Below are 70,610 nucleotides of genomic sequence, written 5' to 3'. Positions count from 1 at the left end.
CTTTCATGCCATTTTGAAGGTGTGTCACCTAATTATGACTCTTTCATCCCTCTATTCCCTAGTTAGAACATGCCAATCCCTTTTACGGCAATTGATTATGACTTGGAGGTTTCCACATTCCAGCCAGTTCAGAGAGCTGGGATATTTGTGAATACCTGAATAAACTCCTTTAATCCAAAAACAAACTCCACCTGAAAGCAGAGGTATGAAAAGGCCATTCATATGGTGTTTTCAAACTCACTGGTTCATGGTTTCTTTGGATTTGACCCGACTTCCTGTACTAATGGTCTCTGAATGCATTCCCAATTGTGGCTTACTGGTCTATAAGGTACCCAGCATTTGTGGACAAGAGGAAAAGTTGTTACACAGCAACTGCTTACACAGTTTTTTGCCTGAAAGAGCAAAAAATGGACCCGAAATTAAAAGGAAACATAAAGTGTACAAATAGCCATCCCCTTCTGCTAAATTATTTTTAAACAAATATTCCCATGATGTTGCTACTTTAAAAAGATCTTGGCTTCTTGCAAATGAAAAATACCTTTAAAATTACCACTACAATTGTCATTCCCAAGTGTGAGCATTGACACTTTGCTGATTAAGGTAGGGCCATGTTTAAGTAATCTAGTAACCTAAGTGCAAATGTGTCAATGATCTCACAGAGCAAGGAGAGACCGCAGAGGGAGATCTCCGCTCCCGATAGCTACGGGACGGAGCAAGATCGCCAAAATCACGGGGAGCAAAGTGGCTACTGCCAAGATCAGACTGACAGAGGAGATTAAAGTTCACAAACACACATAATCACCTAATACAAGTAATATTTTTGGAGGCTGTGAAAGGATTTAGAGGTAGCATTACACATTTGCGCTGTTCTTATACATTTCCTTACATATCCTCTCCAGACTGCTGCCAGAAACAGACTCTGGTCTAGATGCTTTGTTCAGATCTGGCATGAGCATTTAATTTGGGATCAAATGCTTCATCAATTGGTGAAGGTGAGTCCACCTAAACAAACTGTCTCAGACTTGTGAGTTCCTGCAAAAGTCAATTAAACCTACTCAAAGGTGTTTATATTTTGGAGATAAGGCAAATTCCAGTTAGAAAGCTGCAGATGGGTTTTGGTGGCTAAACATCATGTCTTACCTTTAAAATTTGGCCCCTGAATTATGAAAACTTGTCAAAGAGCTCCAGACCCTATGGGTTAGATGGGAGATGCCTTCTTTTTGCAACAGTCCTGGTGTCCCCATCCAAAACTCTTCCCAATATCAAGACTGTAGCACTGGCCAAACTGCACTGATGAGGATGGACATGCACCCAAGAGCCGTTTTAAAAAGTTTAAAAAGTGCTTTTTTAGAACTTTTTCTTAATTATTGCGGTTACCTCCTCATAAAGTTTTACCAGAGAATGCAAAAACATAAGACCCACAGATAGGTGCTTGTGTCTGAATTTCCATTATTTGGTGGTCTGAAGGGATTTATCTGCCTGTGAACACATGGGTCCTTGATTTCAGTATCCTGTGAAAGGCAGGATCTAATGAGGCAAAGGAAAGAAGTGACAGATTTTGGCTTCCTGCAGCCCATCCTCAGAGATGGAAACTCCCGGTGTTGACTGACCGGCTTGGCTGAGTGATAAGCCAAAATGGGTTTGGGCACCAGGCCAAGAAGGGGAAGGTTCCTCCTTCAGGATAAGATTAATGAGTTTCAGGAGGGGGCAGAGATTCAGGACTCATCTTACATTTGATTTTCCCCCATGCAGTGGTGACATTTGTCTCCCTGGCGCAGGGTCATTGTATAGCTCGCTTGCCATCTGATTGCTCAAGATGTGCCAAAAAAGCCCGTTCCCTGGAAAACAGACATTCCAGCCTGGAGAATTTGGCAGTTCTCCTTCGCATACAATATCCTTGGTAAAGGAAATTTTTTTGGAACCTATAGCTAACACTGCTTGCTGGTAGTGGCTGTTTGCCTACAAAATAAACAGGACCAGAATATGCCTCATTACAGTCACACAGTGGGTTTTATTTTTCTCTGACATTTCAGGAGGTGGTGCAGAAAATGAGACTCTCTCCAGAGTGATTCACGCGGTAGCCAAAGAGGTCTCTGTGGCTGACAGTAAACCGTGTGACCTACCCATTTCCCAGTAAGGATCCAGTGCCCAACGCCAGCACGGGACAACAGGGAAAGAAGGAACACGGAGGGAAGGCTCTTGGAGAGAGATTTGGTTTGGAAACATCCTGGAGTGAATGTTGAATGAGGAAAAAAAAAAAAAAAAGAAGAAGGTAAAAGAAAAGGGAATGAAGGCAAAGTTTAAAAAACACCAAAATAACTAAACCTCCTCAAACTGAAGCCAATCTTTGATTCCTTCTCTGAAATGACATCATCACATACTCAGTGCAGCCACAAAGCATGACAGCCATCATGGGCCTGCCTTGGGAAGGATATATCACTTCCCTTTGAGAAATATGGAAGGTATTGTCTGTAATCGCAGCCTGCCCCAGGCCGGGCAGGGGAGCTGGTTTTTGCAATGAGATCCTTCTGCAGCATTTTTTTTGTTCTTCCCTTGGTCTTTCACACAAATTAGGTGGCTCCCGGGGGCTGGAACACTTTCCGGAGTGGCTGTGCGCATCCACAGGCATTAAGCAAGGAGGTCAGAAAGGGATGGAGTTGGACGAAGAAAACTGATTCATGCGGATGTGGCTGCTTGCAGCCCTGATGCTATGGCTGCAATGTCCCCTGGTGCCATCTGTTGCTGGTGGCTTTCACTGCTCAATGCCTTCATGCTTAACCCCGTGTCTGCCAAGCTGTAACTACCTTCTGTTCTCCTTCCCTTCTTCAGTGACGAAGCAGGAGAAAAATGAAGAGTCTTGTTCAGCAGAAGGTGTGCATATGGGACAAGGCAGCAGTGCTTCATTAGATGGAAGTAGATACAGAAGAATTGTGTTTCCAGGACTCGTCTTGATGTCAAAGCAGGTCACCACAGAGAATGGAGAAACTAAAGCCCCAGCAGCAAAAGATTACTTTGGTCTGGTTTTTGATGCCATCATGGGCAGCAGGAATTTTTCTGTCTGTGACTGAAAGGAGAGAAAAGGAGATTGAGGTTCCCCAGAGGCTCGATTTTGGATGGCCAAATGGCCTTCAAAAGCATGCATGCATCTGCCTTTCAATCGCCAAAACTGGGGCAGGAGGAGTTCATTCCCAACGGAGACAGATCAGGGCCCTTCTTCACTCCACAAGCAGCAATCTGGCACAAAGATGGACAAATGCCATAGGAATCTGAAAAATACATTATTAGGATATGTGTAGCTCATATTACACTCTTCCAAATGTCTAGTTACATTAATGAAACCCATGTTTCATTGTTTCAAAGAATTTTAAGGCCAAAGGGACCATTAGATCATCTGATTTGACCTGGGTAACATGGGCCAGAAAATTTCATCCACAGAGACAATGTGTGTTTGATTAAGTTCAGTTAACACAGTGTTTCACCAAAACAATAGAAATGGATGCACTTTCATAATCCATATTTTTAGGAAAGATCTTACAATTTACGTTCTCCCTTTGGGAATAGGAGCTCAGCCTTTATTGTTCTTTTAAATGGCAATGCTGCCCACACTGGCCACACACCACCGAGGGGGAGGATGGGGAGTGGAAGCCACAGCCACATCACAGGGGACTACGTACCATGGTATGCCATGCTAGTGGGGCTGGAGACCTGGGAGCCCTCATCCCTGTGTCAAGTCCATGAGGCTGGTGAGGTCTGCCAGCAATGCACCTTAATCTGCAGAATAAATCTGACTTGGTGAGATCCTCTCTCCCTCTCCCAAAACCAGCTCAAATGAGCAGTGCTTAGACTGAACACAAGCTGCTTCAGTTTGCCTTTTTTTATTATTATTAGCAGAAATGCAGTGGAAGATACTCAGACATTCTGGCCTTGAGCAGAGAAAGAGGCTTTGAAATAAAATATCATTATTATGGCTGCATATTTCAGCTGGCACCAGATGAAGACTGTTGCAATGAGCACTGCACAAGGAATTGCTGGAAGACACGATGAACAAATGGCAGGAGAACACTGACTAGGGGTGAGAAAACCAAAATACACCTAGAAGCTCTGGAAATTATTAGATTTTTGACAACATTCTTCATGGCGTCATTCTACCTTTTCATCAGCTGTGGAAGTGATCAGCATTGTATCTTATTCAAATTTTGGCAACAAGCTGTCTTTTGCATCCCACAAAAGAATATCCCATGTTCTTATTTCTTTTTCCTGAATTGTTATATGATAAACAGAAGCACAAGGAGACTTTCACAAGGTCACACGCAGGGAAGCCTAAGGAAGGGGACAGGATATCAAAACCTGGTAATCTGGGTCTGAGCCCATCATTACCATTAATAGAGAAAATTATGATAAATAGTTTTGTTTGCTATAGTATACATAATAGTCATTCTTTAGCCTAAATAATGTATATTTCAGGCAGAGGATAATTATGACGTTAGGAGGAGCTGCAGCTAGCTATGAAAGTTTCCCAACTACTGCCAATGCTTTTTGAATACTTTAAACAGTTTAAAGAGGGGAAGGGTTTGTCACAGGCTGCAATCACTGCCACTTCACATTTCTCTGATGAAACCCATGCAAATGCTTATGATCCTGAAAGAGAGGTGTCTGTGCCCATCAGTTTTCACCAGTCTTTCCATTTCCAAACTGGTACAGCTTATTTGAACAGAGCCTTTTGGTAACAGATTTGTTCAAGGTGTTCATAACACATAGTGGAGAACACTGACTCTACTGTCTTTCTTCTTTCTTTTTTAAGACTCCCTTTTTTTTATTATCTTGTGGTCCACATTACTCATGGACTGCAAATGATTCCCAAGAAAGCCACAATCAGTGGATTCTCCCTCTGTCTGTAAAAACAAGACTGGATCTGACCTGCCATGAGGTCATTGTTAGCAGCCCGTTCTTGGCTGGAACCAAGCCGTGAAGCCAATTCACACGCGCATGGCCACCCCTGGTGAGGTCTGTGTTGCAGAGAACTAGCAATGCTCCCACGGTCACTGCCCACAGCTCAGTGGTCAGTGAGGCAGGACTTCTCCAACCACCCTGCTATCTGCCATGTTGGTGGGGCTAGAAGGGGGTTATGCTTTTAAAAGAACATGGGGTATAAAATAAGGAGTGTACAGGAGAAGACTAATTAGTGGCAGGCAGTGGGGTGCCACAGCGGCATCGCAGGGGCTCGGTACTTCTTGTGGTGCTGAGCTGCTCAGATGTGGCAGAGACAGGGCGACGGAAAAGGCTCCTCAGACAACCATGGGCAAAGTGCCATTGCAGCCCAGGATTATCTGGTTTCCAGTCTGAAACATTGTGACCTCAGCTCCATTCCCTGCAGACTTAACCCAGCAATACTAATTTAGCACCAGCATCCTGGTTGGCAAAGTCAGCAGGGAGGCCATGAACTAAAGCTCTCCTCCACCCTGTCAGTCCTCCTCAATGGAGATCTGAGTCACACGGAGTGCTGGGAGACGGGTGGAGGAGGCAGGGAAAGGTGTCACTGGAAACAATCATCGTTTGTACTACCTGCCCTGGGTACAAGTGGGACTTTGTTCTTCCACATGCTTGCACCAAGACGGGAGTCCCTCCTCCACGAAGCATATACATTCCCTTTGCCAAACAGTAGACTGAAGAAATTAGCCTTTACCACCTGAAGCGCCTTGAAAGGTGGCAGGTTTTAGCTGTTCATAATCATATTAGAAAGAGGAATTAATTTTGAGTTATCACAAAAGGTGACAGAGTTGTCTTGCTTATGAACTGCGGCTGATTCTATGTGTACTGATCTGTCGAGAAGAAAAGAGCCAGAAGCCTTTATTGGCTTCGCTGCGAGTAGCGAAAGTGTCTGCCCTCTTCCAGAAGATAAGTTCAGCCTTGTTTATTTTCATTTTAGCTATTCAGAAAGCTCCGTTATGTGCCGTACCAGACAATATCCCTGTGCCTTTAAAAAGGAAAGGAAGTGTCGTCCTGGCAAACATAACTGAAGCAATAAAATATAAATCTTTGTAATTGTTGTGGAGACAGAAAGCAAAACAAACTGTACTTAAGTACATTGTAAGAAAATGTCAGAGATTTGAGGGAATGGTCATTAGCATACGAAATCATTTATCTCCCATGAGTAAGTGAGTTGGCCAGAGACCAACCCATTTAATTTTCAGTATTTTTCCTTTTGGGATTTCTTGGAATGTCAAAACTACTATTTTTTCCTCCAGAAAAGAAGACTGACTTCAAGGCTGGTGTTCAGAGACCACAGAAACAAGTCAAACACAGTGTCAGCTCTCCCAGTCACCCCCTGCACACATGCATAACTGAGTGCCTGGCTATGGGTGCGAAAGCCCATGTGCCCAAAGGTCTCGCAGATGCCCTGTCTCCAGGGTTAGATCCCATACAATGTTCATGCGTGCTGCATGGGATTGACAGCCAGCTCCTGAGACGACTCATAAACTGCTTTCTCTATCATCACCCCCACCCATGAGGGTGTCCTCAGACTGTTAAATTTGCTCAAATGAATATCGCAGTTTCCTCTAGGCCTGCAATCCTCACGACCACTACGTAAAACCATCCCTAGAGCAGCAGGATCCTTTTAACATCACTTCAAACCACCCACTGTCTAACTGGTCCAGCTCGTCTTTTCCCTGCTGGGAAGCTTGCCTGAAAACCACTTTCACAGACAGCCACTCCTTTGCCATGGCTGGCTCTGCATCACCACATCACATCTCCTTTCTCTATTTATTTAAAAGCTAAATCATAGAGGAAGAAAGCTATTGGAAAAATGTGGCATGAAGTATCTTCACCCAGCTGGAACCAGGTGGTGTGTGAAGTGTCCCAGTACCCACACAGATGGTCCCTGTCCCAGGAGAACCAAGATTCTCCTGAGTTGAACCTGATGGGGAGCCCCATGCCGCCACACTTGGTTACACAGCTGCCGAACTGAACTGCATGAAGTTATTTGAGACAGTTATGGAAACATTTGGGTACCCTGAACTTCTGCCTGCTGGATTCTTGTCCCAGATGGGAAGAAAATGAAGTTCAGATCTTCTGGGATTAATATAATCAGAGAATCTGAGAGGAAAGCTCGTGAGTCCTTTTTCTCCTTTCTTTGATGAAGGGGGTGTCTGCAAGGTTAATGAACTGCATCCCTCACAGTAGGCAAAATGATATCACACATGTTTCAGAGCAGAGCAAGCTTGGAGGTACCATGAAAAGGTTTATTCTTTTAATTATAGAACAGGAAAATCATGTTTCAGCTCCCTAGTAAGACTGTTTCTAGCAAGAAAGTACTGAACAGTACCAAATGCAAATACCTTGCCTTCTCTTTTTTTTTTTTCTTTTTAATAAGGTGGTCAAAAGGTCTAAGGGGAAGCAGGGATTTTGGAAGTATGCACAAAATCAACAGTGCAGTTAGCAATGGGATAGTAAGATTTCACAGCTCCGCTTTGATCAGTATTTCAGAAAAGTGAAGCCATAGTACAGAACGTCCTCTGAACTGAAACCAAGGCAGGCTTTGTCTTTTATCTCAAATATCAGCTAAGAAAATTAGAATGATATGAAAATGCTGAACTCATTACATTTTATTCGCGGTTTTACAAAACTGCTCCAATAAGGCATATGGTTTCTTGATGAACGTAAAAATTTCTGGGACATTCTAAATGCTTTGTAGGGTCTATGTGTGAGCCAAAGAAGTTATCATCTCCCCAGAATGCTTTACAATTTGAAGGTGCAGTCACTTCTTAACTGTCCTTGATTTTTGGACCATAGTGGTGGTTCCACTTTCTTTTCAGAAGACACTGATAGAGTTCCAGCCACTAGAAAGTCATGCAGGAATGGAATAATTGATTTTGCTTTTCAGCTTATTCAGTTATTTTCTTGTTCCTCTCCCTTTTTTTGTCCTTCACTATTTTTCTTCACTGAAAAAGCCCTTATGGTGTTTGTTTGAACTAACATGGAAGCAAAAGAAAAATGCCCATCCATAATTTGAAGCAGACTCAGCTTCAATACGCAAAGCTTGGGTTGTACCTGGAGGTTGTGTTACAGACCTCTCTTCAGAAAATAATTACAGACTTGATGACATCTGTGGCTTTGGTGACTTCAGGGGATTTGGATCAGTCCTATAGTTGTATGATATACATCCATTTTCTTCCTGCACACCTAAATGATATCCATCACCTGCATTTTCACAGCTAAGTGGAGAAAATCCTAGGTGAAAGAGAACCTAAGCAGGCAGACCAAGCATGACGTTAAGCTCTTTTGCTAATACTTTTTCACTTATTATCTCTTTTTCTAAAGCATTTTCTTCCTCTATCAAGAGTCATTATTAATAATGAATTAATTAGAGCTCAGAAACATTCCATTAGATCTCAGACATGCTCTTTGTTTTCCCTTATTCTTGTCAGTGAGTAATTTCAGGCAACAAAACTCCTACCAAGCATCTTCTTAGCGAAACACCTGCAGAACTACAAGTGGCATATAGTCAAGTGACAAACCCCATCCTCCTCTTGCGTGAGAGGACCTGAGCTTGTGCCACGGCACTGTTCCAGATCCAAACCTTGTGGATGTAATGGGAGAAAGGACAGAGCTAGAGGTCAGGGCCTATTTGTGTAATTATCCTGTCTGTTGTTCTTAGCAAAACCACAAGACCTCGTTAACACAGCCTCACTCAGGGTGCTTCTAGCCTAGAGGAGTAACACAACAGAGTCAAGAGTTGCATGAAAATTTGTTTTCTTTAAAGCCAGCAGAGTCTTATAAATGTTTTCTGAATTTCAGGCTCAGCATCATCTGCCCAAAGTGATCTGCAAATAATGAGTGACAAAACCAAAACCATTCTGCAGGTACAAGTTCAGCCTGTCGATGGTGAGGGGGTGAGGGTGGTGGGGAAGATCAGAGCCACCTCCAGCAATAGTGCAGACAAAGTCCAGGAAAGCATTTGCTCCTTGGCACAATTTCATTTCTAATCTTTCAGTTGTACCAATACCTCTGCACATCAGTACCAGATTAAATAATTAGCAAGGGCACTGTGGAAAATAAGGAATGAAGTGGAGGCAAAACAAACTTTGCTTTCCCAAGGATGAGGAGCTCTTCTTCCCTGTCACAGTGAAGAAACCAGGGAAACAGTGATAGCAACAGGGTGGATGGCAATGCCAGAGACCTGGAGCAGGTCTGGAGCAGGAGGTGAGCTTCGTGCAGCTGAAACCCTCCCTTGACAGCAATGCCGCCATCACCTTTGGTTTCCAAGGGCTGCTCTGCTGTCACAAGCAACCACTTTGCTTTGGATTTCAGAAGAGCAAATGTCCATGGAACGATGATTTCTACATTACATCAGCAATGAGGGTGCTCAGCATTTTGCAAATTATTTTGCTCAAATGCACTTTGAGAGCATAGTAATTGGCCTGGCAATATTCCTGAACAGAAAAAGAGGTTAAAATTGTCCTCTAAAAAGAGCTGTTGGCAATAGTTCTCTCGTGTCTTGCTAAGATGCATTCCCATGGAGAGGAGCAGAAGGAGGAAGGCTGCTACAGGACAGGGCAGCAGCAACTTAAGAGCTGGTTTCTCTGTGCTTGCCAGCACTGTTCTCAGATACAACCTCAGGTCCAGATCTTTTCTCCCATAAAACCTTCTCCAGTTCTCCCAATTGAAGCAAGCTGTGGTTGCTCTCACAATTTGCCCATGTCTTTCCCAGTATGGATTTTTCCAACAGCTTCTAATGACTCAAGGTCTTACTTCTAACTCCAACCTAAATCCTGGGGGGCTCCAGGGAGGCTGTTACAGCCTGTCCCTGCACATGGGGTACGACAAAGAACAAAAAACACGTACATGTTTATTTTGGGATGCTCTGGTCGCTGGTGACTAACCTTGCTAAGCCTTTGGCCCCAGGATGCGGCTTGGCTTGGTTTTGCTTTTCTGCAAGCTGGCAGGTGATGCTGCGCCACTGCAATCCCCTTTCCCACTCCAGCAGCTTTTTGTGCTAAGACACACCACATCCCGAAGGGCTGGATGCTTGGTCAGCTGGGAAAGACAGTGGTTCCCAGCCCTCGGCAGTGCTGTGGCGGATCCACGTCCTGCCAGAATGCCAGCTCCACGCTATGTGTTTCCAAATGCACCTCCAGACACAAGGCTTCTTGTTTTTCTTTAGCCGATTCACTGGATACAGACCTATTTCTTCTACCTAGTCCTTTTCCCACAGCATCCTCCAGCTTCTGGTTGAAATGAGAGGTTCATGGGAATAGCAGCCCACACGCTATTCTCTCCCTATGAACCCACTAGAGTTTTCACCTCTGAAGACAAGGGCACCCAGTAGTTCCCACGCTGACCCTTGCAACTGCCCTTGACACAGAGGTGCTAGGGACTGAGGTAGCCTGAAGCTTTTACAAACATCTGTATGTGGGAAGAAACAGACAATAATGTTGGTTTAAAAGTTTGTTATTTGTGGGTGGTAGGAACCAAAGCAAGGCTGCTGGAAGCATCACCCATAAAGGTGTTTTCATTCTGAAACAACTGGAACCTTCCTCTGCATTGGAAGATTTTTACGATAATGATTGATTCTCTAATACAGTTGAACAATTTTCACTTTGTTCTTTCTAATCATGTGGGATTTATAAGAACTTCCCCACATTCAGACAATTCACATAAAAACTTGTTGCCCATACATTTTTCCATTGCAAATGTTCTGGGATGACAGAGCTTTCTCATCAAGGGCTTCTCCACAATGGAAAATTTATTAATATTAATTAACTGCACACCAAATTGTAAGCCACTGTTTGGATCCAGCTCAACCTAACCTTCATTTTCCCACTCCGTTGTACAGAAGTACTCAGTGCCTCTCAAGCGGCACAGAAGTGCTGACTTAGCAAAGCCTGCAAGCAGATGCAAAAGTTTAACAGTAAGCTGAAATCTTTTTCATTTCAATGAAACCACTCCCAGGCTTACAGTTAAGCATATGCTTAGAGTCTTTACTGCACCATTACCTACATATTGGAAATAAAGCCAATAATAGGCTTTTTTCCTTTGGCTTCTGTGCTCTTTGTGTCATTGCAACATGGTGATAGTCAATATTTTCCTCAGTAGCATCATGGTGGAATGTATTTGTTACAGAGAGTTTTATATCAGGAGGGATGTGCCTTACTGCAGACGCTGAAATGGTAATAATCAGATTATACCAAATGGAGCCCCTCTGTTATCCGTCCCCTTGGAGGCATGGAGTGGTTGTTGGCCAAGGGAAAAACAAGCTCGTGAAACTGTTCAGCATGAGAAATACCCTTCACAGTGATGCAGGAAATCAAATAGCAATGGGACTGCACAGATCTCACTTCTTTTTCTCACATTAGAGATATTTTTATTTTTAAAAATGGAAGGAAAAACATCCTTCCAATCATTGATAGGTATTAAGGTACGTTGATATAGATGTGTTTTTACCTGAGCACAGGAGAATGTTGTTTTGCCAGAAAGCTACTGTGCTTTTTAACTGGTAGGTACCCCTGACTGTGTTGGTAAGCTCTCAATGAGATCAGTGATCACAAAGGAACCATGTCATTTATCCAAATGTTAGTAACATTGTGCATTACTGTGCTTCTCCCTGGTGTAAACCCATGTGTTGGTTCCCCATTCACAAAAGTCTAGGTTTTTTCTTTAGTCCAAACTAACGTTTGAAACTTTACTTCACTGTAATCAGTTTCGGCACGGGTGAAAAAAAAATAAATAGGAAAAAGAAAAAGAAGAGAGGGAAATTCTCACACAAAAAAAAAAATCCATGACAGCAGAATCCAGATAAACAAATAATAAAAAATACCTCCTTTAATTTTAGTTGGGTGCTATGGCTTTTCTGGCTTGGTTAAAATAGCTGAGGGCAAGATTCCCCATGCAGTCCCATCCCCGTTCTGGCCCGTACAAACAGAGGAAGTGGTTTCCTGGGAAAAAAACCCACATGAAAGTTTTGCTGATGGTGATTTACTTCCTGTCATTTCCTCCTCTCGTCACATTTCACACATAAACCCACTGGCAGGACAGAGCACCTGGTGGCTGGATCAGATTTATTACCTCATCTGAAAGAAGAGGGGCACAACTCATCATCCATGCTGAGCAAACCTAATCCCACCATGGCTCAGTTCAATGCCTCCTAAAATGGCACATTGTCATCACAGATTTGCTTTAGATGGGGTCCATCCATTACTGGTGGGACAAGAAGAGATAAAAGGTCTTTCTCCTCTCCATTAGCTCTGATATGCATCTTTGTCGTGGTGCCATGGCCATGTGGTCCTCAGGTCATATAGATGCTGTGTCTGCCCCTATTTAAAGTGATGCTGTTGCTGTGGTTACTTTAATTTAAGAATTAAAAGGTGGCTATCTTAAGTTGAAAGTAAATGAATTTTAAAACACCTTTGAGTGGAGCAACTGAATACCTACAGTGATCGGGTCATTTCTGTGGTCTCACTTGGCTGCAAGCAAGGATCATACAGGTCCAATGGGTGTTGTCGTACTATCAGTTTCCTGACATAGCCAATTCTTGCTGTGTATTAAAGCATATTTAAGCAGGATTAAAGCCTAGTTGCTTCCGGAAGCACATTTCCCAAGTCATGGCAAAGATTAAAACTTCTAATAGGTTAAAGCACCCTTCTCTGGGGTTAAGACTGCACCCAGAATATTGTCTGGACTTTCCCTTGGATATAGCATGAACCACAAAGAGCAGAGATGTGCCTGTTTTTTAAGGAATAGTGCTTAAGTACGCGTCATTTAGGGAGCCTCAGGACATTTAATGGAGCAGTGAAGACAGTGTGATAAGATTGGACAAAGTAATGGGAGAGCTCATAGGCAAAAGAGTTCTGTTTGCAAATCAAAATAATAATGCCTTTCATTATACAAGTAAGATATTTTGTTGTTTTGATAACTACTTTATGTTAAAATAAAGTCTACACTTTGCAGACCATGAAGAACAACACAAGGAAAGGTATTCTTCTGAACACCTTAGATGTTAATAAACTGCAGGTCTTACAGTGGTTTATGTCTTGAAAATTAAGCCTTTACCATGTGTTTGAAGATTCAAACTTCAGCTGTTTCAGTTAATTAGAAAGCTCAAAAAATGCAGCTTGATTAATTCAGTGCTTGTTTATGTTAAACTGTCAAGGAGTTAAGCAATGTAAAAGTGTGATTTGGAGAACATCTGATTGCAGCCCGTGTGGAATTCCATATGTCAGAGGAGCTGGAAAGCATTTTATTGAACTATTGTCTAGAATGTGAATTAATTTCCTACTACTTCATAAAAGACTTCTTAGTAGGGTTGACAAAGAATTTATCATAATTATTGCTCTGGCCTGGATCATGATTATAAATGATACTTGTGTGTATTTTGTTTATAAAATTCCCAGTTTGCAATTAAAACAACCTGTAATTGCTCTTTCCCTGCTTTCTTGTCAGTGGCTGATCTGAAAATCGACCATTTGTTTTCAAAATTAATACCTGTCAAACATTTCTCTTGTTTTGTAGTGCCAGGAAAAGTGAAAAAGAAGAAATGTTTGAAAGATTTTAACAGAAGAGGATTGGTACCAAGCTGGTAGAGAATAATGATGCTTCGTATTTGTTACAAAAAAAGCTGCAATCACTTTTCTGTGAGTAGCTGTTTCATTGCTCGAGAGCCAAATCAAACACGCTTAATTATGTCAAGCACTAGCAGTTTGTTTGATTTTAATGAAATCACTTCTGAGGTTCCTGAACTTGGTTTTTCTCTAAATTATCACTGAAAGTGTTTGCATGATTTCTGTTGCAGGTGTGGATGTCACATGCACAAAAAGGATGTGTTAAATTAACAGGATCTCAGGCACTTCTCCAGGCAGAATTTGGTCATGTTTCCAGTCAAGGAACAGAAGCAGCATCACAGGATCTACCTGGCCAGTATGTCTTGGTTGATGAATATCAAGTAGTCATGCAGTATCAAGTAAAAATAGTATGGCCATATTAGGGAAAGATTAGGTGAGTGTAATCTGCCATCCTGGCATTGAGTAGTATAGGAACTGTTGAACAGCGTCAGACAAAAAGCAACTTGGGCATTCATAGAATCAGAGGATGCAATAAGAGGGGTAAGATGGGTTTCAAACATGCCTTCGGTCTTACTGAGATTATCTACCCTAGCAGAAATTTGGCATTTATACAGCTGGGCCTGGAAATGAAGAATCTCAACCCAGGGTAATGTACGTCCTCTGCGACTCTCATTTCAGATGTGTAGATGACACTTCAAGCAATAACACTATGAGCTCAAATAATAAACATATACTAAGGTAATTCAATCTGGGCATCTTGAGTCCTCTGTGTTTCCTCTTTATTTTCTCTGTTGCTTGGGAGATTTCTTTTACATCTCAAATGCTTGACCCAGTCCTTTAGGGTGCACAAGAGTCTAGGTGAGGAGCAGATTAACTTCAGATGGATCAGGTCAATGGTTTTGCTGATATTATTAAATAAGCTCATATAGTAATTGTGGAAAACACCGGTCAAAGAGGGTATTATGAGTCTATTGAAATACTTACTGATGGTAAAAGAAGGGACCTGAGTGGGGCTGAAAAGAAAGTTTTGTTAAAACTTACCCCAAAATAACATTTTGAACACCACAAAATCTATTTAAGGTCATCTCGTCATTTCCTTAACTGTGTAGATTAGCTTTAAGCCTTTCAAATCTATCTTTTCCTCTTTGATACCATCTCTAAGTTTGCAGCTAGAACCACAGCCATCCTGGACTCCTTGTTTGCTGCAAGAATAAATAATTCTGCAGACATCATCAAGCCTACAAGTCACTTGTGTCACTTGCGGTTTGTATAAACCCATGGTCCACTCTCTTGGAAATTTTGTCTTAAATGTTGTTGCAAACACCAGTGACACTGGGTGTACCCAAAGCCAATAGATGGCCCATTAAATATTGCAACTGCCTATGCAAAAGCTTTTTCCCCTCCCAGTAAATCAAGCTCCCATTTTCCATTCACAAAATTTGTGTGTCCGTGTGTTGTTTTTGAAATTGACCGGTTTGGATGGTGTTCAAACATCAATACATTTTTATCACAAGTTTTTTTTTGGGGGGGGATCATATGAAAGTTAAAAGCCTAATGGGATCGCTGCACAGAAACGGAATAGTTCCAGGGGAGGAAGTAATATATGATAAAAAGACGGGTATTTGATTTCAAAGACTTCTAACAGAAAGTTTCAGAAAACTATGAATAGAAAACACACTAATACTGCCAGCCTACATTATGTATATCAAAAAAAAAAATAAGTTTCTTATTTTAGCTCTTGGGGGAAATTAAAATAACATACTTGTACAGGAGAATATGCAATCTAAGTGAACGCTTTGTTTATATTTAATACAACACAGGGAAAGTAATTCTGAATTCACCAGAGCAAACCAAGCTGCATACATTTCAGCGCCCTGGACTGACCACTGCAATGAGCCCTGTGCTGGGTTGTATCCTGAGCTTGGCTTTGGTGCCACCATACTGATTTCATTGACTGGCATCACCAAGGCTTCAGACGAAACTCAGACATTAACTAAAACCCTTTTCATAATCCTAATGTGTTTCATTTCTTCTCACTCCTTCCTTTCCTTGTTTGATGTGAAGTTTTCCAGAGTGTTTTTCCTTGGTTGGGTTCCTAATTTTTTCCCTGGAGACAGGATTGCATCCATCTTCCTGCAAACATTTCTTGTCAGTTCCCTGTCCCAGTTCCATAAATATGTGTGAGTTCATAAACCTACTTTCAAAAGGCCAAGCTTTCTCTGAAAAAAAGACATTATTTTTACATATGATGAAAGTGATAAATAAAAGCAATTTGTATACGTCATGCAAGGTTTATGGAAGCTTTAGCCAGCTACTGGAACCCATGGAAATGTAAAATGGAGGTCTCGGTGTTGTTTTTGCTTGATGACCCAAATAGAAACACTTGGACCATCTGAACATGAAACAAAACTTTACTCTTAGTAGAAGCATCCCACAAGGGAAAACCACTTTGCATTCAGCCTCACAGAAGTTTAGCAAATCTTGGCTCAAATTGTGAGGCCAACTTGCAGAGAAATTTTAAATCTCATTTATTTTATTTCTTTGCATTTCTTTCTCTTTTTCCTTTCCGGAATAAAGACTGGCATAGCTAGTCATGTGTTTGCACCCAGGCAAACCCACCAGGTGGGGTGCAGCATCAGCCACTACAGACATCACAAGGTTGAAAGAAGGAAAGAAAAGATGTGGCAGTATTCCAGAAAGCAGGATTTGTCCCTCATTGCATGGAATGTGGCTGGACACTCATTTCAGTGCATCCCATATACACAGCCTATCAAAATTTATTCACAAACATGCTTGCTAACTCTAAGTGCAGCTGAATTCAAGTATGTGCAATGGCTTTTCTTCACCATTTCCTACTTACAATGTTTGGCTGGTAATTATTTGTTTGAGTGTTTGAAGAGAAGCTTTTATGCATGTGAATATAGGTATTCATCATGTAAATGAATGTATTTATTCTGTAAAGGCTCACCCTCTCTCTGCTACACTCATGCAGTTACTTGATAGGAATGTGACGACAGGAAATTGAATATAAAGTCTACTGGACAGCCAATAAATCAGGCTTATATCTTTCTCTCTACCTCAGACAGGAAGGAACCCAGCTATTTTTAAATCTATGGTCCATATAACTAGGCAGAGCTGTTTCTTCTGTCAAAAAGGTTGGGGGGATAAAGAGGGATAAAAACAAAATAAAAACTAACAAGATTTTAAATGTCCTACAATTCCACAGACTTGCCTCCCTGGCCATGTGCCTGTCCTCCCTGGGGGCATTGCCTCCCCTTCCCTGAGATGCACAACATGCTCACGACACAGCCAAAACCTGACCAAGGACCCAATGTCAAACCCAACATCAGAAGTATTCATCAGTCCTAAGCAAGAACTGGATGAATATTACAGCAAAAAAAGTAGTTCTCAGACCGTTGCCAACACCAAGAGCCCTGGTCACAGTCCTGGAGCCATCCTGTCCAGATATGACACATTGTGGCACAGGTCTTTTAAAGTCAGATTTCTCCAGCTCAGAGCATTTTTGGGTTGGTGGAGCCGGTTACACACACATGACCTCGCCAGGGCTGCCGGGTAGGAGTGATTCATTCCAAGCAATCCCCCAGTGTGAATCTTTGCTGATTAACATTTTCATTTGTCTTCCCTTAACAAGCAAGTTACTGCTGATGAGGAGATGAGGGATTCTTAGGTTTCCTAGAACTAAATTAACTATTCCTACCCAATTCGCTCTGGCTGATCCTATGTTATATTGCCCTCAAGGCTGCTAATTTGAAAAATGCTCTTGGATATATTTTTTTCTATTTTTTTTTTTTTTAGTATTCCTGATAGAGATCCAAGTGCTAATAAGGAGTTAAGTTACATTTCTTGGTAAGATTTCTTAATTGCCAATGCTGGCTGAAACTTGAGCAGCTCAGAGATTCTGTTGATTATGTCGGCCTGAATATTATTACATTGAAATCCCTTCAGGATAACTGCAGCTTTCGTTGTATCCATTGCATCATTTTCCTAATGTTGTTCAAACACAGTACTATAATAATTTTGTGGATTGAAAGGAAATTACCTGTGTCCATAACACTGTGCTGCTCAAGTAGGCACTATATTATAACAGTCTTATAAAAGTTTTTTTGGTCATGTTTGCTCCACCCGGGTGAAGCTTCACAATGTTTTCAAGGAAATATTCACCAATATGTAATTCTTCACTCACACAGATCAAATATTATAGAACAATATGGGAGAAGTGTCCATGAGCTCAGAAAAAAGGTCTCCAGAAGAGTGAAATCCACATTTGTTCCAGGGACACCCAGTTTGGAAAGGCTGCTCTGGTCTAGTAGAGATACTCATGCCAGTGCTGGGTGCTCTAGGAGGGAGATGAACACTTGAAGTCCACCCAAAAATAGGCACTGAAATACCTTTTCCCACATGCAAGGCAGAAGACCTGGGTCCTTTGAAGGCCAGTTGGTAATTTCAAATAGCAGGTCATTACGCTGAGGGACTCATGGTGTTACCCATTTCCCACCCCTCCCAGTGTCTCTGTCCCCATACAGCTTTCAAAACAAGCATTTGCACCGGGACATGTCCCCAGACATACAATGACGATTATCCCAAGGCCAGGCATGGAATTCAACTGGGACAGTGGGTCAACATGTCTGCAGGAGGTCTGCGGTGCCTCAGCAGCCTACCTGCTGCTCCCATTAAAGCTCATTTAAAAACGTGCCAGCTCTATGCATACACCTAGAAAAAAAAATGCCTTCAGACATACCATCCATTACCCCAAGTCACCAGCAGCTTCACAGGCCATTTTTTCAGTTTGAAAAATCACATCTCTGAAGGTACAATATTAGCTTTAAGCTGCAGCTATCACTGTCTCATATATCAGCTCATTAAGAACACAGCTCGTCTCGATGGGGCTGATGCAGATGATAAGAGACATCAAGTAGCAGCCCATGACAGGAGGAGCATGAGAGCCCTGGCCAGGCTGATTGGACTCAGCTGTCCTTTCCTCCCCATCCCAAGATCTGCAAGGAATTCACGACTATGTCTTATTTTCATGGTTGCATTTGGACTACTCTCGCTCTGGTCACATTGAGCCTTCTTGTTTGTTTTTATTCTCTTTTCAGGAAATGCATAATTTTCCTCCTTGACGCTTGTTAAAATTGTGTGCTAGCAATGTGTCCTCTGAAAATTAAAATCCTTGCTCCACCGAGGAAATGTGTTTCTCGTTTTCCTGGTGTCAGTTTCTCAGAAGTAATTTCTGTATAAACTTTCCACCCTTCTTCTCCCGCTGTTTTCTGTCTTGTGTTCAAAAGGCTTTAAAACATGTCAATTTTCTGTTTCCTTCTATGGTACAACAATCTTTTTAGCAAATATGATAAGCATCTCCGTTGAAGATGCAAAAATAATCCACTGCTGTTGGCTGTGTATTTCCCTCACATCGGGTAGTCACCAGGAAAATGGAAAAGATTCATTACAAAACAAAAGATTAATTACAAACCACAAAGCCTGATTACATCTCTGAATTAAATATAAATGCTAGAAAAATACAATGGGTGTTATTAGAAACTCTCATTTATTCTGTATTTACATGTACTTGGTTATTTGCAGTATTCCCTAAACCTAGGAGGAATGGCACAAATATTACTCTAAGTGGAAGCCTTACAGGCGACAAACACGGGCAGGATTAATAAGATATTTAAGGGTTTCAGGAATTTTGCTTCTGTAGTATTTGCTGTTCTTTCTCATGACTCTCTCCAAGAGGAAAAGTACTTGCTTGTTTTAAACCACAAGGAGAGGGATGAGGTTTTCTTCCCCTCAAATTAATGAAATCAAGTTTTCAGCCTTGGCTTCTGAACTCTGCTCTTCACTTTCCATATGACCTTGGTTGGGTCTTTCCATCTCCTTATCCTTTATTTTCCCCTATAACAATAAACTTAGAACTATGTCACTGATGCAACAGGAAGCTGCTTGAGACCACAGCTAGGAACAGATACAAAATGAGAAAATGCCAAATTTGGGGTTGTTCTATTAAATTTTGGTTAAAAAAATGAAAAAGAAAAAAAAGTTCCATGCAGAAAAACAAAAGGAGAGTTGTTTGCTCTCCTCATTATCCAGTGCATTCACTGTTTCTTCCTCCTGCACAGGGGCTTTGTGATGCTCAGCCACTGCAGCACAGTGCTCCCTGCACCCAGGTGATGCTGTCATGTGAATTCATGTTTGTGCAATGCGATTTTCTCTTGGAGTGTGAACAGGTTCTTGCAAGGTGAAAAGTTCAGATCAAAAAGTATTTTCATCCGCAGCCTAACCTTCCTGCCATCAAACCCAATTGCCAGATTCCTATTGATATAAGTGAAAGCAGAATCAGCGCTTGCATAATGGTGAGCTTTGTTTTTTTGTGGTTTATTATTACTGTCAGTGACTCCTGTGTTACTGAAGGTTTATTCATGCTGTCTCCTGGATATCTCTCTCTCTCTCTTTTCATATTAATTTTTCACTTCTTTGCACTGTTCCAGGTTGGGTGGATGAGATCATGGACCTGGCAGTGTTGTTTTTGGATAGAGTCTTACCTTATCAGATGGGATCAGAGTATCTCATCTATTTGACAAAGCTGGCGAATTCTGCACTTCGTAGGAGCTCAGTTACCAAGAACGGGGTATTTTTTTATTGACCTAAGCATCTGCTTGGTGAGAAAACTAAGCCCTATCTCCCCAGGGCTGGTCTGAACAGCAATGGGTTCGCCTACCCCACACACCCTGGGAAGCAACTCTGACACACTGGGTTGGGATCCCAGGAAGTGGGGAAGAAAAGCAGCCAACCCTGAGACCAAATGTTGTGTGGTAGCAACTGTGGTGTGATGTTTTTGTCATCTGCTTTGTCATTCCCAAATGCTGTGAAATAAAGCCAGAAAAACAAAGGGAAAGGGCAATGGAAAGGGCAATTTAACTTTTTTTTTCCCCTGTTTGGTCATAATTTGAAACGTTAAGAAATCTTTTGCTGACTCTCAGAGTAATGCTTGATCTGCTGCTGTTCCTATGTAAATAGGGGAAATTGGGAAAATAGCATATAACCGTGTGACTTCTTAAAAGAAAAGTCTTCTAAAGAATGAGGACCAAATCATTTCCCCCTCTCTTTGTGTTAAAAAAGATCACAACCCTCTGATTTGGACTGCATTTCAGCTTCCAGTGCAAAGGGCGAGAGAGTCTATAGTAAGTGATAATCTAATTTACTAGCACCAGGGCTGAGAAAACAGGGATAAGTATAGGGAAAGAGAGAAAGGGAAACGCAGGAGAAAACAGGAGAAGATGGAAACCACAAAAAATACGTTCTTGTTACTAAACTTCTCAAATCTTGCACTGATGAGTGCATTTTCAGCACACTTCTGGCAGGTCCCAACTCAATGGCTAAGCTTCCCCTGGGTTTGCAAGCCCACTTTTAAATGCCACAAGCCTGCTTGGGGTCCTGACCCTTAGTCTGGTATCCACAGCATATCCAGAAAGGCAAACAGCCTTTAAGGTACCAACAGACCCAAAATTTCCACATCTTAATGAGTAAAAATGGCAAGAGTTGATGTCAGTGACTCGATCCTCTGAATTTTATTGCAGTTATCAAGGGAATCTTTTATCAGATGAGTAGATTTTGTAGCATTTCTAAAGACAGACAAGCTTTGAGTTCACCCAGCAGTCACCAGAAGCAAAGCTGATTTACTAGGAACAATACGTCTAGAGGTGAGCAAGGCAGCGTGCTTAATCGCATGCCTTCACCCAGCACCTCCATCTGGCATCACACCAAAAGGATTCAACATTCAAAACATTCTCTTGTTTGTTTTGTTGGGCTTTTTTTCTTTCAATTTCTGAACTTTTAAGTCCCAACTAAACCAAGAAAAGCCCAGAGCATCGTCAGAAAAGACAGTTCATTTTTCACCAGGAACTGGGGGAGAACAAAATCAGAACATACTTTCTAACCAGATAAACCAGTTCCCAATATTTATCTTCTTTGATTCACCAGCCTCATTTTTGCTAAGTGAATCGCCCATTCCCTCTTCAAAATCCATTTGCCAAAAAGAAGATTGGTTAAATAGAGGAAAAGAGAACAGACCCAGAACCTGTATCTAGTTGACAGATGAACTATCATTAATGGAAGGAAAGTAGAGGTGGATTTCTGGAAGTCAGAGCCTTTCCACACTGGTAAATGGGGAAAAAACAAAGGGAAAGTTTAAGATGGAGTTGACTTGCTTAGGAAAAAGATCACATGAAGTGGTTGATTGTGCTTAGGAGAGAATTTGACTTGACGATCCAAATTTTTCCTCTTTATGAACCATGTGAAATCCCCCAGTGCAATTTTCAGCACAATCTGCACCTTTTGAAGAAAGTTTAAAACTTTCTCCAAAGGCAGATGATTTGTTTTTGATGTTAGAACTTTCAAAAATGTGAATCCTACAACACCTGGGTGCAGAATCAGTGATCCCATGATGTGAGTTGTGTTATGCACGAAAACCAAGGTGTATACAAATTAAGAGTTTAGGTCTGTACCAGCATGCTCTGCCACTAAGCCAGCCTCTCTCTTCAGAAGTGAGGTTCCAGCTACACTAGGAAGTAAATCTACTAAAGCAAACGCAATTGGTATGCCATGAGATAGTAGTCAGGGGAATTCATTGCCTATCTCTGATTTCTCTCTAGTGTGCTGGTTTCTCAAGAGGAAGCAAAGCATTTATAACCTTTAACATCGTCTTCCATTAAGGAGGGGAGGTAGAAACTGATACTTCAGCTGTTGGTAGGATCTCCAGAGAGAGCTCTTTCTCCCAGGTTTGCTAAAGGTAGCATGGTACACAGACTAAAGGAATTTACTCCCTTAACTAATTTAGTGTGAGTGAGAAGAGAAGCATCACCTCCAAACATGAGGTCAGGGAGGCAGGAAACTGCCTTGAGTCCAACACAGCATCCCTCTGTGGGCTGGTTGAAGAGGGAAAGGGGATGCAGGAGACCAGGCTCTTACCCACTGAGTCAGCTAGAGAGAGGAGCTCCAGCACACAAATGCAGAGCAGCAGTGAGAGCTGATGCTGCAAGTTTGGAAGACCAAACAGGCTGAATCCAAAGCTGATTTATTTGCCTTTGCTCTTGTGGGCATTAGATGAGCCCAGATCCAGCCAGCCCGGTCTGAGAACACCACCACACAGGCTCTGTTTTACCCCCTGTGACCAAGAGAGGGATCCTTTCGCCAGTCCCTGGAGGCTCGCCTGACATTTCTTTTAAAAATTAAGAAAACAAAGCTGTGTGAGTTGAGCAAAAGTGCAATTACACAACACTTTGAAGCGCCTGGCTAATCCTCTTGCTCCCCCGGGACATGAAGCACAGGTTTGCAGAGTGACAGCCATGTCACTTCACCCAAATGTTGATGTTGGCTCACAGCAGAGGTGGTGGACGAACTGCTGCCCAAAAAGAGAACACCGTGCATGTGGGCAGAAAATGGCCAAAAGACCCTGTCCATACAGACATACCACAAGCAGAGGAGGACAAATCCCAGCAGAGACAATAACCCCAATGGATACAGATGCAGACAGTATTGATGATAATTATGAAGCCAATCTAACCTCCTGGGGGTGAAACCAAAGAAGACTATGGTAGGAACGTGGTCTCTATGCTATTTCAGGATACCTCAATACAGTTCCAGGATGCTCTGTAGAAGAAGTAAGGCCAGGTGAGGCTGGTGTGGACCCTACTCTGCTGTCTTCTTCTTAACCCTGAGACAGCTTTGAAAGGAGCTGTGGTTTTGCCTCCTGCCCTCTCAGCAGCTCCCTCTTGGATCCAAGAGATGCTGCAGCTGCAAAGAGAAGAGCAAGCCACAAGGCAAGCAGAGGGACTCAGGAGAGGCGTCCCCACCCGCCTCCAGCACATTGGCAGAGCCATTTGCCTTGATCTATTTACACAGCATTTAATGCTCTTAATGTCAGTGTGGAGATGTGTTAATAACCCAATTAAACTGTTCATCCAGCTATGTCAAATCTAATCGCTTGAGGAAGGCTTACGTGCTTTGCTTTGTAATTCTTGTACCACGTTACGGCATGTAAAAGTGATGTCCTCGTAGCTGACACCTAACCCTAGCTCATCATCAGCGGGATCTCATGCAATATCAGGCAGTGAAGTGCTCACTTCTAAAGCTGTCTTGTATGAACACCACCTGCACTGGCTGACTGCTTCCTCCCCATCATGAGGATGGAGGCAAAAGCACACAGGCACAAGAGATCATGCGTGAAACTTGGCAGAAGGTGCTCAGGAGCAGGTCGTGGTTTTCTGAGGTGGGAAATGTCAGTGTAAGACCTTGGCAAATAGGCTGCAAAGGGAAGGGATTAAATGCATATGGCAAGGACATTGCATTAGTGGCAGGCCAATCCAGCAGCTGCCTAGTGGTAGGGCATGATGCAGGGTGTACGTGGCACCCACCATACCATTCAATCAGCAGGACGGGCGCTCAGGTCTGCCTGAACATGCCCATGCACGGCTGACATGACTGTGCCTCTGCTTTCCCATCCAGCAAAGGCAGGCAGGAATGTTTCCCTGCCCCATTCAGTTGCTTGGGAGGATCCAGTCACTCGTGTCTGAGAAGGGATCACAAGTCCAAGGCACTGTTTTGCAGAGGTGTTTACCAGAAAATACCAGCTATTAATGTCCCTCTACCACTACCCTTGCCTGTTATCCTCTGAATGTGATAAGCCTGTGATAATACCACACATGTCCAGGTATATATGTGTCCATATATATCCATATGTACAACATATCTATGTATATATCTCAGTGTATCACCCATCCAATATTTGAATTATGTGGTTTGTATTTCCTTTAGATTGATCTCACTTCCTTCTCTACTGATCAAGGTCTGCAAGCTCTGAGTGTCCTCAACACTGCCCTCTCAACTACCACCTTAATACAAACTCTTCCTGAAGCAAAGAAACTAAAAATGTGGTCCCACTAGAAGAAAACATCTCCCAGACAGTTCTTCAGCATGTACTTAACCATTGGCATGTTTAACACCAGCTGATATCCACAGAGCTGAAAAACACATCAGTAAAGCTAAGTTAGCTTCAACAATTCACTTAAGGGCTGTTCTGAACAGGGACTGACTTAAGCATGTGCTTAAACATTTTCTTGAATCTAAGCCTGAATTAGTGGAAAAGTAATTGTTCCACACTAGATTTTTATATGTCTGTGAGTTTAGGATAGTTTTAGTATTCTCAATAGATTGCTTCTTTGGATGGATTCCTCTACTCATCATTAATATTTGGCATCAACTGTCTTTCTTTCTTATCCATTCCCAGAGACAAGGAAAAATTTTCGCTTCTTTCCATGGATGTATTTATGTTCCCCATGGAAATTCTTCTTTATGGTATATGAACTATTTTCAGAGAAGTTTAGCAAACTCTAAATCGCAAAGGGGAAGAAAACCCTTGAGTTTGAGTTCATAAGGGGAAAAGTTGGGATTGCAGTGACCTGTAATGTGATTTTTTTTCTTGAGTTTAATTGTTATTTCCATTCAAATCCCTTATATTCCTAGCCATAAATAAGACTCCTGAATAATCCTTAATTTTTGTCCCCACATTGAATTAGGAGGGAATAGTTAGGATCTGTCAAGATGACAAAGTACCCTTTATGGTGGCCGAATGAAAGAAAGAGTATAACTTTGGGAGCAAGCAACATGCTTTTCCTCAGCATAGGATTTCCTCCACAGAGACATCGTCACAGACTGTCAGAAGCTGGGCAACCCTCCAAAGGTTAGAGACAGGGCCAAAACTTATAATTTCTGCTTTACAGAGGGCCATTTCTGTCTCTGAGATTTTAAATACCGTCTCACCGCAGCTGTGAAACTCAGAGCTTGCAGATTGCAGCTCGCACAAGACATTAGCTCGCCAGCCTGGGATATTTCACATCCAAGGCTGTACAGGCTATTTCTAGTAAACTAGCTGGAAATGAGCTTTAAAGCACGAATGCCAGGACAGACGCAGCCCAGTCTTGGGAGTTGAGTTGCAATCACTGCAACCACCATGGGAAAGCTCGACACTGTTGCCCTCCACCTCCCTCCCTCCACTGTGAAACATATGGACCTCTCCATAGAATGCCCACACCAAACCACCCTCAGACCCACTTCCCCGAATAAACTCCCCTTGCCCTCCGCTGAGGGATGTGTACCTCCATGCTGGGGGAGCTGAGTCACCTAATTGCTGTTGGGGTGTTGTGTGCAGCCCTGGACACAGGACCCTTTGTGTGAGAGCTGTGCAGAGGCACAGGAAGACGTGCGGTCTCGGATATTTCACATGTGAAGTTTCCGTGGTCCGTAAGGTCACCCTCTGGATCGGACATCCACTTGGGGGTCAACTCCTACGCCTGCTGCCATGCCTAGGCTAGAGAGAGCTGATGGAAAGCAGCCAGGCTCTTCTCAGACCACCCACGAGAGATGCACCATTTACAGGACCCAGATGGTTCTCTTGTTAGCTGAGGATGGGGCTAGGGTGTAGCCACCCCACAGAAGGTGGGGTGACTTCAACATCAATGCCAGGGCAAGCCACTCTTTTAAAAGCAGAGGGCTTCATCTGAAAATGCGATCCTCGCTGTATAAAACACCACATCCACATCTCTGTGTCACAGATGCAGGAAAGCAGAGCTTTGCGTGAGACTCTGTGCAGCCATGACCTCGCTTTTGCATCTGAGCACTTTTCAGTTGATGCAATGCAGTCCACTGAGAAGCTGAGCCTGGGAAAGGTCTGCACAGCACAGCCCGGATCTCCAGTGGTCACCCTTTGGGCCAAATCAGAGCTTCTGGTCTTACCCCCGCTGGGGCAAAACGAGCCAGGATTTATGGGCTCACAGATGCTGCTGTAAGCACTATTCGCACACACAAATACACAGGAACCCCCAGTTCATCGGCTCACAGATCCTTCACAACCTTAGGAAATAAGAGGAGATGGATTTTTCCTTAGACATCACTACTGTGGTAGAGTTTGGGAGGTAAACACACAGCCCTGGCACTGATCCAACCAAGTAAGCCTGGGATAGGTTTTCTTTCAAGAATTTCAACCCATTCTTGTGCTTTCTTAATGATCCAAAGTCTTCAAGGAGTTGCCTTTTAGCTTTAGCTCCCTTTCGATATTTGTCATGTGTGTCAAAGTTGATTCTTCATGTTTCCTCTGTAGCTTAACACTCTCAAGGAGAAACTTAATTTCTTTGACATTTCAAAGATATTTTTCCCCTATTGATTTATTTTATTGCTGGGAGAAAAGAGGATCACTTTTAAAGTAAACAGCAAGAATATACAAGCGTGAGAGCAGAGGCAGCATTTCTCATTTGGAGACTTGATGTTAATGTCCTAGCACAAAGAATTCTGAATGAGTGACTGGAAAACGCCATAAAGTCATTTATTCCTCATTATGGTTGCATAGACAAACAAGTTTGGTGCAGAACCAATTCCTTAAAGCCACCTGAGTAGAGAGAAAATAATTCATTTTTAATTTCTGGCATGGGGCAGGGTTGGGGTAGCTCATACACATTGTCCACATGCACTAGTCTCTTTACATGGTGTACAAAAGGTGAAGGTTAAATGGGCCACTCTGGGCTGGAAGCAAAGCAGAGTCAAAGGGAACCAGAAGTCACATCTCAGACAGCACATGCACCATTCACATAAGTCTGACACTCCAAGAGGCTTGGAACTTGCAGCACAACTGGTTTTCAAGTACCTCTGAGCCTAGATCACTTGTCCAGGCTACTGAGTTCTTGGAAACCCTACACCAGGTCCTGCTAAGGAGCAGGAATGGGAATGAAAGCCTCCCATCATTAAGATTCTCCAGGAACTTTTCTGACAGCAAGCCCACACCTTTGGAAACCAGGAAAGTTCAGGTTAGATATTAGGAAGAAGTTCCTAACTGTGAGAGTGGTGAGGCACTGGAATGGGTTGCCCAAAGAAGTGGTAAATGCTCCATCCCTGGCAGTGTTCAAGGCCAGGTTGGACAGAGCCTTGGGTGACATGGTCTAGTGTGAGGCATCCCTGCCCTGTATTTGGAACTACATGATCTTAAGGTCCTTTCCAACCCTAACCATCCTGTGATTCTATGAACTCAAGGAAAGGCCAACGGATCTTCATCATTTGCTGAGCCACCAAGGTGGAGGATGACTAATCATGTCTTGATTTAAGACTCGACAAAAGCATTTTATGGAGCAAGGTCCACCTCCAAACACTCCCCCTTGCTCTTCTTGGCCCTTGGCCCCCGGGAAGTCAGGCCAGCCAGAGCTTCTACAGCCAGGACTCCAGGTGCGCAACTGGAGTGCCAGGAAAGCCTGGTCCTTCCCTGTCAATGCATTTAACTGGATAATTGCTTGCTCTGCATAAAAGCTGTTTGCATACACCCTGCAAATACTTGATCTCTGGGTTCTCAAAGAGACTCTCTAATTCAAACACATGTTTTTTCCCTCTGTCAGGGGCTTTAGTTTGGGGGATTTTTTTCCCCAGTGACAGAAATCATATATGGATATGCAAACAATTTGTTCATGAGACTTCAAAGGGCTGAATCACACCTCAGTCTGGTCTTGGGCTGTCTCTGTTCAGCCACAAGCTTTATTAGACAAAGGTATTTTTGCACGCTTTACTACATGACTGCATTTCACACTCTAAACACAAATATTCCCCTAATTTTATACAAACTACAGCTACAGGTTTTTTCCACTTGTTTTGTTAACAGTTGACCTGCTGCTTGCTATTGATGCTCAAGCCATAAGTAATATGCCTCTGAAATAAGCTAAGAAAATAAAACTGGTCAATCAAAGGTTTCAAGAGACCCATCATGCTGCAAAGGAGTTCAGAGCAGCTAGGTGCCCTGTTTTAAGCTTTAACTTAGTCTGTTACTGTTTACCCTCATTAAATCCAGAGTCATCTGGCTTAATTTGGTTTGCTAGAATTTACTTTAGAATAATTTAGAGTAGGATCAGAGTCACCAGGCTTTTTTGCCCCACCTTTTAGACAGGGGATAATAATAGAGGATTTTTTTCCATGAAAGCATATGCAATTTCCTCTATAGCCATCCAAAACAAATAATCAGGAGATTTCCCCATGTTTACAATGGGGCTTTCTACTGACCTTCCCTGCAAAGCAGTTTAGGAGAAATCAATGAAAAATACTGCATAAGAACTGGGTCACAATTGCTGTTATTGTTACTTAGAATTTACACAGTGCCTAATCCGAAACCAGACACAACAGTTAAGGGCTTCTCTTTGCCCTTTTCATAACAAAGCAATTACATTTAACAGTAGGTACAGTTAAATTTGACTGGTTTGTATACAGCGACATTTCATGTTTATTAATACACAGTGTTGAGACCAATTCCAAATATAAGCTATAGTGATGTATAAAAACTTTACTCATTGGCATGATTAAGTCAACGTGACTGTCTTGGCTCTCGCACTCTTGAACGACTGTAATTCTGTCAGTGCAAAACTGGGTACAGGAGCCTCAATTTGTAGCAAGGCAAAGATGAGCAAAAGTGACTTTATGCTTTCAGAACGCGTGACGAAAGAGGTTTATTTGGCCCATATTTTGATGAGTCTTTGCAAATGTCTTTACCTAGTACCTCTGTTTGGGGAAGCAGCTACTGGGCTACTTCAAAATCGCATCACTAATGGTTGATTGAGAGTCCCCGCTTTAAATTCTCAGTAGAAAGAAACCAGTGATGTCTTCCCTTCACTGCAGCAGTCCCTGTTCCTGCAAAGACCTCCAGAAAGATCTCGCTCATGTGGACCTTTTAGTGAGAAGGGACAAAAAGGAGAGAGATTGTATTTCAGATTATGGTGAATTGCTATGATATAAATGAAATGTCTTTAGATCCAATGTGGCTCCAAACAGTCCTGTTAGAAAAGAGACCTATTCTTCTCTGTGAGGACTGGTGCTGGTACAAGCAGTGGGTGCTGGTTCAGAATAGGCCAGCACTAGACCCCTCTTATACTTAAGCTTCTGCAGGACTATCACAACCATCGAAGCCAATACTGCTCATCCCAAGTATACAGAGGAAGGTACAATAAGAAATAAGAGAGAATAAGGGTGATGAGATACAACCTCTTGCTATTCTGTTGATGTTATCAGTTGCCTACTCAGCATCTCGCTCATTAGGTTTCTGCTGTGCTGATGGATGGGCAGTACAAGCAGATGAAACAAGCAGAAAGACAACGCCAGCTTTTGCAAGAGATGAAGAGCTCCTTACGCACTGCAAGATCACAAATCCGTCACATGAATGCTAATGGGGGGGCTGAGCCAGTACAAATACAACTGTTCAACAGTTTCTTTTAACCATGCAATGAGAATGAAATAACTTAAAAGGATTCATATTGCCAACAATCTTTTTTTTTTTTCCCTCCTTGCATGGTATTTGTTAGAAATCAGGGTTTTCCTTAACTAAATGTCTTGTGGTCTCCTTAGCTTTGTTTCTTAACAGGGTTGTCTTTATGTTAGTTTTCTTTGGCTTCCCAATAGAAGAGTAACAGATTTCTTTTGAAGTTTTTATTGATGAATGAGCTCCTATAAATAACTCTCTGTGGCAGCAGCTTGATCTCAGAGTTTACTCTGGAATAATAGTAGCAATGGGAATGGAGGAAATTTATGGCAGCATGACATGAAATAGTTTAATGGGCTTCATACTGTTTAACTTAATCTTTACAGATGTAAAAACAGAAATACAATTATTTTAACAACTATTACTACATATTGCTTTTCTAATGAAAACAGCAACTTAGTAAGCAGTTGAAGATAGGTAGTGAAGAATTAAGGAGTCCTCCTCACTGTAGATTCAGGAATTAGTATGTTGGGCCAGTGTACTTGCAAACCTTCATCTGGAGAGCTGAGGGAGAGCCAAGGTGGCTGGGAAGGAAGAGTCTACAGGTGGGACTTGGTACTTGCAGGTAAAGCTGAGTCACAGAGGTTCAGATCAGGATGTAGATGCTTGAAGCTGCATCTGTGGAAGCAGTGCACAGCAGAAGCAGTGGAGCCCTGTCTTTGGAGCTAAAAAAACAAACCATCCTCAGCATTTGCATCCATGCCCCCTTATTTCACCTGTCTGCTCAGTGAGAAGCTGATGCCAATCCCACCAAAGTTCATACGTATCTTTGGTGACACCAGGGGACACCCAGCCACATCCGTTTTGCCTTGCAATCCCAGGAGCGGTATAGCTGTAATCCTCTCACCATAGGAGCAGAAATAGGTATTACACTCATACTAACCAGAGGATGTAAAGGATGGAGGGAGATGATGAAAACTGAGCATTATTTACAGCCCTCTGATACTGACCCAGTAAAAGAGGATTTAACTGCTCAACATCGCAAGTCTTCTCATCTTTCCATAATGGGTTTGCTTGTTTCTTTGAGGCAACATCTCTTAATAGGAAGGTGGCCCAGATGTGCTTCTTTTGCCTGAGTAAGCTAAGGAAGGTGAAAAGGAAAAATTATCTGCCTCCTGTCTAAATGCCCAACCCACAGTCAGGCTGGCATTTAACTCAGCCAAGGATCCTGCCACAGCACTTCAGCAACCAGCGTGTGAGAGGTGCACGTAAAATCCAGTATTGTAATTCCTAGGAAGAGGAACAGGACCTAATTCAAATGTAAGATCTCCTTTGCAGGGGTTTGAACGTGGCTTGTAGCCAAGCACAGTTCCATTTCACTTTCTGGTGCTTTACAAAGAGCTCGTGTAAATATTGAAACATGTTGATGCTCTGCGCAATCTCTAGTACAACAGCTGACAGCTATTGTTTCCTCCTTGAGGGAGCATTATTTGAAATGAAATTGCAATGAAAATTATTAGCATTGTGTCTTCAACTGTCTTTTTAGTGGGAAATTTGCATTACTCGTCACGCTTTCCAATACACAGAAATTGCCCGTGCAAGAAGTAACTTGCAAATTCTTACTCGATTTCCAAAAATGTGGGAAAGTTTATTTATTTCTCCATGCATTCCTGATTCGCAATGTGCTCTCTAAAAATGTCGCTAAGATTTAGGCTAACCAAGCTCATGCTAAATTTAGCAACTATATTTTAAATAAACATTCTTTACGCTTTACTGAAGCGGCTTTGAAGCGGGCTTGAAACAAATTGTGTTCGCATGAACATTAACAAAGTTTTACTTTAGACTAAGTGAATCTGAATAAGTAATAACTTATTATTCATTATAATCTGAAAATGAGATTTAAGAGACCTAATTCAGCCAATTTAGGAAAGATTCCTAGGAGGAATAACAAATCAGACCCGTGTTTATTTCTGGAAGCATCCGTTCTGTTCTCCTTGACCACACAAAACTTTCTTCTGGTGTCTTATTAGACACTGCAAGCTACGAGCCTCGGTGAAATCAGCTGTGACTTAGCACGCAATGCGTTTGAGGAATCTGGCCCATTTTAAAGCACTTAATGATTTGTCTGGATAAAGCACTAAAAATATACTGTGGGGAGCAATTATGCAATGTCCAGACTGATGGATTGCATAACCTCATAGACCTTTTCCATCTGTAACTTCTCTAATTCTGTGATCTTGTCTTCTTGGTCTTTCACTTAAAATCAGATATGTGATCTGTTTAATATCCAAAATGCTGTCTACCAGGAGATCTGTTTTCTGGGTGTGTGGGGCTATGAATCAAGTAGCAAAGCAGATCCCTTTCCCCTTCTCATTTCAGGAATTGGCTGCTCTTCCTGATGGCCTCAGAAGCAATTAGCAGGAGGCCAGTGGGTTTTGGTGTGAAAAGGGGTGCTCTCTGCATTACATGTCTTCCTTGGTAAAGGATGGAAAGAAAATTAACTATTAAAAGGGAGTGGGGGGAAAGTAGAAGCAGTTATAAAGTCCCTTAGAGTAATGTTACCTTGAAATCAGACATGGACGGGCATGCACTTTGAGTGACAAGTCTTGAACGTGGCTTCTGGTCATGTGTAAGTACTTTATTATTTTTTACATATGCTATGGAACTGACTTAAGGAGAACACACACTGGGTGCATTTAAAGACTGGAAGCCTCATTTACGAGAAATTAAATTCCTGTATTATTTTAATGCCAAATTTTCAGTTCCCTTCATAGGAAACCTGTGTTTGAAGCAAAGCTGCTCTGTGAACCGAACGACTCCACTGTGAGCCTCTTCCACTGTCTGCTCTTCTCTGCTCCTACGAGTTAAAATTGGCTGCAGACCTCAGAGACGTGAAACCTTGCTCGGTTGGGAGAGGTCATTCCTCTCCAGTGGAACGGAAAGGCATATATGTCGCCCACACAAGAAGTATGCTGTTTATCCTGCATCATCGGCTATTTTCTGCATTTCTTTGCAGTATTTCAGACTTGTGTTTATAGCCAGCCCAGAGAAGTTCTGAAAGCCGGTAGGGGGAAGATTCCAGGGATGAGTTAAATACTGGGTGGCAGTTTTGTGTTGGGCAGCTGCTTTTTTGGGTTGTGAAACAGGTGTGAAACCACGATTATTTGCAGCTTGTCAAGTCCTTTGTATTTGTACGACACATTGTCTGTCCTGTACTGCCCAGCACCAAAAATTCACGGAATGAATAGAGGATTAAAGGATGCTCCATTACGTCCAAGTGGCAGGTACCGCTGTACTGACATGCACACTTCTTTCTCCTCACCAAAGCACTGTTGTTTTTATTATACCATTACTTCTTCTCCTCTCTATATAAACAGATGACGTGGAAAAGCCGTGTGTGGTTAGTCATTCTGCCTGTTGGAAATAAGACCCTTTTACTTGGTATTCATCCCCTGCAAGTTAAATCGATGGCCTGATCCCAATTAATTACAAATTGCCATTTATAACTATTCACTCAGTTCTGAATTGATTTGAGTTAGTGTCACTTTTGTGTAGAGCATGTTAAGTTTACTAATTTCACTCTCTCAAGTGAAACCAAAATCTAGCCCAGCGCTGCTTTTAAACATTGCAGCAGTACTTGGTTCCAAGCCACTGCAACAAAACAGAAATAAAATCAAATGTCACCATGAGCAGACCTTCACAAAAAAAATAAATTGCCTTTGCATAGAAAAAGTTGAATCTCCAAAAAAACATGCCTGTGATAAAAATATAAATGGTGCACATATCACACTGCAATCCTAATGTGAGAATTAGTCCTTCGGATTTGGGGGGGGTTAACAGGACTTGCTGCTAAAACTGTCCTTGTACAGAAAGGGCCCTAAGGTGGAGGGGGTATGCCTGTACCAGTAGGAAAGGAATAAAAAGCTTGTTTGCAGGTCCAAAAACGTACTTTGGGAGCTGGAATTGGAGCTGAGCAATACCAAAACCGGAGTGTCACATCTGGGGTGCCAAGTTAGGAGGGGAAAACCTAGGAGAAGGGAAAGGAGAAGAGAAGAAACCTAGGAGAAGGCAAAGGGAAGGAAAGGAGCCTGAAGACATTGGTTACAAATGCTCGGAGGGGGGATTTTTCTTTGTGTGGGGCTGTCCTCACACTCTGTGCACGCAGAAGCAAGTGTTCACCCTCATGAGTTAAGCTGGACCTTTTCCATACCCCTGCAGCTTCCTGAGAGTGATGTTGACAAATGGACTCCAAGAGGACTGCTGGTGTCAGCCCCCAGCCTTGAACAGAAACCTCCTCACGAGGTGGCCACTTCTTTAACTGGTTATAATACCTGTCTGGTTACACACAGGAGTGGCACGTAGGGACAGGAGATTTCACACAGAGAGCACTAACCCTCTCAGCAGTTGTCCAGCCTTGTAAGTTATGGTGGGAACACACATGGCTTTTCCCCTTTACAAGTGGGTTGGGGTTTTTTTCATTCCACGCCGTAGCTTTAAAGAATGGACTCAATAGATATTCAAACAGGAATTGTCAGAAATAGGAAGCATATAAGGGATTTTATTTAAACAAAGTCTAGCTTGAAAATCCATATTAAAAGCCCCCATTTCCTTTTTTATTCTCTTTTTTTCACAGTGAGAAGCTGTAGCTTTGCCTATCCAGGGATCCACCTGGGAGCACCCTTCTTTTGGGAAGCTCAGCATCAGTTCTCACCTTTGGGAGATTTTCTGTACTTCCACAGATGAGAACTCTTTGCCTTGAGGTGAAATGAGCCCCCCTGAGCTCCTGGTCCAAATGTCAATGCAGTTTGATGCCAAAGTTGAATCACAACTTAACCGAGAAACCCAGATTTCCAGCTGTCCAGGTGCTAATTTAAGGACAGGCTTTGCTAGTGAGAAAGGGTGGGAGAGAAGAACAGAAGAGAAGGACAAACAGAACCATTTTGGGAACATTATCTTCGTCACAAGGAATGGGTGATTTCCCAGGGCCCTGTTTTTAGCCTCTCCCACCTTTTACCTCTCCTGGCAGTGTGGCACATCATGTCATCACCAGGATATTCGCACCAGAGTTCATTGCTGCATCCAGCAGCAGGCCCTGATCCTGTGCCCTCCAGCTGCATGAGCCAAGGGATGTTTACAGCACACCAGCCACAGTCCTGAACAAAATACTTTTATTGGATATATGTTTGGTTTCATAATGAAAATTGAGAACATAGATCCTTTTCTTTTCCAAAAGGGCATTTGTCCACTAATATACAAAAAGCCTCTATTTATTGCAAAAATTAAAAAAAAAAATAAAAATAAGATATTCTTGATGGCTTGTATTGTGTCTGGATTCTTCCTTCTCTAAGAAAAAAGAAAACTTTTAGCTTTTGTCTGATGTCTTTTGTCCGCGTTGTTAACACAGCTACTTCAAAACATCAAGACCAGCCTCCATAACCCTGCTTCAGTCTTTTTTGGTCAGAAGCAACTGATCCCAGCAAGATGTGGAAACTGGCCACATCCCCACGTTCACAACATGTTCACTCGTCCGTCTTCCTCTCTCTGGCCACATTAGTGAGACAGAAACGCTGTCACGATACTCGAGAAGCACAAGCGCCAGGCAGGAAACCAACTTGTGTTAATGCCATATATACAGTGCTGAGTCAAAGCGAGCAGAATTGTGCAGAATGAGCCTGAGTTGTTTGGTCTGCCCCTGTTTCAGGCCTGATTGCCTGCCTGTTACCCACTCAGAGGACTGGGCCAATCGAGCAGTACCAAGAATTACTATATGCAGGCACCCGTGGGTATTAATAGCAAAACACAACTCAGCCTTCTCCCCCAGGGATGGAAGGGGTGGGTTTGGGTTTTGAAATTAAAAAATAATAAAATAAAAAGAAGAATTAGAAAACTGGAGACCCAAAGGGCTCGGCAGAAGCAAGGTCTGAGAAACCTGAGGGATGCAAAGCCTAAAAGGTGCAGAACCAACCCGGCGGGGCTGGGGGCCAGCGTGGGCCCCCTCGCTGTCTCCTCTGCTCCTCCACCACCACGGGAAAAGAAAACTGGTTTACCTTTAAAAGTCGATCTGGCAGTGGGGGGTGGGAGGCAATCGCTAAAGAGAGCTCCACAGCAATTCGTGTCTTGAAAATGCCCTGAAATCCTGAGTTACCTTTAACATCGTTTTTTTGGGGGGTGCTTTTGGTCTTTACCCGCCTGGCGAGGGCTAAGTCCAGTCTCTCCCTTCCATCACCCCCCAGAGCAGCCATGGGGGGAGGGAGGGGGATGTTGGTTAATTAGGGGGGCAGCTACTGCAAATTGAACACCGCCTCGGAGAGGTGGAGCGGGAAGCAGGAGAGGAAGGGGATGCCGATGTGATAAAGCCTCCCGTGCACCTGGGAGTCGAGCGTGAGCGAAGCGCTACAGGCCGGGCCGCAGCCGCCGCTGGCGACCACGGAACCGACGGGGCCACCGACGGGGCTCTCCCGGGCCACCCGAGGGGCTGCCCCATGGGGCGGCTGCCTCAGCCCCCGGGCCAGGATGCTCTCGATGCTGAAGCTGCGGCCCCGCGGGCCGCTCTTGGGCGGTGGGGCGCTGGCGGCGGCGGGCGGCCGGGGGGCGGGAGGGGGAGCCGGGGCACCGCCGCAGCGGGGGGGACCCGATGGGGGAGCCGCTTCCCCCCCGCCCGGCCCCAGCACCCCCTCGTCGCCCGAGGCAGCCGCCGCGCTGCCCTTGGCCCTCTTGGGCTCGTCGCTGGGGGCGGGCGTCCCCGGGTGCCCGCTGCCCTTCGGTTCCACCGGCCCCGGGGCTTTGGGCTTCCTCTTCCTCCGACGGTAGTTGCCGTTCTCGAACATGTCGAGGCACCGTGGGTCCAGCGTCCAGTAGCTGCCCTTGCCGGGCCGGCCCTTCTCCCGCGGCACCTTGACGAAGCAGTCGTTGAGGGAGAGGTTGTGCCGGATGCTGTTCTGCCAGCCCTGCTTGTTGTCGTGGTAGAAAGGGAAGCGGTCCATGATGAACTGGTAGATACCGCTGAGAGTCACCTTCTGCTCCGGAGCCTCTTTGATGGCCATAGCGATGAGGGCGATGTAGCTGTAGGGGGGCTTCTGCGGGGGGTCCTGCCTGGAGATGGCACCGCTGGGGGCAAAACCCAGGGCAGCCGGGAGGTACAGCACGGGGGGGGTGCCCATGGCAGGGAGGGGGCTGCCGTAGAGGTGGCTCATCGCCGACGGGTTCCCAGCCCCGGGTCTTCCCCCGTGGAGCAGGGCGAAGGGACGGGGTAGGGCAGGAACCTGGGACGAGTCCACCGGGGAGCTATTTGTGCGAGCTCAGATCCCAGTCCTGCCTGAAGGAGCTCGTTCTGCCTCTGTCCCCGCTTCATAGCTCTTAAGGAAAAAAAAAAAAAAAAAAAAAAAAATGGTGGGAAAAAAAAAATTTAAATAATTGTTGTAAGTTTGCTATTATATGTTGACTTAGCACTGGAAAATAAATTGTCTCTGATAAACAGTCGTTTGTGTTCTCAGCCCACCCACATTAATTAAAATTTCATTGCTACAAAACTCCAAGCTCTCTCCACGTGTCTCCCTGGTACCAGCCAATGGTCTCCGGGTTATTCCTTCATTTGTTTATAGAATTAGTCTGTTGATAAGTCTGCCCACCCAAGTCGAATCAAGCTGTGTTTATTTGGAAAAATTTCCGGGCACCCAATATATAAACGCACTGATCTGATGTTTGAAATATCACGTCCACCCTTTGACGCTGTAAGCACACACAGCAGAGCAGGATGTACGCTGCTGGAGCTCGGGGAGGAGCGGGCGAGGAGCCCCGCAGGAAAACTGGGGCAACAAACAACAACAACAAAACAATTTAAATTAAAAAATTAAATTACAAAAAATGAAAGAAATTAAGAAAACGGGATGGGAAAAAAAAAAAAGAAGGGGAAGGCAACGCTGCAATGGGGAGGAAGGAAAAGGGGATCTCTGGAGGCCTGAGGAAGTGGGGCTCAGGTGTGCGGGGCTCCCTGGCCGGACCCAGCCCGGTCCCCCGGCCCCGAGTAGGGGGGAGCCCCGGACCTGCACTGGGGGAGACCCCCGGTGCTGCAGCGAGCTTCATAACGGGGAAATTTGGCAGGATCGAGGAGGAGGGGCAGTATTTGTGAACGCGGGCCTGTTGCTTTATATTATGTACTTTCCTGTTTATAACAAGGAGGGGGATTATAACAACTTTACAAGTGCACACAGCTGGCCGGTGCTTACATTAGGAATTTGTGATGCTCTTTTTCTGTATAAACGTCCAGGTTTGGGGCTGTGTTTTCTGTTGTCGGATTTTTATTTTTTTCTAATTTACTGATGTAACAGCTTTAATCCGAGGCCCCGAGGGATCCCGATGCAATTGGAGGTGTCGGCTGCTTCTCCAGCCCCCGCGGCTAGGACCTACGTTAGACCCCAGGGGAGACCCTGTTCCGTGGAGCATCATTTCTCCGGGGGAGGGAAGAGGAGGATCCCTTCCTCCTGCAGAGAGAAATAGCCCATCAGTGCTGCTCCCATCACCGTGGTGGGAATTTAACCTGGCAGGGGAAGAGGTAAAAGCTCTGGGGCGTCCCCCAGCACCTCCCGGTCCTGGCGATGCTCCCTCCTGCAAGCCCCCCTTCACCCGTGGGGTTTCTCGCCCACTTCTACTCCTGTCCTGCCGTTCCCCCAGCAAACCATCGGGCGAAGGGGTTTCACCCCCGGGATAAAAACCATCGCGGTGGCTGCGGAGCCGCAGAAGAGCCCCAGAGGCTGACAGAGCCTTGCGAGCCCGGGAAATACAGACGGGGTGCAAAGGGAGGGGGCTCCTCGGGGGAAGGGGGTCTCCCCGCGCACTGGCTGGCCCCACTCACCGGGGAAACCCGTCCCTCTGACACTGCCCTTGCCGGTAATGCAGCATCCCTCCCCCTCGGTGCACACACCCGCCGTTCCACTGAGACGGCAGGATCCATTCGTGTCGTAAACGCAATAAAACCCTAAATAAATAAGAAAAGGAGACAGAAGAACGATTGGAGGGCGGGCTCCTCTTATTTCGACACTGAGGACCAGCACTCCCGGGAAGCATACGATAGGGCAGACCGGGATAGGGCAGAGCCCAGCTGCTCTAACGCATCCTCAGGACAGCCTGCCAAAGCCGAGGGTCGCTCCCCCTCCACCCCCCCTTCGGGGAGGCCCCCGCTCCTTCGGACACTCCAGGCACAGATTATTAAAACAATAAATACTCGCGTGTACGGCAGGAGACAGGCACACGGGCTCCCGCTCACTCCCTGAGCTCCCTCCCCCAGTAAAATTCCTACTTCTTCCTTCTTTTCCCTTCTTTGCGGTAGGAACTCCTTGGAGGCGGAGATGCGGCTTTCCTCTCCTCTCCTTCCCAGCCCATGTGCTGCCTGTTGTCCCTCTCCAGCCGGTGGCATCGCTGCGTTACCCGCCCGGGAACAGCCCTTTGAGGGGTTTCGATGGCGACAGGGGGGGTCGGGGAAACAATCGGCGCGGCGGAGAGGTGGGGGGAGTGGTGTTACCGCCGCTCTTCCTCTGAACGGACAAAAAAACCGCCGTGGAGCCAGCGATGGAGGAGCTCCTGAACGTGTTTCCCCTCCTCTCCAGCTGACAAGCTTCTTTTAAAGTACCAGGAAGGAGAACGCCAGACCGGAGCCTCTGGGGGAAGCGGGCTCAAATCACTGCTCCTCACTCCTGCTGCATTCCGGCCCCTCGGGGAGAGCAGGAAGCAAATCAATGCTCCCCACCCCTTGCTGTACCCCGGCACTCAGGGGGAGCAGAGCGCACATCAATGCTCTGCACTCCTGCTGCACCCCGCTCCTCGAGGGGAGCAGGGTGCAAATCAATGCTTCCCACCCCTTGCTGTACCCCGGCACTCGGGGGGTGCAGAGCGCAAATCAGTGCTCCCCACTCCTGCTGCACCCCGGCCCCTCGGGGGGCGCAGAGTACAAATCAGCGCTCACCACTCCTGCTGTATCCCAGCACCCGGTGGGGAGCTAGGGTGTAAATCAGTGCTCCCTACTCCTGCTGCATCCCGGCCCCTCGGGGAGAGCAGAACGCAAATCAGCGCTCACCACTCCTTGATGCATCCCGGCTCGGGTGTAGAGGGAGTGTAAATCAGTGCTCCCTACTCCTGCTACATCCCGGCCCGGGCTCGCTCTGTCACGACGGGTGGGAGCTGCCCACCCCTCGCCGTGCACGGCGCTGCACAGTTGCTATGCCATCTGATATCGGCCCGAGCTCGGAGGTGTATTTCTTCTTCTCCCGGCCCTTCAGCGGGAGGAATTGGTGTGGATTTTCTGCGAAGCCCCCTCCAAAGTGGCACAAGAGCTAGTGGCCTTCCGCAAAACCCTTTTGGCCGTCGCCTGCCCACAGCGCGTTGAGGAGATCTCGGGGAGCTGGGATGGCCCGGGGTGGACCAGACAGCTCCGTGCTGGGATGTTCAGAGGCCTGGGAGTGGGATGAGGCCTAAACGGGTTGCTCTTTACCCGGGTCCCGCAGCCTGGGGGAAACGGTCCCTTGGCCGGTCTGAGGGGAAACCTTTCCGGCGGGAACGAGCTGGAAAAGCGCCGACGCTTCCCCTTCCGAAACCCGCAGCAGTCTTGGCTTTTGGGACAGGTTTGCAAACCCGTAGGTTAACAGCAGCACCACAAGAAATAATATTATTAATGATAAAAAAGATTAAATAAAACCTCATTCACCATCTTCATCCGCTGCCCGGAACCGCTCTAGGCCCCGGCCTGGTGCAACCGGCCATGCAGCAGCTTCGGCCAGCCCTCCCCCAGGGGCCGAGCTGGGCCCTCCTGATCTGCTCCTTGGGGAAATTATGCTGGTCCTTCAACTGCAAGGCCCGCGGGGCCCGATCCGGCTCTGCAGGACCATGGGCCTCCCTCTTTCCTTTCTGCCCCTCTGCTTCTGCCGGGCTGAAATCACCTGTCGCGACAGACTCCTATTTCGTTATCCACCTCCATAACTCAGCTTTTAAATACAGCTCCGCAAACGATTGTCGTGTTCCGCATTTGGCTTTTGCTTGGCCTGCGAGTCCAGCCCACCCAATGGGCTCCTCTCGGAGCGATGGGGTCCACCGGGTCTCAGAGGAGCGGGGCTGAACCCATTGGAACGGGACACAGCCGTGGGACAGCGTTTTCACCTCCTGTCCCTGTGAGGGGGCTGGATGACCATCCCGCCCCGATGGGGGGAGGTCTGATCCTGCCAGCTCCCGCCCCCGGGACCTTAGGATCTAATAGATGCCTTTTATTTTTCTGCCAGGCTCCTGAAAACCTGAAATCCCGATATCCTGACATCCTTATATCTTGTTATCCTGACATTTCCGAAGCCAGAGTGAAACAGGGCGGGGAGGGAGGGACAGGGACCGGGAGCAGTGCAGACCCCACGCAGGAGCGTCCCATCGGGACAGGGGTGGGAAAAACCGCACCGACAAGGAGCTGTGGAAGCAAAAGGGACCCCCAAGCCCGGCTCCAGCTGCTGCCCCCCAGGAACTGTCCAGCAGCCAGGGGAGAGAGGAGCAGGTTGCAGCTCCACGGGTAGTGCCCCGGCCCCAGCACCGCACTCCCCACTCTGTATCCAAAGGGTCTCCGTGCTCCCAGAGCCCTTATCCAGCGTGGGAAGATGTGAGAGCAGCGGCGACCCCGGGATTTCTCGAAGCTTGTGGGATAAACACACTGCAGGCACCTGACTTGAGACATTCCCACTGGGAAGAGGGGCTGGACGTGGGGTAGAATTCTTCCTGGTCTGATTTTTTGTTAGTTTGGGGTTTTTGTATGTATTTTTTTTTCCACTCTTTTACTCTATTTATTGTCTTTTTAGCCCTTTACTCTATTTATTTCTTTACCCTTTTACCGTATTTTTCTTTTACCCTTTACTCTGTGTATTTTCTCTCTTTAAAATGGCACTTTGGATTCTGCTGTATTAAAAAAAAAAAATAAGGAAAAGAAAAAAAATAAAATAAAAACACCCTCTGAGAGCCAGGAAAAATGGCAAGAGTTTTACAAGAATGTTCCTTAAATACAGATCAAGTGAGGCTTGGACATTTTTTCTCATTTAAATAGAGAGTTCCAGTGCTTTTTGCCAGCTTTCTAGCTCATGAGAAGTTTACCCGATCAAAACCAATTTATATCATCGATTAGAGCAGCCTGCCACTGGTGTGACCGTTCCTAAACGCGGCCAGCGCTGCGAGGGGGGCAGCGGGGGGGAGGGGGGGGCAAGGCCGGGATGTATCCCCGGGAAATGTTGAATGGCTGAGCCTCTGCCGCTGGGAAAATAGCCGGGATCCAGCGAGCCGGGCTTGGGAAGTCCCAAAGAGCCCTCCTGAAGCCTGCGTCAGGCTTTACCGGCATCCCAGCGCCGGGTTAAAGCTGCTTTAACAGGTTAAGGGTGGTTTGGGAAAAAGGCACAACATCTGTCAGTGCCCGGCATCGCGAATAGGAGCTTAAGCAGATAAAGAGAAGGTTAAAATCAGCCCAACCTTCAGACGGGGAAGTGTTTAAAAACTGTAAAATGATTCTGAAGTGAACTTTCCGCCTTGGTTTTAGTCTCCGCATTGTGTCCGGGTTCAACAATCGCTTTTATCACCCGCACCCATTTGTAGCCTCTCAGGATTCCCTTTTTATTATTCTCATTAATTTATCTTTTTAAAAGATGGGGTTTGTTCTCTTTTGCCATAGAAAAGAGCCGGAGACGCGCCAAGCACCGCGCAAGGCCCGCGCCTGGAGGGACAGGCAAAGGAAGCAGAAATCCTCTTCCTTGCTGCCCCTTTCCCCCCACCCCCTCCACCCCCCCAGCCCTCCTTCTCTCTAAACTTCTTCCCTAAGTTTCAAGCTGACCAAGGGTTTGGGATGGAGGGAGGTAGGGAGCCGGGGCCCAGACCCGGCCCTCCCCGCGTTGCCTTCTTCGTTTTCCCCCCGCAGTTGTCTAAATTCCACCTCTAAGCTTTTTCCTCCAAGAAATAACCATCATCATCAACCTCAAGGCTCCGGGAAAACTACTTTGTTTTAAAAACAATCAGTGCCACGTTTTCCACATGAAGGTGAAGGGAGCTAAAAAAAAACCCGGCAAAAAACCCCCAAACCCACGTATATACACAGACAAGCGCCAGACTTGGAGCAGAAAAAAACCAGCATGGATTTATTTTAAGGTAAGTACAACAATTAGGGCCACATAAGACAAACGAACTTTGAAGCAGGTTAAAGCAAATAGTCCTTAGGAATGGTCAAGGTGAAATCTATTATACAAAACATCACACGTCGTAAATAATAATAAAAAAGTATCAGATACTTTGTCTTTTTTTTCCTTTCAAAAAAAAAAAAAAAAAGAGAATCCACCAGCAAAAAATAAATTATTTCCTCATCTTGTGAAAAGAACAGCTCTAAAACCAGAGAAACTATTGCATAATTGTACACAGAAGAAAAAGAAGAAATCACTTGTCATTAATTTGGAAGTTAGGAATCGTTGGGCGAGACAAAAGTAATCCAGTGAATTCAACTTTAAATATTATATTAATGGCTCTGAAAATCAGCCTGATTAGAAATCCACACATTTTTACAGCACAACAGAGAACTTAAAAAATACCCAGGACATATATTTATATATATATATTTATATACTTCCTTTTTTTTTTTTTTTTCCTTTTAAAAAGTATAAATGGTCGTTGTGATATTGGTCCATAACTTATTTTTTTCTGAGATCCCCTATAGTTTAGCATATAAATCTTGCCACTTCTAGATAGACATATATATATAGAATTATTCTTTTTTATTCTTTTTTTTTTTTAATTTTTTTTTAGGAGATATCCCCTCTTCAAGCAGGATTTATTTGTCTGGACCTTAACGAGGCCCGAAATTGGGCTTGTGATCTACAGACTGTGATCCCCAAGTTCACAAAGAAAATGTCATATTTTATTTTTATTCTTTGATTATTTTTTTTTTCCTGCATCTGAAGCTTTTGGTGTATTTTTATTTCTCCTATTTTTTTTTTTAATTATTATTATTAATAGTAATCATTTTTTTTTTCACTTTTCTTTCTGGCGGGTGGCCCTAGGCGGGGGGTGTCGGCTACTCAGTACTTAGTGCAGTCGTAGGAGTAGGGGGCGGCGTGGCGGTAGAGGGAGGGCGCGGATCTGTATGGGATCTGACAGGCGGAGTTGCTGCTCACCTGGTGGTCGCTGAGCGAGGCGCTCTCCATCCCCAGCCGGTGCGACGTGAACATTTCCCGTACGTTGGGAAAAGTCTGCTGCTGGGAGCCGAACGTGTGCCCGGGCAGGTGGCTCAGCTCAGCCCCATGGTTGAGGTACCAGGAGGCAGGAGGCTGCCCCCCTCCCGCTGCCCCCCCTCCGCCGCCGCCGCCGCCACCGTGGGGGTGCCCCGTCCCCAGAGCCCCTTCTTGCCCCGCCGGCAGGCCGAGGGTGCCGAGGGGCGATGGGGCACCCTGGGGGTGCTCGGCTAGGCCATCCTCCAGCGCGGCGGGGGGCACGCACATGTGGCCCGGCCTCTCGCCGCTATACAGGCTCATAGCGCGCACGCTGCAGTGGTAGCTCCCACTAGTGTCCGCGGCCTGGCTGCACGCCGCGCCGTACCCCGACGGCTGCCCCGGTGGGTAGCCCAGCGGCAGAGCGGTGCCCGCCCGGCCTGGGGCGGCACTCACAGGGCCGAGGTCCCCCGCCGGGGAAGTCCTCAGCGTCATGATGCTCTCCACGGTGAAGCCCGGCAGCCCGGTGCCGGCAGGGTGGTGCTCGGGCAGAGCGGTCCCGGGAGAAGCAGCGGCGGGGGGAGAGCCGGCGCTGCGGGGACTGTCCCGCAGCGCCCCGCCGCTGGCCGGGCTCAACGTCTCCACTTTGGTGATCACCGGCAGCTCGGGAGACGCCGTCTCGCTCTTGATGACCACCTTCTTCTCGGAAGCCGGCGCCGAGGTGGAGGAGGAGGAAGAGGAAGAGGAGGAAGAGGAAGCTTCCTTCGGGAGGTCGGCGCCGGGCAGTCCGGGGGGCTTAGACTGCTCCTTCAGCAGCCGTTCCCGGGCCTCCTCTTTCTCCTTGGAGACATCCTTCTTCTTGAAGCGTCTCCTGCGGCGCAGGAAGCTGCCGTTTTCGAACATGTTGTAGGAGTCGGGGTCCAGGGTCCAGTAGCTGCCCTTACCCGGCTTCTTGTCGTCGCGGGGTACTTTGACGAAGCACTCGTTGAGGGAGAGATTGTGGCGGATGCTGTTCTGCCAGCCCTGCTTGTTCTCTCGGTAGAAGGGGAAGCGGTCCATGATGAACTGGTAAATCCCATTGAGCGTGATCTTCTTGTCGGGGGCGTTCTGGATGGCCATGGTGATGAGAGCGATGTAGCTGTAGGGCGGCTTCACCAGGTCCTTGGGGGCGGTGGGCTGGTGGGGGTGATAGGGGCCGTAGGAGCGCCCCATGCCCGCCGCGTACTGCTCGGCGGGGCCCGGGTACACGCTCATGGGGTTACCCATCCCGCCGTACGTCCCCGCCGTTCGGTAGTAGTTCTGTTCGCTTAAATACGGCACCACTCCCAAAGCGTTGGGGTCCGAAACGGAGTAGCGAGCCTGCATCATGGAGAGGGGCTTCCCGCGGCCAGGGAGGAGAGGAGGAAGAGGAGGAGGGTGGAAGGGCCTCACCCCGTCCGGGACCCCTCTGCGGAGAAGGGAGAGGGCAAAAGCGGGGCAGAGCGAGTCTCAGAGGAGAGCTGAGTCCCAGCGTGTCCTTTAGCAGCGGCACTGCGGCAGCATCCTTCGGGTCGCCGGGGCCGGGTGGGTTCTGCCGGCCTTTTCCCCGTTCGTTATGGCTGTGATTCCTGCCTACACACCTGTGGCCCTCGGCGGGCGCTGCTGTGGAGCGGGAGGCGGGAGGGCTGTTCTCGCAGGAAAACGGAATTATTAAAAAATATATATATATATATAATTTAAAAAATGGGGGAGTTAAAAAAATAAAGAAAAAGCAGTCTTGCGGAAAACCAGCCCTTGTCACAACAACCGCCCGGGATCTTCCGGAGCCCGCGTGCCCCGCCGGCTCCGTGCGCGGGTGCGCGGGTGCGCAGGATGCGCGGGGGGCGCGGAGCTCCTCGGCCGCGCTGCGGAGCTTCAAAACTCTCCCCGCGCCGCCGACGCGCTTTTACTCCCCGCTGGCTCCGCCCCCGGCCACCACCGCCCGCCAATGGGAGAGCGCGCCCCCGCCGTCTCAACCAATGGGAAGCGGCGGCGGCGGCCGGGGATGCGGTGGCGTTGGCGAGCATCACAGCACAGGCTGCACGCCACACAGACACACACACACACATACACACACACTGGCCGCCTCGCCCCGCTCCGCTCTAAACGCCCGAACTCACACATCAAAAACGGGATCACACGCCCTCCGTGCAGTAATTTTAACGTTTTGGCCCCAAAAGGAACCCGCGCCAAACGGCTCGGCCCCGGGGGTCCCGCCGGCCCGCGGCGCCTTCCCGCGCACTCCCCTAAAAAGCCGAAGTTTTTGATGCCAGGTTGATGTCGCGGGAGTCGCGACAGTGCTCTCATTGCGCCGACAAAACCGTGCTCCCCGGGGCAGGCAGGTCTAGGTTTTACACAGATAGAAGTGAAAAAGCCCGGCGGGACGCCGGGTCCTTGTCCCCGCGTTGTTCGCCCGGTGGCGAGTGGCACTTCGCCCCGGTGGCACCGCCGGCGCTGGGGATGAGGGGTTCCTTTGCCTCTTTGGGGGTATTTTATTATTATTAGTAGTAGTAATAAAAAATAAAACAGTGAGTGCACTTAAGCGGCATTATTTTCCTTTCGTTCCGGCCACTGAGGTGGATTTTCCCGTGGTTGTGAAACCCGCCCCTCCGCCTATTCCTTAACGATTTCATTAGAGGCAATTAGAGAGGGACAATTAGGGACGCGCGGTGACCAAGTGTAAACTTAGATAGTGGGAAAACTGCTCCGAGCTGCCCTATCCCAGCCGGCAGAAGCGCGGATCTCCCCGGCGAAGAAATAACGGTGAGAAATAGTGAATTCCCCACTCGGGAAAAGAAGTAAAATTAAAATAATAATAGTACAATACAAATAGTCAGAGAAAAATCGATTCGAGCTCGAGAAGACCAAGATAAGGTTAAAATTAATCAGCTGTCATGTCGGCAGGGCTCCTTCCCGCCGCCTTCCCGAGCCCGGCCGCCTCTGCTTGGGTGTCCAAGCGGTGATCTTTGGGTTTCCTACACTGTAATTCTGCCTTCCCCTCCTTGCAATTTGTGTGGCTTTGGAAGGCTTTAAACAAAGGGATTTTTTTTATTATTTTATATGCTTTTCTTTTACCTCTGAAGTCAGATCGGGATTGTCGCTGGCTGCCGGTAGAAAGGGTCCGGCCGTGGGAACCCGGCGGTGCTGCTAATTACCGGAGATTTTCTTAATAAGAAAGGAAACGATTTTATGCGATCGCGGGGAGCAACAAAAAAAAATACAAAATAAAAAATAAAAGGCAGCTCCTATGCAAGGAGACACGGTTAAAAATTATCTGCGATGGAAAAATGTATAGGAAAGTTTTCGCCGGACGCTTTGAAATCGTGATTTAATTTTGATGGAAATAAATGGAAACGTTCTGGGAGGGTTTCATCAACCGAGCAAACGTCCGGGTGATTTTTTTTTTTTAATGAAAACAAATAGTGAATTCTGCGAGGTCTGCTGGTGCTTTTCATGTACGAGCAACGAGAAAGCATGTATGTATTATTATTTCTGGAATAATTTGAGAACGACTTCCCACTTTTATCTTCGGTTTTCAAAGAAATCGTATTTCTGCTAAAAACTAGGGGGTTATCTGAAAGTGCACAAGCACAAAGGATTTCTTAAACAACATAACTTTTTAAAATGCAGTATTTCTTTTCCAACGCAAAAGCTTGACCCGAGTCAGCCCCGCGCAGTCCCAGCGCTGCCCCTTCCCACAGGCTGGTGCGCTCAGGAGAAATACCCTGGACGGAATCTCACCTCTCCTCGGCTGAAAGCTTTACCGAGATGAGTTTCTACAGAAAACCCAGCGGCAGCGGCCACTCTCTGCTCGCCGCGGCCGGGAGCCTCACGGGGCCGAGCTCCACGGCGGGGAGAGCCCGCACTGCGGGTAGCAGGAAGGGAAAAAGAACCGTCGTTGTGAAAATAGCCAGCTCCCGAACGGGGAGTGCGGATACCGGGGTCCCTCCGGCACGGCGGGCTCTCCCGCCCGCCTCCCGCGGGGCGCCGCGCTTGCCCGCTTTACCGGAACGGCGGAGGCCGGGCAGGAGGCGATGTCCCACCGCAGCCTTTATTAGCCTTTGGCGAGCACCGCAGTGCGGACCCTTCCGCTCCCCGGGCTCTCCCCGTGCCGGCTTCCCGGGCCCCGCGGCCGTGCCGGCGGCCGGTGCGGCGGCGAGCGCGGAGCTCACCTGCCCGCCCCGGGGCTCGGCGCGGTGGGTGCTGCCCTCCAGGGGACACCGGGGGGGTTGCACTGCCCAATCGGCACCGCACCGGCACCGGTTGCCCGCTCCGGGCCACGGTGTGCGGAAGGAGGAGAGAGGACACGGGAGACAGAGAGGAGAGATGGGGAGAAAGGAGGCGAGAGGGGTAAGAGAGCGGGGGGTGAGAGAGCCGCAAAGAAAGGGAGGCAAGAGGAAGCGCAGGCGAGAAAAGGAGAGCAAAATGTGTGTGAGAGAGAAAGGAATGGAGAAAAAGAGAGAAAGAAAGAGTAAGAGCAGCAGAAGTAGAGGGGAGAGGAAGAAGGATAGGGAGAGAAAGATGAAAGGAGAGAGAAAATGAAAGAAAGAAAGAAAGAAAGGAAAGAAAGAAAGAAAGAAAGAAAGAAAGAAAGAAAGAAAGAAAGAAAGAAAGAAAGAAAGAAAGAAAGAAAGAAAGAAAGAAAGAAAGAAAGAAAGAAAGAAAGAAAGAAAGAAAGAAAGAAAGAAAGAAAGAAAGAAAGAAAGAAAGAAAGAAAGAAAGAAAGAAAGAAAGAAAGAAAGAAGGAAAGAGAGAAAGAAAGACAAAGGAAGGAAAGAAAGAAAAGGAACAGCTACGTCTGTAGCTGATGCTGTAGGCATCAGTGCAACTAAGACCCCCAAATTCACGCCACTTTCTGCCCGTTCACTACTTTGCATCTGCACTGGTGACCATCCCTGGGGAGCGCACCCACCGCTGGCTGCAGGGGCTGACCCAAACCCCACTCCTATTTTCCAGCAGTAGGCGATGCCCTGACAGATCAGCCCGGGCCTACCCCACCTGGCCTAAGGTGCCTCCTTTGTCTGGTTATTTTGTAAGCACACGAATTCACTCGTACACTATTCACACACAGAAACCCACTTCACAGTGGTTGAAACACTAGTTTCTAGTACCCAGCTAATACGTGGTATGAATGAAAACATCATTAATAACTGTTGCCTTCAAAATTTGTAGCTTATTTTCAATTTTCAGTATTGAAACCCAACCTAGTGCTATCACTAGCTTAGCGCTTCTCTTTGGTTGTGTTTCGCCTGTTTTTCATGGCTGCCCTTGTGTGTTCAGCCTTCATGTCAGATAAATTATTCCTGCAGCACAAGGAGTTCCTTTCTGCATTGTTCGTAGGGTTTGCATTAACGTGGCACTCCCTTTTTCTAGGTGTTTTCACAAATTAGGGGTGTTTTGCACAAGCGCTGCATTTTGTCTTCTGTATGAAAGCTCAGGATCCTTTTTAACTTCTTTCAGTTGAGCATTTCATTCAGTTTGGTAAAATGGATATTAGAAGTGATGCAGACACCTCTAATAGAGTAATTCCACCTATAAGGATGCTGGTAGCCCTGCTGCTTCCCACTGAAAAGAGAGGCTTTCCCACAGTATCCATACAAACTGCATCAGGCTGTTAGAACTAATGCTAAAGGCTTTGTGACAGAAGAAACCCTGGAAAAGTAATTGGGAGCAAATTTAAGACCTGTAGAGTCAAAGCAGAATATTGAACCAGCAGAAAAGCCGTCAGCTATTACCAAACTCCTCATTTGCTCAGAGCAAAGTATCCTGACTTCTAGGAAACCAGCTCAGGCCACCTTTTTTTTGGAAGGCAAATCCATGTGAGAAACAGCTTTACTGAGCATCTCGCATGGAGGTTGTGGGGAGATGTAGGTGGTCTGGTAGGATCCAAGCCCCCCTCAATTGGTAGTGTATTAATTAACAGCACTGTTGCTACCCTCACTCACTTCCTCAAAGAAGAGAAAGAAGAGAGTGCGCTGGGGTGGAAACAGGTCCCACGAGCTGCAGTGTGGCGATTTTGGGTGACTGCGAACAGGCGCACAGCACTGGCTCTCGCAACACAGGAGTGCAAATTGCAACGCCGAATTAGAGAGAGGTTGTAAATTGCTCACCAAAGGCCTGATCCCGAACTCCCCGCAGAGATATCAAAATCGCTGGGAGTTTTCCGTGAGTAGGAAGTGGAGGAATGAGCTTCAAACATTTAGGCCCAGCTCCACATGGGTGGTCTATTATGCCTGGACGGATTCCCACTGGCTCCAGCAGCACTCTGAGGTAGTGAAAAGGCTCTTCCTAAATGCACCCCGTTGCAGAACAGGGGCTCTAAGTACTTTCTTTGAATGCTTACAAGGGACTTGGGTGGAAAGGTGAAGCCTCAGGCTCAGCACAGCTGCTCTGCAGCATTCAGCCCAATATATATTGATATTAATCTGAGTTTGACAAACACACATAGTTGGAGGGGGAAAGACTCCTGAGCCCAGCGGAGTCCTGGCCTTTGATTTGCACTGTGAAAAAGAAAGAAAGCAGTTCAGCAATCAGCAGCAGCCGCAGAGAGAAAAGGCGTTTGCATTTGCCCAGCTACATCTGCAACTATTCAGAGGAGAGCATCCGAATTTGTTCCGCTTTTTGGTTGGCAGAGCAACAGTCAGCTCTGACGGTGGATATGTATCGGTAGCATCCAAGCCAAGCAGACTAGAAACCAAATTCAAAAGCCATTTCCCCCCTCTCCATCCCCTTCCCGACACACTTTAAAATAAACCTCTGTCTCATTGTTCCCATGACCTTTCCATCCCACTCCGCTCAGGAATGTCAGGATTCTCAATGTTCTCCCTCTTCTCGGGGTAATTGTCAAATACGTTAATTCTATACATAATAAATCATGCAAACAAATCATTTATCATCCTATTAGATGAAAGTGAGAAATGTACTTTCTGGATGCTGGCAGACTTGGAAGCCCACGTAAAGGCTGGATATTGCTTTATTCGTGACCAGCCAATTTTAAATGGAAAAATAATTTATTTGGGAGTTCGTTTTATAAAAAGTGAGGCGTTTTTTCCCCCACAGCTATAACACACTACTGAAAGACTACGGGGCTTGGAGCAACCTGGTCTAGTGGAAGGTGTCCCTGCCCATGACAGGGGGTTGGAACTGGATGAGCTTTAAGGTCCCTTCCAATGCAAACCATATCATTGTGTTTCTGTAGCACTGGGGACACCCAGCCCAGGACTTTGCCACAGGGCACCATTTGGGGCAGCAGGGAATCCTCCTGCCACCAGAGACACCCCAAGAAGGGAGCTGAGACCATTCCAGGCACACACCTCGTGTGAGGCAACGTTTCTCCTCAGCACACCCTCAGACCTGACGCCTGAGGAAGGGGCTCTCCATTTGGACCAGGGTCCCTCATGGCCTTTACACTGTAAAAAGGAGCTGTTGCACGGTCTCACCTCACCCAGTGGGACAGCATGGACACCCCCCAGCTGCCATCCCCATCCTTCCACCATGTCACAGGCAGAGGTTCAACAAGGAAAAGTGTCTCTTCTCCGAAGTAATAAGCTATAGGACAAGAGGAAACGACCTCAAGCTGTGCCAGGAGAGGTTTAGATTGGATATTAGGAACTATTTCTTCACTGGTCAGGCACTGGAAAGGGCTGCCCAGGGCAGTTTGTGGAAGTGTCCACAAACGTGTAGACGAGGCTTTCAGTGATAAGCTTTAACGGTGGTTTTGGCAGTGCTGGGGGAACGTTTGGACTTCCAGCTCTTTTCCAACCCCGTTAATCCCCCCCCTCTTTCGCCTTCGAGCCTGTTTGACCCCTCGCCGCCACCGTAGACGCGTGCGGGAGGCGGGCGCACGGTCGGCGGCTCCTCCCTCGTCCCGCCGCCGGTGGCGCGGCCGCCATGGAGGGGGGTGTGCAGCTGCGCGCGGGTGAGCGGCGGCGCGGGGCGGGGCGGCGGGTTACGTCACCGCGCGGCGGTTGGGGGCGACTGTTGGGCCTGAGGGAAAGATCGGGGGGGGGGTGTTGTAATGGCGGTCGCGGGGCTCCCCCGTGAGGCGCCCGCCCGTGGCCTCAGCTCTGCCTTCCCGCAGGTGCCTCCAAGGGCGACATCCGGCAGAAGGTGTGGGACTACCTGGAGGCTAACGGGCTGGCGGATTTCCCGCGGCCGGTGCACCGCCGCATCCCCAACTTCAAGGTACGGCGACCCGCCTTTTTGCGGGTCGGGGCCGCTCCCTTCTTCTTTCTCCCTCCAATAACCTGGAACCCCGCCGGGCTTTGGAGTCTGGAGGTCGGAACCCAGGCCGGAAGGTCCCCCCGCATGAGCAGGCAGCTATGAACTGCGTGTTCCTGCGGGGTTGTGGTGGCAGAGCGCCGAAAAACAGTGTGCAAACAGCATATATCTGTGGTTTACAGCGAGTAAAGAAATACAGGGACCTCTACCTCACAATACATGGCAGGTGTGTGCTGTGTTTTTGATCAGTGGGTGCAAAAACGCCTTGTGAACGCAATAAATATATTTATGGATTGGGGAAACTGAGGCATTCTGAACTGATTTCACTCCCCAGGGCCTTCAGCGGGTGCGTTGGGATGGAAAGCTGAAGTCACCCATCTTGTAGGACTTAGCCTGGGAACACTGTGCTGCTAAAACGTGAATGGTGTTCAAGGTATTACTGGCAAAGTGCTGCTGGACAGTGGTGGGAGAGTCCTTTGGCTTCATTGTGTCCCCAGTTCGATGTCTGGGAGGGGGGCGCGGGGAGGAGAGAAATAAGAGGACTTTATTCATTTACTCAGGGCACTGCTTCACCGTCTACCTGTTTTAATCCAGGCTTAGGGTGTGCAGCTACCTATCTGCCATGTATTGAAGAAATGATGTCCAAAATAGCATCTTGGGGATGGATGTTGGGTGTTTTAGTGTTAGGAGAGCGTTAGGACATGGGCTCTGCTTTTGCCGAAGGGACTGGAAGAAGCATTCTGCCTTAGTTTGGCATTAAGGTAAGATAGATGCTGAAGCAGGTGGAGGAAGCCTGAGGCTTTATCACATCCTAAAACAAGGGGACGTCAGCTTAAGTTACAAGAGAAGTGTATGCTCTGCTAAGCTTGAGCATCTTACTCAGCTAAGAAATGAGTCTTCTGAGTTCAATAACTGAAAGAAGGCAGATTTAGATTAGCAATAAGGAAGAAGCTCTTCCCTGTGAGGGGGCTGAGGCGCTGGCACAGGGTGCCCAGAGAAGCTGTGGCTGCCCCATCTCTGGCAGTGTTCCAGGCCAGGTTGGACACAGGGGCTTGGAGCAACCTGCTCTAGTGGAAGGTGAATATAGTGTCTGTAAACCTCAGAGAGCCTTGTCCAGAAAGTCGTCATCTGAAAGAGTTTTGGCTTGTGTTTAAAGGAATCTGTTTGCATTCATTGATTAACAAGGTCTCCATCGTTAGGCGTGAGTAAAAGTGAAGTTGGGCAAAGTGGATCCCCTCTTTTCCTGAGGCCTGCAAGATACTAGCCAAGCGCTCAGCGTCTGTTGGAATGCGAGAGTTTCTCATAGAAAACATCACAAAATGAACAGTATATCCCTCATATTTAAAATCTGGATAAATCCATTTCTCTGTAGGATGAAAGAGTGTAAAATGCCCATCTCTGCTGTGAACTCCTTGGTGATGTGCTGATATCTTATGAAAATAGGGTGCCTCGCATGCTGCGACAAGGCTTCTGGGTTTACAGGAGTTCAAAGCTGCCAAGACTGTAAAAATAAATCCTGATGCTCCCCAGAAGAACGCTCGCTTTCTAACACTAGAAGTAAGTGAACATGTTCTCTTTTCTCTTGATTCCTCTCTTCACGCAGGGGTCTCACCAGGCTTGCTGCTCTATTAGAGAGCTGGATATGTTCATCAGAGCACGTGAGATTAAAGTAGATCCTGACAAACCTCTCGAAGGTGTTCGGCTAGCTGCACTGCAGGTAACAGCACTGTTGCATCCCTGAGGAAGAGAGTGGGACCGCGGTGCTTGGCGGCATCTCATGGCCAAACGCTGCAGTTTCTCTGGTGGGAGCTTTACCCTTAGCCTCGTGAAGTTTTTCATGCAAGGATGTTTTTGCCTTTTTTGGCAAATGGCAAAGATGCAGGTAGAGTTTGGGGAAATAAGTATCTTTCTGCAGAGCAATAGGTGTTTCACTGTCATTGTAAACATGACAGTTTATGTGTTTAAGTTATCTTATTCCCTGAAATGCGTAAGGTAGCCTTACTTCAAATTGCATTATGTTTATCACAAGATGAGTGTATGACAGACTAAGCTCACACCTGTGTGTGTTCACTAGCTTATACGTGTAGCTCAGTTGTGGAATGAGCTACACAATACATCAGTAGTCAATGTCTTGCCGTCTGTTTCTCAAATAAAACCTTGTCTGGGATTTTGCCATACTTGAGGGCATTCATCTACAAGCACTACACCGTCAGCAGTGCTAACTAACCAATAGCAAATGAGATTAACAACATGGAGACCTACAGGACAGTAAAAATATTTCTTTGTGTAAAATGAGCCCACCTCCTTTTAATGTGGAACTTCTTTTGTTACACAGGCGAGGAAGACTTTGTTGGTTCCCATGCCACGCCTGAGAACTGGACTGTTCAATAAGATTGTTCCACCTCTAGGTGCAACTAAGGAGATCCTGCGAATATGTGCTACATCTCAAGTAGGAATGAAGAATGGGGGAGGTCTGAATTAACTGGTGGAAGAGTATTGTGTTACGATAGTCCAACTAAAATTTGGAAAACCAGGTGCTACCTGACGTATTTTTCTGCTAAAGTGTTATTCCTGGTTTTATGTACACATCCACCACTAATAATTTTTTTTGTTGGTAGTTAAATCATGAGGAAGTTTAGTATGTTCATTATATTTTATTAAAAGAGTGGTATTGATATTTTCTGAATGCTTTCTGGAACGTTGAGCAACTTTCATAGGTGAGTTCTTTAGGTTTCTAATAAATAGTATTCCTGTATTCTGCAGTTTTCAGCTAGTGAGCCCTATGAGGAATATTTCGATGTTTACTGTTTTTGCATAACCTGGTCAATAGAATATTAGGTGTTACTAAACAGGAAAGATCAGTTCGTTTAGAATCCTAAGTTTAAAGACACATTAATTCTGTCGTTTGCATCAACCCAGGCGCAAAAATGCGTTAGCAGTTTTCTTTTGAAGTGTGGTATGTTGCTGCCCTCTTGTGTTAAAGTGTCGTACTGTACAGCTAAAGCTATTCCGCAAAAAAAACCGTGTGATAGCGTTTGCATCTTTATTTTATGTGAAAACATAACTTCTGCAGAATAACTAGGCCAGCTACATGGGTTTGTTTTGTTCTTTATCTCCCGCTAAAGGCAGTAATCCTGTGTACAACCGAGGGTTGTAAATGGATGGCAATTAGTTGGAATTTCTACTAAATTCCAACTAGTTTGGAAGTTCTTTGTTGGAAGTTCTAAGGTCATTAACTAGTTAAGCTTCTCAGGGTTGAAGAGCGCTTTTGAAAGAGACCTTTCTCTTGACCTGCTGCAGGCCTTATATCTGATCTGTGATCTTAGCACCATGTGTATGTTTTTCCGCCCAACCAGGCGTACTAACAAATAAATGCTGTTAGAGGTTTATATTTACAGAGCACTGTGCAAACAATTCTTACCACACTCCTGCAAAGTGGATAATGAGCATTATTACTGATAGTCACAAATTACTGGCCTTTTTTACTTTTTTGTGCTCTACATGGGAAATTTGGCTTTTTACTGTGAGGATTAACTTAGCACAAAGTCGCATTGGTTCGGGGAGGATTTACATTACACTGTATGCATATATTAAGAGTGAATGAATCACAAGGTATCTTTTTAAAGGTTCTAAACCGCTGATATTTGAAATCCCAAGTAAATGCCAGTTTTTAATTTCTGCAGCTCTGGGCAGAATTTTGTTAGGGTGTGTTCTTTAGAAAGGAGCCTGAAGAGGGGTGGAAACAGGGAGAGAGGGGAAGGGAAAAAGGATGGCAGGAATGTAGAGTTTCTCTTTCCGCTTCTAAAGAGTGGTATGTTTGTCTGTTCATTAGCATCTCAGGTAAAAAGTTTGGGTAAAGATGGCTTAAGTTGGCAGTGGCACACCCAGATGATGGTCATGCAGCAAAGTGTTGAAGAATGTATTCTCAGGCAACACGTAGGCAAATTTGGGAGGTGCTTTTAAAGATGTAGGTGTGGGGAAGCTTGCAGTGCGGTAGCTGCAGTGTGGAGGATGATACAGCTTGTGTACCTGGTTGTGACTTCAGGCAGACAACATCTTTGTGCTGTAGCTGTCTGTGTCTAAATGAACTTTGTGATTTGTATGTGAGGATTAATTAATGAATTTGTAGTGCTCTGTTATGCCTCATGAGCATGAATTTACATATTAGGACTTTGAGTTGGTAGTGGTAATACGGAGGAAGTGTCACTTGCCCTCATTTTTAGAAATTCATGTCCAATAAAGGGTTTCAAAATACAAGACTTTGATCCTAAATAAGTAACCTTGCTTAAAAAAGTGCCCACCTCCCTCAGCTCTCCTTGAAGTGTGCCAAAATTCTTGTCACTGTAGTAGGGAATCTATTCTAGGACTCTCTAGAGGATAACTTTCCAGACATGTGCAACTTGGCTATACATGGAAGAAACACTTTGAAATGTGGGGAGTTACTTGGATTTATCAAAATACTCTGGATTTCTGCCTCACTGGTTGGAAGACTGCACTCTGCAAACCTAATATTACGTTATTCTTGCAGGGTATAAAAGAATACAGTGTGCCTGTAGGTCTTGAAGGGAAAGCACAAGTGGACTTGGTTGTTGTAGGATCAGTGGCTGTCTCTGAAAAAGGTAAGCTAAAGCCTTGTCAGGAGCTTTTCAGGAGGAGGATCCCAAGTCACGATTCACAGTCTCAATAGGCTACACTACATGTTCCTTTTGGCAGACCCAAACATGTCTTTGGAACTGAATTACAGTCTTGAGTTCTGTATCTTCTGTGTGACAAGTCACTGGTCCCAGTCCAACCAGGAAGAATCGATGCGTGCTTCACAACAGTGCTGGTAGGGCTTGGTGGGCAGGCAGCAATGTGATTTAGAGTATGAGGGCTGGTGTTTTGGCCTTCAGTAGAACTATTCAGCAAGCAGGTTTTATTTCATTCTAATTTTTTTTTTTTAAGAATCAAAAAGGACTCCCTGTTCAGAGGATCTGCTCTGCTTGCAAGGGCGTGTGAAAGGACATGTGTTACTGCTGATTCAGTACCTATTTGGGGATCAGATTTTGCATTTTCCAGTATTTTGAAGACCTGCTGGTGGTGAAATATTTTCCACTGACTTTATCCATTCTTTATCCATTGCCTAAAACTAACATGGTTTTTGTATGTGAGCTGGGTTCCTTTTTACCCACATGAAGTTAACCTATGTTGTCGTGAATAGAGGGTTCTAATTACAATGGGTAAACAGGATTCTGTGTTAACTGAATTGGTCTAAATGTGGTTTATTCTGAACTGGAGGCTCCTGGGCTCCTTTAGAAGTTCATTGAAACTAATGTTTTATTTTAATTTCAGTGCTGATTACAAGGAAAGCTGCATTCTGTGAGAGACACTGATGCGATTTTTTTCCTGAATTACAACTCTGTGCTTGGTTTATCTGTTGCAGGCTGCTTAGTTTAATTGTATGCTTTTGACAGCAACCCGCCTGTCCACTCTGCTGTTTTTGCATTTACTATCACTGTTTACTTTTACGTATTTTAGGCTGGAGGATTGGAAAAGGGGAAGGTTATGCAGACATGGAATATGCGATGATGGTGTCAATGGGTGCAGTGCAGGAGGATACACCTGTAGTTACTATTGTACATGACTGTCAGGTAAGTTCAAATATCCCCTCTTTAGTGAGGATTCAGAACTATGTGAGAGTGAATGGTGTGTCTGAAGAAGAGACTTGGTATGACGTTGGTGTGGCATTTTTACTTTGTTTCCACTATCACTGACAGATTTTCCTGTGTTGCAAGACATCAGGAATGGTGTGCGAGTTTAGTGAATTTGTTTCAACTACTTGACAAATCTTGTTCTGTGTAGGTGGTCGACATAGCAGAAGAGCTTCTTGGTGATCATGATTTAACTGTGGATTATATACTCACTCCAACAAGAACTATCAAGACTGATTGCAAACGACCAAAGCCTCGGGGAATAATATGGCATAAGGCAAGTTACCTCTGCTAATGGTGACTTACTGGTACCAACATTCTGTTGATCAGTTCCCCATTTTTACATATAAACCCATTTCTTGTGTTAGAAATACTTGGAAAAGGAGGAAATGTGTTAGATGGTTAGATGAAACAAAACAATAGCATCTGTGTTCAGTGGGTTTTAAGTGGTAATTGTGAGGAGGAGAAATATTGAAGCCGAAGTTCCTGTTCCAAATGGATTATGGGGTGAGAGTCAGTGGAAACATTGTGGATTTTTAAGGCAGACATTGTTTCTTGTAGTCGTTTGTGGTATAATAGTCTATGTAAGCTGAGGGGCTTCTCCACATTATGCGTTTTACTCCTCAGTGCTCATTGAGATTGGCTCTGTTCATTTTCTGGAGACTGTACCACAGAGAGAACTTCATGGCCTTAGGCCATGTGGGAGTGGTAGAATACGTGCTGCTCTGGTTGTGAAAGGAAAGGACCTGGTGGCTGGTACATTGCTGTTTACATAGCAGATTAACTTTCAAACGATAGATGAGTTTGTGTCTGGAGCTTGTTTTCAGGTGGAGGAATATATATCTGTATATGGACTTTATACTACTTTAAATCATGAATCGTTATTTATTGATAATTATTGTTTTATGGGTTTGGCCTTTTCCTCCACCCTCGCTCCAGATTGTCAGAAACTTTAGCAGCTTCACAAATGGTTTCAGAAAACCATTTAGTGAATTGTTTTACTGGAAGTTCATGCTGAGAAAATTCTTTCTTTGTCATTAAATTTTCATTCCTAAAATCAACCAGTTAGGGAGCAGACGCAATCCTGCATGATTGAGTAACAGTAGGAACACTGAAATGAAGAATAGTGTACCAATGTCTTGCAGAAACCACTGGAGAGTTATTAGTGAATACTTCTAGGGAAATCAAGAGTTGGTTGTTAAGCATGTGCCAAATAGCAAAAAGAGTTAAATTTGTTAAGGTAATGTGTCTACAACAAACGAGTCTAGCCAGTACTATTTTTATTCCTATAGTGGGAGAGTGTTTTACCCTGCTTGTGGTTGATGATTTGAGGTTATAAATAAATAAATAAAAGCTCTGTCTGTACTAGTGCATTTTTTCCATTGAATTATTTTTGAATCCTAATTTTTTTAGGATATTATTGAATGTAATTGTTCTGAAGGCCTACCCCTTGTGCTCCATCCATCTTGCCAACATACTTTTGATCACAGGCTGTCTGTCTTAGTGTCAGACTTCAGTCTCAGTAAGTGGCCTTGCTAACACTTTTTTTTTTTCTTTTTCCTTTTTTTTTCTGTCTCATTCCCTTTAGCAGTGAGATTTTTTAAAAGTCTGGGGAACCTTGCAGGGGCTATTGAATGTCTGTGAAACTTTTGCCACTCACGAAGGGTCAGTCAGACCCAAGTGATGTATCTAATTTCATGTTACCTTTGCATTTCTTGGCTTTTCAGAGAAAAAAAAATCAAGATAACATAATAATATATGCCTCATAAACTAATGCAGTGTCTGCCACAACTCCTTATGCTTGTTTGTAAGGCTTGAGGAGAGATGCTTTATAGAGTCGTAGCCAAAGCTTGTGCCACAGTGACTTCAGACACTTTGCATGAGACAGTGAAACTTTTTCTCTAGTAATCTCCATGTTGATGTTGTCTAAAACAGAGCTCTCACCTAATTTCCTACAGCTTTCACTGAGAAGGGAGCACATTACACGATGGACCCTTTATTTGAATATTTAAATGTTTATTTAACACGTCAAGCAGCTTTTGGCTGTTCTTCAGAGCATATGTTGATTAGCTAAGAATATTGGAGAATACTAGCCTCAGCAGGAATAATCTTTGCATTTCTGTAGTTTTGGGACAAGAACAAAGTGTTGTGTCTATATGAAGAAGGGAAATAGCATTATTCTTTCTTAGAGAGCTGAACAGCTTGTGTATGTTTTGTTTGTGCTTGTGGTGGTAACTCCTGTGTTCAGCTCTTCACGGAGGGTCTTGGAAGTGGGAGGTCTAGTTAATTGACAGGGTGTTAAAAATGCAGGACTTGATACAGGCTATTTAAGTGTTTGTCCTTTGACTCTCCCTGGTTGCTTTTGCATCCTTTTCTCATCCTTGTCTCTACATCCTTTCCTTCTCCAAATCCCAGCTTTACTGGTGCATTCTTGTACCTCAGAGCAAAACTAAATGAACCAAGAGGTAGTCAGTAAATAAATAACCCACTTCTAAATATGGTATTTTGTCAACAGAAAGTAGCTTAACTTTATTGTTAAGATTTGTGATGCGTAAAATACATTGCAGAAAAGTTCTTCAGGAGCATGACTGGATTAAGCCAAGATAATGATTTAAGAGCTTAAATTAAAGGTGTTTGCAAACATGGGATTACAGCTAAGTATTGCTGTGAAGGATGTGCTTTCCTGAAGCTGTTAGGATAAATAACCATTAATACACACACTGCTTTCAGCTCAAAAGAGGTAAGAAGGTACTTATGCAGCTAACAAAATGCATGTCTCCAGGCTAGATTTCTGTACTCAAAGAGGTACTGTATTTTCTTGGAATGTTTTTGTTTGTTATGTGCTATGTAGGGAGTAAGTAGAGTGTCAGATATGGGACGGGGTAAATAGGTTTTCTTCTGTGAGTAGCTGATTCGCTTCTTGGGGTAATTGGCATGACTTGCCCTCAGTTGCCTTCTTTCAGTTCTCAGTGCAGAATTTCCACCTGAGCTGTTTCTTGCTGTATGTTTTTCCAGACAGGAAGATGTGAATTACTTGCTGTAATTTTTGTCACAGAAATGCTTATTTAAAGACTTGTAAGGACGTACAGGAGCTACAATATTATTAATACCAAAGCAGCATTGTCAGTATCAGTGATAGGCACTCTAGAAACATTTCTACATACAGAGGCAGTACTGCAGTGTGTGTGTGTGGAAGTTTTCTGCATTTGAGTTCAACATTTTGAGAAATCAGTATGTGCTCTTGGAGGACAGCAAGAGCTGCTAAGAGCTGCTAAGAGCTGAGCACTCTGGAAAACTTTATTTGGATGCCAGTGGAGAGTTATTTGGCTTCATCTGTCTTGCAAATCTAGCCCATTGTTTCTGGGAACTCTGAACTCATGAAACAACTTACTTCTCATTTAGTATTTTGTATGGGTAGCTATGATCTTTATCTGTGACACTGTCTATTATATTGTTACAATTATGAAGTTATTTGTGCTGTGCTTATTTTAAATTGAAACTGTACAGACCAATTAAAGTATTTGGGGTCATGAAGAGGGAAATGAGAGTAGTTAGTGGAAAAATCACTATATTCTAGCAAGCATTTCCTTCTGGTTTTTCAATCATTCTTCTGCTGAGAATTTTATAGAAGTAGGAAAAGATGTTTTTTTCCCAAAATAAAATGAACTGGGGGGAATCCCTGTGTCTAAAGTTGAAAGAATTTAGTGCGCAGTGGCAGAGATGGAAACTATCTGACAACAAACAGCTTTTGATTCGGGTCTGTGATAGAATATTTGGAAAGTAAAATTACGTTGTTCTAAAGCTCAAATTCACATTCAAATTCAAGCTAGCAGAACCTTTAGCAGGGACACAGCGTTGTCATCAGAAAAAAATTGTGGTTAGTTTAGCCAAGGTTTTGTTTTGTGGAGGGATAGCATGAGCAGGGCATGCTTCCATGCATGGTTAAACATCTCAACACCTTTGCAAATGTGACCCTTGCTGCAGAGTCCATAGAATCAGTTTTTGCTGATGGATTCCAAATGTGGGTTGCATAAGTTTCTCCTGAGGGACACTAGCAGACTTCATGGGCTGCCAGCTCCCAGAAATATGCCCTTGGATTGCGTGCACATATTTGGACATTTTGTGCAAATGAATGATAAAATGTTCAACTGTGCTGGCCCGTCCTAGCTGTCTTGGCTTTCTCTGCGCTTTAAACCCCTGTGAGCTCAGTGCTCATTTAAACAAGCAAGTGATTAAGGAGACAACACAAGAAGTGAGCTCTGTCCTGGAAGCCTTTTTGAATAGTCTTGGGTCAGAGACCCCTCTGGGTGGACAAAGATGAATTTTTCAAACATGTTCTGCCTACCAGCTGTATACCTGGAGGGGCTGGTGGATCTGCTAAACATTGATTGTTGTGTTCACAGCCTTCCTCAATGGATGCAGCAGCACCGTCTGTCTCCATCTTGAGCCACATGTTCCTACATCAGTTGGTGTGTGCAGATGGGTAGCTGTGTGAAGCAGAATTAAATAGCAGACCTAGCATGCTCTCCAATCTCTAGCTGCCCTTCCCTCATGTGCCATACATCAGAACTGCACCGCTTCTGCTGCCAGGGAAATCAAAGTGGTGTTTGGCTTGGCCTGTGCTGTATCAGGGGTCAGCATTACTCATTCTGTCGGAGGACAAATACATCTTTCATTTTGCCCAGCAAAATATTGAAAGTGGCCACATTCACTGTTCTGGAATAACAGAGGCCGAAGAGAGCCCTGATGTTCTAGTAGAGCCGTTGCAGAAGTCCGTCTGCCACTACGTTGTTTTGGGACCAAACCAGGTGTCATAAGAGTGGATGCTTGGGGTTAAGTGTTGGGAGATTTGTATTGGCACTCAGTACCCAAGATTCTGTTTTCTTCAGGTTTCTGTCAGAAAGGGGCCATGTTTCCCTTCTCAGCTCCTTTCCCATAGCCCACTAATTGTATGCCAGAAGAATTCATCTACCCTGCTGTCCTCTTTCCCCAAGGCTCTCCCAGCCATGGCAGAGAGTAGGCAGGATTGTTAAATGATGAATTGCTTTTGGTGAAGTTATTTTTAACCTGAATCACATCAGTTACTGAGTTTATAGTGTAGACCCACAAACACTTCTGTTGGCCAACCCCAGAGGGCTGAAGTATGGAACTGGCCTGGGAATTGGTGGTCAAGGGGTAATAAGAAACTTCTTCAGCTGGCTTCACTGCCAAAGCCAATCATTTAGCTAAATCCCAACACTCAGTACAAAGTTTACAAACATCAATAAATGGTTTGGCCTTGACTTTTTAGGGATGGGGGGAGCAAGGGAAGAAGCTTCCACCACTGGGTTTGCCCAGGTCCGCATAACCAGGTCAAGCAGACTTGGGGTAGAACCCAAGTCCCTTGCATCCTGGCTTAGCCTAAAGCAGTAGGTCAGGCTAAGAAGGAGTGACCAGACGGCACAGGACCAAGAAACGTGCAGTTTTGTTTGAAAGAGAGGAGGAATATCTTTGGCCTCTTTCCACATGGAAATAAATCATTGCAATCCACCACAACTCAAAAGACAAAAGAAACTTTTTGCATGATCATAATTAGCAACACATTGTACTACCACAGAGCTCTTTTGTTTGCTATTTTGCAACAGAGCAGAGCAAGCTTTTTCCTCTCCTCTACCACCCACTGCCCCCTTTGCCCTTTTGGCTCTCCCCGCTACACCCCAAAAAAGGTAGTGAATTGGTTTGTTAATTTGAAATTCTGAAATCCCAAAGTGAGTTTCTGCCTTTCCTTCACATAAAAAAGTGGGGGAAAATAAGGAAGGATTTAGGAGGTTTGGCCCAGTTGAAAGATTCTCCTGGACCTCAGGGAAACAAACCCTTAGCATCAATTCTCTGTCTCTCTTTTGTGGCAGAAGGATGTCAGTTGACAGTGTCAGAACTTGTCTAATGTAGGTTGTTTTACAGAATGTTTTCTATTATAAAACAAATCCAAGTGCCAAATCATCTGCCTTTGTTGCTTTGGTACTGTAAAGGTAACTTCCTTATATGAGCACGGGACTGAATTTAAGGTATTGATAGGTTTGCTTCATGGTCATGTTTGATTAGAGCTTCAGCTTTTATAGAAAACAACAGTTCATAGCCCTTATGAAGGCATTTCTTCTGTTGTAACTACATCTTCCTGAGTTTGCAGGGAGCCTGAAACAGTAGCTTCAAGAGCTTTAGTCAGATGCCAAAAATTGCTGGTTGTTCTAGTGAGAGGAGAGGCCATGTTGAAGCCTGGCCAGGCAAAGTCTTTTAGAGAGTATGCTGGCCCCTGGATTATCTGAATCCTTTCCTTGGTTTGTCCTTAAAAGACTGGGAGTTCCAGAGATCGTCCTCTCAGTGCCCTTTTCTTTCGTTCCCTTAATCTACAAAGTGCTGAGGGTTTGCCCTCGATAGCATCGATCTTGCTAACTAAACACCCAGTCCATGCCTTAGGAACCAAATTTAATTTCAGGGTGAAAGGAACTGTACATACACTTCATAAGAGGTTGAGGTTGTTCTTTGGGCCCAGGAGTGATTAGTTGCATGAGGATAGAAAAATGTTTTTCCTGTTTGGTTTAATTAGCATTACACATAGAAATTTGACAGAGGACAACAAATGTTCCTAATTTTGGCCAGTAAAAACAAAATAAGATGGCTTCAGCCGTTGGTTTGATGTTGTATTGCCCAGGGAAGGGGAGTTTGCTGTCAAACACAGCAGTCTGAGTTCTTGGCTGAGAAAATCAAGTCAGTCCAAGAATCCACAGAGCAATAACTCTTCAAAATCTGAAAATGTCATGTACCTTTCAGAGTACAGAGGCTCCTGGAGCCCCAGAGGAAGTCCTCGCCTCTCTGTCCTGGCTGCTAGATCAGGCCAGATTTGTTCAGAAATTGTTCTCAACCATAAAGCTTGTTTGTTTAAGAGGCATGGTCCTAAATACCTTGACTCTGGGTCTGCAATGTGGCAGAATGGAGGTGGCCTCTTCCATACTGGTTAGTCCTATTGGGCTGTTTGATATTATATGAACACGTTAGAACTAGGACAGGTTTTATGTAAATTATAATTTTATTTGGTTTCAGCCTGAAATAAAACTCGCTTATTTGCTCCTCAGAAGAGGAGCCCTGGGAATGTTTAACAGACTTCTGTTAACTGGCTTTTCTGTTACCTTAACCTACCATTGCCCCCACCCTGTCTTTGGTTTTACTCCAGCCACTTCAGAGCTCGGCTACTCTCCATGGAGATCTGTGAATTTTAGACTTGATGTGATGCTGCCAGATACAAACTCACTTTGACTGTAATTGTAGAACCAGGAATTGGGGGGCTCTGAGATATGACAGAAATCTGAGCTGGAAGATCTGCAGGCATACTCTAGCCAGGATATGCTCGTGCTAGTCCAGCGCAGCCTGCTGCGAAGTATAGAAGCTAATAAGCTTGGGTGCAGTACCCAGGTGGAGCGGCTTGCTCACACTGTGTGGGCTACTAGCTTAGGTCTCTGCTAGCTCAGGTGTCGCTTCCCTAGGCTCTGTTTTGCTCCCTAAATTTAAGAATTGGATCTTGTGTTGATGGATGTTCTGCTTGTCCAGCAGCCAAGTACAAATTATTCCTCTTTCCAACTGCAGTTTGCAAGCCAAGAGCTAGACCACATTGGCTAGGGAACCACTGTATTTCCTGCCAGTCACTGAATGCAGCCTGGGGCATCTCATGCCTGAGACGGATAGGGTTCAGCTGTTGAGAGGAAGAGCCCTTCCAGAAAAGCTGCTTGTGAACTGGGAGTGGGTGGAAGGGGTAGAAGATTCACAGTTTTGAAGAATAGTTGGGTCCGGGTGCCCTTCCGTTCCGTGACCCAACCCAGCAGACTGGTGTGGGATCTGATGAGTAGCTGCGGGTGGTGCATGAAGTCAGATGACAAAAGTGAGAGGGAGGCTGTGATGTGCTGATGTGCTACAACCAGAGAACGTGCCTCCAGCTGGGCCCACATTCAGAGGAGCCCCGCTACAAGGCACGCTCCCCAGCTGCAAGCTTCACACCATCATCCCTCCCCATTGTATGACCCAGCCTACGGGATATCCTGTTTTGGGGGAAGAGAGCACAAGGAGGTCTGCAGAATGAAAGTGCCTGATGGTCTGATGAATTGTAGGCATGTAAGATTCTGCCAGAGCAGGAGCACAGGCCCTCGGTCAAAGCAAATATTAAGGGATAACAATGAGAATGCAAATCTGAAAGCACTCTGATAAATAAATGTCAAAATCTAATGGTTCTGAGTTTGGTTTTGATTTTCCTGCTGGATCTACATTGTGCTGCTTGCTTAAAGAGTAACTAATGTTTATTTTTGTCCTGCAGTGTGTATTTAGGGAGCAACTTCAGAATCAGGCCAGCAATTAGTAACATTTTGAATACTCTGGCACTCTGAATGGTAGCAATATAATAAGGTTCCTCTTTTTATGGTGCAGATGCGTCCTGATGGTCGTTGTCTCTTTCTGGAAGGCGAGAAATCTCATAATTGTATCTGTCTTCCTCCTTTTTAGGTCACCTCTGAGATGCTGGGAAAAATCCCCATCCTAAGGAGTCTTCGCTACAAGGAGAAGCGGGCTGGCAAGGATGTGACCCTCCAAGATGAACATTCAGACTTGGCAAATACCAAAAAACCAGCAGCATTAAATCAGAGGGCAACGGCTGAAAATACAAGACCGCAGGCTGCTATGGGCTCAGCTGAAATAGGGAAACACTGTGTTGAAGGTGATTCTTTAAATCCCAGATTAGAGGGATCTGGCAGGATTACTACTGTGTACCTGGGGAACATATCTCCCAGCGTAAGAGTGAGTGAGCTGAAATGTGCTTTAAGGGAATTCCATGTAAGTCCTTTACGACTGAATTGGCAAGGAGCACAGCACAGGGCTTTTCTTGATTACAAGGATAAACCAACCGCAGAGAGTGCTGTATCTTCTTTGAAAGGCTTGAGCCTCGGGGGTTATCCTTTGCGAGTTGAGCTGGCCAAGAATCAGAGAAGCAAAGGGCAAGTAGAAATCAATAGTCAAAAATGAATATGAATAGAGGAGGAAAAAAAAGTTGGTGTTTTCATTGTTTTGTGAGAAGCTAATCTAGGTTTTCAAGGATATTAGTATTTCCTCTGCTTTCTGCAGGCTAAACAACAAAGTGGAGACAGCTTTTCAAACAAATGAGGCATACATCTCATGGCTGACTTGCCTGCCTCATTTCTGCAGTTGTACATGTAAAGTGTATTTGTCAAGACAGATGACAGAGGGGCCGTTTCTCTGAACAGTTATCCACAAAGTACCCGCACTCTGTGAATTTGGGGTTTTTTTTTTTGGAGGGGTGGGGTGATGGTTGATTTGCTGTTTGGTTAGTACATTTTTGAGGCCTGGATCAAAAACCTGCCCCTTGGTAGCTGTGTGCAGCCATGTATAGTGAGTTGGTTATGTTCTGTCTGCTAAAGGTTGTACCTGCAAATGTGTACTTGTGAGCTTGAAAGCCAGCTGCAGAAAATCTGTCGTAAGGGTTACAATTCTGTTTTTCAATAGCTTTTGCCTGTTGGGAGTTCTCAGTGTATTTTTAATAAAAATGGCTGGGGGGAGAGAGTGCTCTTCTCGTGCTCTTGAAGAATGGCTGTGGAAACACTGGCTCAGCCACTGAGTTCCAACAATAGCTGTTACCATCAGGTGGAAGATTCTTAGCTTGTTTTGGTAATTCAGCCCTTTGTAAACCTTGTATTTCGTGTTTCAGTCTGGCAGGGGAAAGTGAAGACCAATTTTCTCCTCTGTTTTCCCCCAAAACGTTTCAGGTGCCTTTTTTATGGATGCAAATAATTATAAAATAACTGCTTTTCCTGATGGTCTCTTACAATCTGGTGTGGTTCTGTTTGCTCTGTGAAACTACGTGAATATTAATCATTGTACTGGAAATGAAAAGCAGATGGACCACGGTCAAAGCCTGTGGGTTTTGACCCAGAGTCTGATAAGGAGTTGTTTGAAAAGTTGCTGGAGATGGTAGAAAAGGCTGTTCCTGCTGTGCCTATGTCACAACCAGCCTGGTCTTCCTGCATCCACAACATCAGACGGCAGCACTGGCAACTTCTCCTCGTGAAAGGGCTGCCCAGTACCAGCTTGAACAGTAAGATTTGCACGCATATGTACATTCACTTATGGTGTAAAGGAGAATGATGATTTATTTGGTGTGGCTTTTATTACTACTGTTTTTTTCCCTTCGGTTTCCTATTCCTGAAAAACAAGTTGTATTTTGGCCGAACCATCCTTTCTAAACAGAAGCACTTTTGCCATTGACGCTGGGCACATAGTCAAAGTAAGCATCTAAAGGGGATATTTTTTTACGTTTGAGCTGGAAACTTTTTTTAGCCAGAGGGTACTGTTAAGTGTATTTTAAGCATGTTATTATGCCTCAAGGGTCAGACATTTCATACAGTATTAAATAAAAAGTTCTCATCATTATTATGTGCTCTGTACACAGGGGCTCAAGAAAGTGTTGCTTCAACTTCTTGTAAGGTAAATAAAAGAAAAGTTTCTGAAAATAAATAGTGCCATGCTCTAAAATGCTCTCTTTTTCTTTAGCTCAAAATTATTTTCAGTATCACGTACTCTGAATTAAAACATAAGTGCTGCAGAGTCCTCTGCATTTTGTTTCAATAGTTGTGCGCTTCAAGGGTAAGAGTCAGAGGTTATGTTAATACTTATACATACTCATTACGTCATGAGCTTAGAAAGCAGAGGAAAGAAAGGAAAAAAAATAATTATATGTCACTGCCTTCCCCTTCCAGCTGGTGGCAACTTAAATAACATGATCATCTGATGTTCTTTTTGACTCTTGCAATCCTGCTTACTTTGGTGAAGACACCCACGTGACCTTCGCAGTTAAAAAGTGCTTATTCTGCCAAAGAAAACTTCTAGTATCACACACTTTTGCTGTTGCATTACAGATGGAACCAGCCTTTTCTGGTCAAATTTGTGGGAATTTTATTCTCTACCTTATTTCATTTCTGAACAGTTGAAATTTTAGTACAGATACATTTACATGATATGTAGATGCATGATGTTGACTTGCGCTGCTCTCAGGGCTGTGCACAGTTGGGGGCCAGTTTTGTTTGGACAGGCATGTCTAGATGCTTTTCTCTTTGGAGCTGTGGGTCTGCATGTAACCCACAGGGTGAGCTGTGCGAGGTCTGTAACCAGTTGGGCAGATCTCTGCAGTGTTCTTCCAGCCTATCACTTGTTTCTGTCTTGTATTGTAGGGCCATTTTCATGTGTACAGCGCCATGTAGGGCCATCACTATTACTTTCTCAACAGGCAAGGTCCAAACTGCTGCTGAGAAGATATTAACTAGACAGAGGTATGAGACTGCAGTTAGGCTCAGAGAAGAAAAATAATTACTATAAGCTTAAGCTAATAGTAATTCATTAGCATTTTGAATGGAATAATAATGATGTTATGATAGTTGTATTTCCAGTTTATGGAGGCTGGATTGAGAGCAGGCCTGAGGAGAAAGACTTCAGGACTGTGAGAATGAAGACCTTAGGCCCACTGTAGGAGAGGAACACGTTCGAGATCACCTTAAGAACCTGAATATACACAAGTCCAAGGGACCTGATGAAATCCATCCACAGGTCCTGAAGGAGCTGGTGAATGAAGTTGCTAAGCCACTGACTATCATATTTGAAAAATCATGACAGTCAGGTGAGTTCCCGACAACTGGAAAAAGGGAAATATAACCCCGATTTTCAGGAAGGGGAAAATGGAAGACCCAGGGAACTACAGACCAGTCAGTCTCACCTCTGTGCCTGGCAGGATCATGGAGCAGATTCTCCTGGAAAGCATGCTAAGGCACATGAAAAACAACAAGCTGGTTGGTGACAGCCAACATGGCCTCACTAAGGGCAAATCATGCCTGAACAATTTGGTGGCCTTCTATGATGGGGCTGCAGAACTGATGGGTAGGGGGAGAGCAGCTAACGTCATCTACCTGGACTTGTGCAAAGTGTTCAACACTGTCCCGCACGACATCCTTGTCTCTAAACTGGAGAGACATAAATCTGATGGATGGACCACTCAGTGGATAAAGAATTGGCTGGATGGCAGCGTGCAGAGAGTTGTGGTCAATGGCTCAGTGTCCAACTGGAGACAGAAAACAAGTGGTGGCCCTCAGGGGTCTGTGTTGGGACCAAACCTGTTCAACATCTTTGTCAACAACATGGACAGTAGAATTGATGTGCCCTCAGCAAGTTTGCCGATGATGCCAAGCTGAGTGGTTCAGTTGATATGCTGGAGGGAAGGGATGCCATCCAGAGGGACCTTGATACACTTGAGAGGTGGCCAATGCCAACCTCATGAAGTTCAACATAGCGGAGTGCAAGGTCCTACACCTGGGTCAGGGCAATCCCAGGCACAGCTACAGGTTGGGTGGAGAAGTGATTCAGAGCAGCCCTGAGGAGGAGAACTTGGGGGTGTTGGTCGGTGGGAAACTGAACATGAGCCGGCTCAGTGTGCGCTTGCAGCCCAGAAAGCCAACCGTGTCCTGGGCTGCATCAAAAGAAGCGTGACCAGCAGGTTGAAGGAGGTGATCCTGCCCCTTTGAGCTCGTGAGACCCCAGTTGGAGTGTTGTGTACGGTTCT

General features: G+C 45.3%; 3 protein-coding genes across 8 annotated transcripts; 1 reads left to right on the top strand and 2 right to left on the bottom strand.

Annotated features, from left to right (window-relative positions):
• Positions 1–34,998: 34,998 nt before the first annotated feature.
• LOC115600715 (forkhead box protein L1-like) lies at positions 34,999–39,705 on the bottom strand. Of its 2 annotated transcripts, none has more exons than XM_030469999.1 (3): positions 38,699–39,705; positions 38,073–38,327; positions 34,999–37,202 (listed from the first exon to the last, which is right to left on the bottom strand). In XM_030469999.1, the coding sequence occupies exon 3, from the start codon at positions 37,038–37,040 to the stop codon at positions 36,129–36,131; it is 912 nt and encodes a 303-aa protein (XP_030325859.1). In that variant the 5' UTR covers positions 37,041–37,202; positions 38,073–38,327; positions 38,699–39,705; the 3' UTR covers positions 34,999–36,128. The 2 variants fall into 2 exon arrangements, with proteins under 2 accessions (XP_030325859.1, XP_030325860.1); XM_030470000.1 differs by having other exon boundaries at positions 38,073–38,821; positions 39,143–39,705.
• A 3,254-nt stretch (positions 39,706–42,959) lies between these two features.
• On the bottom strand, positions 42,960–45,929 carry FOXC2 (forkhead box C2). The gene has a single exon (XM_030469997.1). It carries the CDS (start codon positions 45,411–45,413, stop codon positions 43,917–43,919), a length of 1,497 nt encoding a protein of 498 aa, XP_030325857.1. The 5' UTR covers positions 45,414–45,929; the 3' UTR covers positions 42,960–43,916.
• Positions 45,930–51,889: 5,960 nt separating this feature from the next.
• MTHFSD (methenyltetrahydrofolate synthetase domain containing) lies at positions 51,890–68,536 on the top strand. Of its 5 annotated transcripts, none has more exons than XM_030469996.1 (9): positions 52,158–52,247; positions 52,466–52,509; positions 52,618–52,716; positions 53,887–54,000; positions 54,619–54,732; positions 56,812–56,902; positions 57,801–57,913; positions 58,125–58,250; positions 66,497–67,026. In XM_030469996.1, exons 3-9 carry the CDS (start codon positions 52,705–52,707, stop codon positions 67,010–67,012), a joined length of 1,086 nt encoding a protein of 361 aa, XP_030325856.1. In that variant the 5' UTR covers positions 52,158–52,247; positions 52,466–52,509; positions 52,618–52,704; the 3' UTR covers positions 67,013–67,026. The 5 variants fall into 5 exon arrangements, with proteins under 5 accessions (XP_030325852.1, XP_030325853.1, XP_030325856.1 ...); XM_030469994.1 differs by lacking the exon at positions 53,887–54,000 and adding an exon at positions 53,727–53,840; XM_030469992.1 differs by lacking the exons at positions 52,466–52,509; positions 52,618–52,716 and adding an exon at positions 51,890–51,981 and having other exon boundaries at positions 52,144–52,247; positions 66,497–68,536.
• Positions 68,537–70,610: the final 2,074 nt, after the last annotated feature.

Source organism: Strigops habroptila, chromosome Z (assembly GCF_004027225.2).
Source record: "Strigops habroptila isolate Jane chromosome Z, bStrHab1.2.pri, whole genome shotgun sequence".
NCBI classification, from domain to species: domain Eukaryota; kingdom Metazoa; phylum Chordata; class Aves; order Psittaciformes; family Psittacidae; genus Strigops; species Strigops habroptila.
The sequence above is the reverse complement of the archived record's forward strand: the minus strand, read 5'-3'. Positions and strand labels throughout refer to the sequence as shown.

Coding starts and splice junctions, on each gene's coding strand:
- FOXC2 (XM_030469997.1), bottom strand. CDS start 45,413: ATGATGCAGGCTCGCTACTCCGTTTCGGACCCCAACGCTTTGGGAGTG.
- MTHFSD (XM_030469992.1), top strand. CDS start 51,954: ATGGAGGGGGGTGTGCAGCTGCGCGCGG. Junction 57,914..58,124: donor CTATTGTACATGACTGTCAG/GTAAGTTCAAAT, acceptor TGTTCTGTGTAG/GTGGTCGACATAGCAGAAGA. Junction 58,251..66,496: donor GGGGAATAATATGGCATAAG/GCAAGTTACCTC, acceptor CCTCCTTTTTAG/GTCACCTCTGAGATGCTGGG.
- LOC115600715 (XM_030469999.1), bottom strand. CDS start 37,040: ATGAGCCACCTCTACGGCAGCCCCCTCCCTGCCATGGGCACCCCCCCC.